At 45.5% G+C, this 72,089-nt stretch overlaps 1 protein-coding gene across 1 annotated transcript; it reads left to right on the top strand.

The window, feature by feature from the left end:
• Positions 1 to 37,155: 37,155 nt before the first annotated feature.
• LOC309564292 (olfactory receptor 5V1-like) lies at positions 37,156 to 38,082 on the top strand (the record flags this gene model as incomplete). Its single annotated transcript, XM_082268918.1, has 1 exon — positions 37,156 to 38,082. The coding sequence occupies one exon, from the start codon at positions 37,156 to 37,158 to the stop codon at positions 38,080 to 38,082; it is 927 nt and encodes a 308-aa protein (XP_082125044.1).
• Between the last annotated feature and the right edge of the window lie 34,007 nt (positions 38,083 to 72,089).

The following is a 72,089-nucleotide window of genomic DNA, read 5'->3' on the forward strand; positions in this document are numbered from 1 at the left end:
ATTTTGTTCACTGCACCCCACAAGGATTGTCTTCTCTGCACCCCACAAAGATTGTGTTCACTGTACCCCCCAAAGATTTTGTTCACTGCACCCCACAAGGATTGTCTTCACTGCACCCCACAAGGATTGTCTTCACTGCACCCCACAAAGATTGTGTTCACTGTACCCCCACAAAGGTTTTGTTCACTGCACCCCACAAAGATTTTGTTCACTGCACTCCAAAAGGATTGTGTTCACTGCACCCCAAAAAGATTGTGTTCACTGCAGCCCACACACAGAAAAATGGATGTGGATCACTGACACCTGCCTATCTCCTATCCCACACCACACAGCAATATCGATTGTAATTTGTAGAACACACTTTCCCTAAAATTCAGCAGACTCTGTCCCTAACAGGATTGAGAAGAGATCGTAGATCAGGAGAACTAAGTGCAGACCCCACCCCACACAGCAATATCGATTGTAGTTTGTAGAACACACTGACCCTATAATTCAGCAGACTCTATCCCTAAAATGCCTACAACTCGCCCTGCCTAAACACTCCGACCTGTCCCTCAATTCTATCCGGACACAAATGGTTTTCTCCTGCCTATCTTTCCCTAATCAGCAGCCAGCACGTTGATGTGTGCTCTGTCCCGGATCTAAGCAGCATAATGACGCCGCTGTGGCTGCCTCGAACTTATAAAGACTTGGTCACATGCTTCAGACGGCCAATCACAGCTACTGAGACATTTGCAGGCATGGCTGGGATGGCTTAAGGCACACCAGTTAAACGATTGTTGATTGGCTGTTGAAAGCCCGCCATGAAAAGAGCGCCAAAGCATGCAAAACCCGGAAATAAAACGACCGAACGCGGATTTTTACCCGAATATACAGTAAAGTGTCCGTGTTCGTGTTCGGGTAACAAAAATCCAATTATTCGGTACGAACACGAATAATACAGTCCGTGTTCGCTCAACACTAATGCCTACCCATTACCCTAGGTGGAGGAGTCTCCTATGGCACTGGGCCAACCCAAGCATTTCTTGGCTGCCAGATTCTCTTACGATTATCGATAGCAGCTGCTATAGCCGGTAGCGATAATCACTGCCTTCTCCGGGTGGGGAGGGCTTCCCCCGCCCGCCCCCGCCGGGAGCAGACAATTGCTCGGCGGGAGGGATTCCCCTGTCAGCACTGTCTGTGTTAATGGGGGAATCGTGCAAATTTCTTTCCTGCAAATTGTGGTTGCAGCCAACACTACAACTTTTACTGCTGAGGAACAGCTGCGGAGACATTAGCTGTGGCATCTTAAAAATACCAGAACACTGGAAAATACCACAGAGTTTGAGGTGCAACACAAGACTGGCCCTTGCATGAAAGATTGCCCAAAATTGGCAGCAGAGGTGCAAATGCAGAACCATTAGGTGCGGTACCTTCCCAGTGTCAGAGCTCTAGAATACAACAAAAACTCTGAGGTGCAATGCAGCAACAACCCTGCAAAAATAAAATTTGCCCAAATTTAGCAGCTGAGGAGCAGCTGCAGAAACATTAACTGTGGCACTTTGACAATGAGGGAACACCAAATTAGAGCTGTAGAGGCAGCGTGAGAAAGTAGCACTTTGGCCTTTTTGCCTTGGGCCAGTGCTGGGACCAATATTATATTAATACTATACAGGATTTATATAGCGCCAACAGTTTGCGCGGCGCTTTACAATGTAGAGGGGGGCAATACAATAAAGTTCAATACAGAAGGAACAGAAGGGCCCTCATGATCTTCAAACACTAGTGTGTTGTGTCATGTAACCAGCTACCTCATTCACTCTCACCCACTTTGTAAGCCTATGGGGGGGGGGGGGGGGGGCTGTTCACAACTCACAATTATTTGCAGGTGTTGGAAGGGGTACACAGAGTAGTTTGAATCTCAATCCTCAGAGATTAGTGCTGACTGGTAATCCGTCGAGAAGGTAAAGTTGGCCCAATAGAACCAGTGGTTTCAGCATTGTTTCTCTCAGCTGTTCCCAGAGGCAAGCATTTCTTCCATTCGCTGGATTTAATTAATCTTAGAAAACTATAAAACCAATGTTGGAGTTGTGGTTTGCTTCCAACTCAATGGAATGCATGCTTTAGCTGCGTTAAGTATATGGATTAGAAGTGAGCATCTGTATCTCTTAAAGGACATCAGGGCCAGATGCAGCAAAAAAATCACATGATCATTTGGCATCCAAACGTCCGTTAACCTGCAGATGATTTGTTTGACTTCCAAAAAGGCATTCATTTTGGGCAAGACAAAAAAATATGGAGCATGGAGCCCTCTTCCCCCTGGCACCACCAAGGCGAAATGGAGTAACTGCAGGGCTTGCCAAAACTACAGAATTTGGTCAAATCAGTTTTTCAATTCCACGAGTGACAGGGCACAGGTACTGATCCCGAACTGATGGAAGCGAGAGGCTCCCTAAGTACGGTGAGTCCAGATGGACCCTTTCTGTAAACCATTCTGTAAGAATCAGGGGTGACCTGTTACGGGGGTAATAGCGGAGAACGTGGTGGCAGACAGCATTGGATGCCTGTCTTTCTGAAAAAGTTTAAGTGTGGCTCTGATTGCTGGGTGCCCAAGCAATGCTTTCGGATTGTCCTGGAACAGCCACGGCAAACCCCACAAGGGAACCTCTGTAAAAGCCTGTTCCAGCTGCTTCTACTGCTTAGCTGATCCGGCCATACACCATTCCAGAATACAAGTTACATTTGTTGCTTTGTGGTCCTAAACATGATAGAAAGACCTAAAACTCCACAATTTTTGGGGAGCGTTGACAGTGAATATTGCAACCTAATGGAAAAATGACTTGGGGATCCATATTGGTAGAGTTTGGAATAAGTATAATAGGTAAAATGGTAAATATTAAGGACACTATTCCTCCCGCACAACGAAAAGAGTAGAGGACCATTTGGAGAGGTCCTTCCGGATCCATATTAAAAGTGGCAGAAAGTTAGGTGCAAAAATATCGCTGATGAGTGGTGTAAGAGATATAGTCAAATATTTCAAACAGGATCGGACCCATCTAAATGTGAAGTGTGTTTGAAAGGGTCGAGACTCAGCATTGGGTACATTAAAATTTGTGATTTTTGCAAATAATCTTAAAATTGAAAAGTCTAATACAGTGCTCAAAAAAATTAAAGGAACACTTTTAAATGAGTACAGCATTAAGTCAAGTAAACTCCCGAGATATTTATCTCTGTAAAAACCTGTTCCATCTGCATCTACCTCTTAGCTGACCCAGCCATACACCATTCCAGAATACAATTTAAATGTGTTGCTTTGTGGTCCTAAACATGACCAAAAGACCTATACCGCCACAATTTTTGGGGAGGGTCTGACAATGGGTCCAAGGATTCTATCCCAATACCTAATGGCATTTAGGGTGCCATGTCTAGCCTGTAGAGGTCTCTGTCCCTCCATGGATATGCCTCCCCAGACCACCACTGACCCAACACCAAACCAGTCATGCTGAACGATGTTGCAGGCAGCATAACGTTCTCCATGGCTTCTCCAGACCCTTTCACATCTGTCACATGTGCTAAGGATGAATCTGCCCTGATCTTTTAAAAGCACAGGGTGCTAGTGGCAGACCTGCCAATTCTGGTATTCAATGGCAAATGCCTAAGGCACAGTCCCCATAGGGTTTGCTGTGTAAGGACTTGTTGGGCCTTCTCTAATTACCAGCAGACAGTCACTCCAGCACTTTACTTGTGAAGACAGCGTTACTTGGGCAAATACTCGGCCGCTGCTGGTAGCAACCACTGCTGTAACTCAGAGGAAATCCTGGACAACGCCCTCAAATGTAGCACTGTTCCCATAGAGCTTGCTGTGTCATGACTTGTTGAGTCTCCTCTGATTACCAGCAGACAGTCACTTAGGGTACAATTCACACATTCATCCTTACTCCCAATGGCTCATTACTCAATAAACAGTCCAGGGGTGTTGGTTTTTAGTATTTATTGTGGAACTTGGATGGACCTCCAAGTTCAGTTCCTCTCTAGCTCTTTAGGCCCTCAGGTCGACTATCCGAGGCCACATGGCAACTTCTACAGAGAGGAGGCAGCCGGCCCCTCCCTCTGAGACTCCACTCTCCAGCTGAAGGACCCTGAATGTGCTGAATGTGCTCCTGGCATTTATACAGCATCTCAGTGTGCACAGAGGCACTTTCCTCTGCCAATCACCAGGGCTGTACTAAATGCCTGAGCACTCATTTGTCAGGTTTCCTCTCACTGTCCAATATACCTCCCTATTGGACCAGTGTGAAACACTTCAGACAAACTGAGTTGCACATAAGCAGATCCTTCTCTCTGGTAGGCAGAGAACAATATATATTTACTTGGCAACCCTTCTGGTAAGCAGAAAGGATCCAAAACTATACTCTCTCTCTTTCTAACACCTACCTAGGAGGGCGCTACATCCACCCCCCCCCTCCCCACCACCAAACTGAGCCATGTCCTCACTGGCTCTGGGCATCTGCCCCTACAACAATACCTATACAAAATTGTACACTTATCCCACAGTGTCTCACAAACTTGGAAAGGGGAAAAGGGCGATAACATATGTACAGGGCCATGGGGCATACTCCATATGTGGCCAGTGGATACAATAAATTAAGTGAAAGCTTATATATCTCTGCTGTACAATATTTACACATAGGAATGTACCAGGTGCATTTAGACGAATGCACCCCCCGCCAAACAAAAATCTGTCTGACAGGTAAAGGTTAGACATCCTAACTGACTATGCTACAAGTAACATTTGTACATATATACAAAATGGACAGTGACCAGCCTTTCTAAGGCCTGAAGATCATCCGCAACCCAAGGAATGGGTGAGCACATACAGTATCTCACAAAAGTGAGTACAACCCTCAAATTTTTTATTATATCTTTTCATGTGACAACACTGAAGAAATTACACTTTGCTACAATGTAAAGTAGTGAGCGTACAGCTTGTATAGCAGTGTACATTTGCTGTCCTTCAAAACAACTCAACACACAGCCAATAATGTCTAAACCGCTGGCAACAAAAGTGAGTACACCCCTAAGTGAAAATGTCCATATTGGGCCCAATTAGCCATTTTTCTTCCCCGATGTCATGTGACTCGTTAGTGTTACAAGGTCCCAGGTGTGAATGGGGAGCAGGTGTGTTAAATTTTGTTTTATCACTCTCACTCTCTCATACTGGTCATTGAAAGTTCAACATGGCACCTCATGGCAAAGAACACTCTGAGGATCTGAAAAAAAGAATTGTTGCTCTACATAAAGATGGCCTAGGCTATAAAAAGATTGCCAAGACCCTGAAACTGAGCTGCAGCACAGTGACCAAGACCATACAGCGGTTTAACAGGACAGGTTCCACTCAGAACATGCCTCGCCATGGTCGACCAAAGAAGTTGAGTGCACGTGCTCAGTGTCATATCCAGAGGTTGTCTTTGGGGAATAGATGTAATAGGCTACTGCCAGCACTGGTGCAGAGGTTGAAGAGATAGGGGTCAGCCTCTCAGTGCTCAGAACACTGCATCTAATTGGTCTGCATAACTGTTGTCCCAGAAGGAAGCCTCTTCTAAAAATGATGCACAAGAAAGCCCGCAAACAGTTTGCTGAAGACAAGCAGACTAAGGACATGGATTACTGGGAACCATATCCTGTGGTCTGATGAGACCAAGATAAACTTATTTGGTTCAGATGGTGTCAAGCGTGTGTGGCGGCAACCAGATGAGGAGTAGAAAGACAAGTGTGTCTTGTCTACAGTCAAGCATGGCGATGGGAGTATCATGGTCTGGGGCTGCATGAGTTCATTGAGGGAACCATGAATGCCAACATGTACTGTGACATACTGAAGCAGAGTATGATCCCCTCCCTTCAGAGACTGGGCCGTAGGGCAGTATTGCAACATGATAATGACCATAAACGACCCCAAACACACCTCCAAGATGACCACTGCCTTGCTAAAGAAGCTGGCCAAGCATGTCTCTAGACCTAAACACTATTGAGAATCTGTTGGGCATCCTCAATCGGAAGTTGGAGGAGCGCAAGGTCTGTAACATCCATCAGCTCTGTGATGTCATCATGGAGGAGTGGAAGAGGACTCCAGTGGCAACCTGTGAAGCTCTTGTGAACTCCATGCTCAAGAGGGTTAAGGCAGTGCTAGAAAAAAATGGTGGCCACACAAAATATTGACACTTTGGGCCCAATTTGGACATTTCCACTTAGGGATGTACTCACTTTTGTTGCCAGCAGTTTAGACATTAATGGCTGCCTGTTTAGTCGTTTTGAGGGGACAGAAAATTTACACTGTTATACAAGCTGTATACTCACTACTTTACATTGTAGTAAAGTGTCATTTCTTCAGTGTTGTCACATGAAAAGATATAATAAAATATTGACAAAAATGTAAGGGATGTACTCACTTTTGTTAGATACTGTAGCAACGTATGCATCCTACATACTTACAGTGAGACTGTCCTCCCTGTAGAGGCAACCTTCTCACCTGCAGACTCTCTAACTAAAACATTCCCGTAGAGATTTCTGATGCTTCCGGCCCCCTAAGGGCACGCTTGACTCATCGTTCTGTTGTGCACCTGTAATAGACAAAAACAGAACAACTCCTGCCAATCTGACTAACACATTTGCACTGGTTCCATACAGGAACCATTTGACTAGCAACAGGCACAGTACCTCTAAGTTACTAGGGCACTGACTCTTTCATATCCTAGTCAGAGCCACAAATTAGGATGAAGAAATGCGGAGTCCACCCAACTGGTGTTTAGTGTCCTTCTCTCTGTAACACAGAGGCAACACATCTCCTAGCAGCAAGCTACTATTGCTGGAGCCTGTGGGTGTCTGTAAGAACTCTCCAAGGGATCTTTCACTCTGGCATCCCTCTCTCTGAAGAGGCAATGAGTCACTACCCTTCTCTTACAAGGTAGCAACTGGTGCAAAGTTTCCTTCAACATCATTCTGGCCCACTGGTCCAAGGATCTTCGCAAAGTGTCCTATAAACAAAGTATTCTCGCAAAGTGTTCTTTTCTCTGTACTTCATTATCCTGGCCCACTGGTCCAAAGGATCTTCGCAAAGTGTCCTTTAAACAAAGTATCTCCGCAAAGTGTGCTTTCTCAGTGCTTTAGCAACAGTAGTGGCCCTAGGCCAAAATGGGTCTTCACAAAGTGTCCTTTAGCAGGATGTCTCTGTGAACTAGGGGTTTACCCCCTCCAGGTAGCAGCCCCTGGTTTTAACAGGAGACGTTCTTTGTGGCAAAGGTTCTTTCTCCCAGGTGAAGAAGCTGTGGCAGTTTCGCTGATCCACATCTTCTTTTGCAAGGATACAAGGGAAGGGGGATTTGGGAATAGGGCTCCTAGCCCTAACAGCAACTTTAGTATCAAAGAGACTCTTCAGGAATACTAACCCCTTTGTAACTCTTTTCAGCTGAAACAAGAACTCGGCACACCTCAATAGTAGTGATCAGGATGAAGCATGCGGACGATTCCGTATACTGATGGCCAAGGCTTGATCTTTTCCATATGGGCAGTGGACCTCCACTCAGTCAATGTAGATTGACCACACCAGATTCTATTTGGCCTTGATTAATAGGAAGGTGTTCCATAATTGAGGCTTAAACTGGTTCCTATGTGGCTTGGGGACATACATGAAGTCCCAAACGGCTTCTTTACACCAGGCCCCTCTCTTGCGCTCAATTTCCTCCATTATCTCCCGGGCAACATTTGGATAATCGTATCCGTACTCCATGGTCATTTTCCTCTGGACAAGGTGTTGAAAACATGAGAACCTTGGGAGTTTTTGCCTGTCTCCTCTCCAAGGTGGGGGTCTAAAGGGTCTCCACTAATGATGAGCCGAACACCCCCCGGTTCTTCGATTCGCACCAGAACACAGCAAATAGAGGAAAAGTTTGTTTGAATAAACGAACCCCATTGAAGTCAATAGGATTCGAACCTCGAAAATCAAATAGCCTCATTTTGAAGACTTAAATGCAAGTCAAGTCATTGCCCCAAAAAAGTGTATGGGGGTCCGGGTCCTGACCTGGGGAACATGTATCAATGAAAAAAAAGTTTTTAAAAACGATAATTTTTAAAGGAGCACTGATTTACTGACTTTAATGAGGCTTAAAGTGAAACTATAAAAATTAAAATTCCTTCAAATATCATGATTGGGGGGGTCTCCTGAATGTGCCTCTACGATGTACGTAGCCTGCTGCAGCTATACTAACACTTCTAAAGCAAAAAATACCATATACAAATATACATACAAGTTTCAAATTGCATGTACTTGTCATACAGGTGCAGAAAAATTGGGCCTTTGCGGAATGTGGTGCCTGAACACCGTAACCAAGGCCTCGCAGTTACTCTTGCTGGGTGCAGGAATGGGACCTGCTGGTAAGAATTCCATGCAAAATTGAAATCGCATGTGCTATACAAGTAACAAAAATTGGGCCTTTGCGGAAGGTGGTGCCTGAACACTGTAACCAAGGCCTCACAGTTACTCTTGCTGGGTGCCGGAACGGGACATGCTGGTAAGAATTCCATACAAATTTGAAATTGTATGTGCTATACAAGTGCCAAAAGTTGGGCCTTTGCCGTTTGTGGTGCCTGAACACCGTAACCAAGGCCTCCCAGTTACTCTTGCTGGGTGCAGGAACGGGACTTGCTGGTAAGAATTCCATACAAATTTGAAATTGCATGTGCTATACAAGTGCCAAAAATTGGGCCTTTGCCGTTTGTGGTGCCTGAACACCGTAACCAAGGCCTCGCAGTTACTCTTGCTGGGTGCAGGAATGGGACCTGCTGGTAAGAATTCTGTGCAAATTTGAAATCACATGTGCTATACAAGTGCCAAAAATTGGGCCTTTGCCGTTTGTGGTGCCTGAACACCGTAACCAAGGCTTTGCAGTTACTCTTGCTATGTGCAGGAACGGGACCTGCTGGTAAGAATTCAATGCAAATTTGAAATCGCATGTGCTACACAGGTGCAAAAAATTGGGCCTTTGGTGTTGGTGGTGCCTGAACTCCATAACCCCTCACAGTTAGCAGGGCACAGGGACAGGGCTTGCTGTTAAAAATTACATACGACATTTAAATTGTATGCACCAAGTGCAAAACAATTAGGCCTTGGGTTGGTAGTGACCTAAACCAAAAACATTGTTGGAAGCTAGCAGAATCAAGGTAGAGGAATAGAATAGGCAGCATATGCAGTCTTCATGGGATGGCAGACCCCTAGCAAATTCAATCTGTTACATCAGCATCAGGGGCGTGATAGCTCTTGTTGATCCAGGACTGGTTAATTTTGATGAAAGTCAGCTGATCAACAGAGTCTGCGGACAGACGCACTCTTTTGTCCGTCACAAAACCTCCAGCAGCACTGAACATCCGTTCCGAAAGCACGCTGGAAGCAGGACAGGCCAGTAGCTCCATTGCATATTGAGCAAGTTCTGGCCAGTGGTCCATCCTCAAGAACCAGTAAGACAGTGGATGCGCAGCTGGAAAAGTCTCCAAGTCTGCTCTTGCGCCTAGATAATCATGCACCATATGATGGAGATGCTGGTGATTGTTGCTTAAAACCTAACAGCCCTGGGTGCTGCTGAGGACATAAGAACTGTTTAAAGGCATCGGTCAGCCGGTCCCCTTCTCCACCGCTCCTCCTTTGGCTGAACGATGCCTCAGAAACACGTCCGGAGAATGTTGACCTCCCAGTGTCTGGAAAGGCAGTAGACAAATTTATTTTCAAGGCCTCCTCAAGATGTTTCATCCTCTGCTCCCTCAGTGAAGGCAGGATGAGCTCTGCAACTTTACCCTTGTAACGTGGATCAAGAAGGGTTGCCAACCAGTAATTATTCCTCTCCTTGATAGCACGCATCCTCGGGGCCTTTCGCAGGCTTTGCAGAATCAGGGAGCCCATGTAACGTAAGTTGGAGGAGGCATGAGCTTCTGAGTCCTCTGGGTCACTAAGGATGACATTGTCAGCAGGAGCAACCTCTCCCCAACCTTGTACAACTCCTGGGGTTTCTGGGGAATCAAAACCATCCCTTGAAGACTGCTGTATGCTATCCTCTTCCTCTACATCCATGCTGCCGAAATCCTCATCCTCCTCCTCCTCTTTCTCCTGTGTGTTTTGTGGCTCTGCAGGAATGATATCTGCATAAAGGGGGCCTTGTGAGGAAAAGGACGTCCTCCTATTCCTGCCGCTGTTCTGCCTCAAGTGCCCTGTCCATGATTCCAAGCAGCGTGTGCTTTAGCAGATAGACTAACGGGATATTGTCACTGCATGCATCGTCCCAGCTTAGAATCCTTGTGGCCTCCTCAAATGGTGACAGGACGATGCATGCATCCTTAATCAAAAGCCACTGGCGTGGCGAAAAAAAGCCAAGCTCCCCTGACCCTGTCCTTTTGCCATACTCACACAGGTACTCATTGGTGGCCCTCTGCTGCATGTGCAGCTGCTGCAGCATTGCCAACGTTGAGTTCCACCTGGTGGGCGTGTCACAAATGAGGCGGTTGGTGGGCAGGTTGAATTCCCCTTGAATGACAGATGAGCGAGCACTGGCATTGAACAAATGGTGGAAATGGCCACAGACTTTTTTTGGCCTGCCTCAGGAGATTTTGGAAGCCTGGGTATCTGCTCAAGAAATGCTGCACCACCAGATTCAGAACATGTGCCAAGCATGGAACAATTGTCAAGTGTCCCTGTCAGAGGGCGGAGAGAAGGTTGGTGCCATTGTCGCATACAACCATTCCTGGCTCAAGCTGTTGTGGCGTCGACCATCTCTGAGCCTGCCCCTGCAGAGCTGATAGAATCTCTGCATGGTTGTGACTACTATCCCCCTAGACAGACCAACTGAAGCACCGTGTGGCCTCTTTTAGCCTGACTGCTTGTGTAGCCCCTTGAACGCTTACGGAGCACTGCTGCTGCAGAGGAGAATTGAGCAGAATAGGACATGGAGGAGGAGGAGGTGGTGGAGTAGCCAGATGTGGCAGAACCAGCACCAGATTTTTGGAGGCGTGGTGACAAAACAAGCTGCAACACCGAACCCTGTCCTGCATCCTTCCCAGCTGCCAGCAAAGTTACCCAGTGCGCCGTGAAAGAAATGTAATGTCCCTGTCCATGCCTGCTGCACCAAGAGTCAGCAGTAATGTGCACCTTCCTGCTGACTGCTTTGTCCAACGAGGCCAAGACACTACCTTCCACATGACAGTAGAGAGCCAAAATGGCCTTACGCAAAAAGATATGCCTTTTTGGGACCTGCCACTGTGGTGCAGCACATTACCCATATTCGCGAAAGGGAGCCAAGTCTACCAGCTGAAAAGGCAGTAACTGTAATGCTAGCAATTTGGCCAAGCTAGCATTAAGACGCTGAGCATGTGGATGGCTGGGACAGTATTTCTTTCTACGGTTCAAATACTGGAGTAGTGAAATTTGCCTACTGCTCAAATCAAGTGGTGGTGTACTACTAGCAGATTGGGTGCAAGTCTCTGTGCCATTCATTGCTATACCATCATCCCTCTCAATGCTGGTATTTGAGAAGGCATGAGGTATAGTAGGGTTAGAGATCGCAGATGAGGAGCAAGATGATGTATGCTTGTTTTGATCTGGTGCCTCTTTCAGGTGCTGTTGCCAACCGACTGCATGGCAGGTCGTCAAATGCCTTGTCAAGCATATGGTGCCCAAGCAGCTGGTGTTCTGGCCACGCTTGATCCGCTTTAGACAGATGTTGCAAACAGCAACGCTGTGGTCTACTGCACAGATGCTGAAAAAAACCCACACTAATGAACTTTTTGGAGTCCGCTGGGATTTTTCAGCACCTTGCACCTGTGGAGCTCTGTGCTGTGACGCAATAGGTTGGCTACTGCTATGGTGGCCCCTGAAGCACATCCTGCCTCGTTGGAGTTGTTCGCACCCCCCCCCCTCCTCCTCCTCCTCCTCCATCCTGTCAAGCACCCAAGTACAGTCAGTGACCTCATCATCACCTCCCTCCTCATCACTGGAGCAAACTTGGCAATATGCTTCAGCTGTGGCAACATGACTGCTGGTTTCTTGTCCGTCATTGTCACCCCCCTCTCTCTAGGCTCACGTTATTCCCTTCATCAACCTGGGAACCAACATCACAGCTTTCAGATTGCTGCGCATCCTCCAGGAGCATGTCAATGACACTATGATGGAATAGTTCAGGTGACTCCTCCGTGTATGATGGTGGGGCAACTAAAGGAGTAGCTGTGGAGAAGGAGACTGTTGAACGGGCCCCTTTGGCAGCTGCGGTGAAAGGCAAACTACTGGGTGCTGGGGTGTTAGAGGAAGAGGAGGATGAGGAGGATGAGGATGGCTTATTGATCCACTCCACCAACTCTTCCACATGTTGTGGATGAATAGCATGAGCAGCACCGTAAATAAAGGACGGGCGTACCCTGCACTTTTCACAATGGACACAGAGGCTGCTTGCCCACTTTTTGTGGCCTGTGAGCGTCGGCCTCTCTTTGTCTGCCTTTCAGGCATGCTGTTGATAAAGATTAATATAGGGTATACGCAACTAACTAATAGATACTCAATGACCTGATATGATGTAATTGATAGCCCTATAGATGAGCTGTGGTGGTTATAGAGGTACACAAGTGACCGATTATCAATACTCTCACTGATATCTGTTGTAATCTATAATCCTATAGATGGATGATCTGTGATCCCTATAGAAAGATCGACAACTGAGCAATGGTTACTGTGGCTGATAGCTGCAGTGATCTCTATTCCTACAGGTCTGTGATCCCTATAGCAAGATCCACAACTGAGCAAAGGGTATTGTGGCTGATTTCTGCAGTGATCTCTATTCCTACAGGTCTGTGAATAATATAGAATGTTGCAGAAACTGACCGATGAACAATACTGTAACTGGTATCTGATGTAAAGAAAGACAGCTCTCCCTACCTCACACAGGAACCTTGGCCTTCCCTACACTGCTACTCCCTCACTGGCGCTATACTGTCTGATATGATGTAAAGAAATCCATCTCTCCCAAACTCACACAGGAACCTGTCCATCCCTACACTGCTAGGAATGTCTCTCTGCACTGTCTGACTTAAAAAAAAAATGACTCTCTCCCTGCCTGAATTGCATGCCTGTCCCTGTCTGATATAGCCCACACAATGGCACTACACGCTGCCTCTGCGCGAGCAGCCTTTATGTAGTGTTGGGCGTGTACCTGGCCCCTGAGCCATGATTGGCTAAAGGCAGCCTGCCTTTAATCCAATCATGGCAGAGGTCATTTGATTGGCCAAAGCATGAGGTCAGGGTGCATGCTTTGGCCAATCACATAACGCGCTGCGCGTGCGGTGCACGTGCAGTGCATTATGGGAAACTCTAATTTCCCACAAAGAAGCACATTTGTTCGTCATTCGACGACCGATTGAATTGGCGATGTTCGAGTCAAACTTACCTTCGACTCAAACTTGAGGCTCATCCCTAGTCTCCGCTTTATGGATCAGATGAGAATATGCATCATTCTGTGCCCGAGCCCGGGCATAGGTGCAAGGTGGGGATAGATCTGGGACCCTAGTGGCATAGGCCTCACAGAACCCCAAGTTCCTTCACTGAGGGACCTGAAACTGGCAGGATTCTTCTTCCTTCAGTTCCCCAGTCCCACTCAGCCTCTACTTCTGATCCCCAGTCATGGATTCCCTCTTCCAGGGACCCGTAGCGATACTGGAAACTAAGTGACCCCACATCAATGGCCCCATACCTCCCCTTCACTGGACGTACTGGAGGACTTCAATATCTGGGCCCATTGACTGCCCTCTGCCTCTTTAAGAGCTGGACTACTTGCTGCTGTAACTGCTACCAAGGCACCTTGCAACTGCTGCTCAGCTCTGACAACTTGTGCGCATTGCACCTCTAAGATTTGGGTCTCCTTGGTTTGGCAGATGGTTGTGCTGGTCCCAGCCCCAGCGGTACGCTCGGCACTCCCGGTTCTCTCAAAAAAGGGATAGCCACTATGGGTGTCAGCAGTTCTGAAGTGGTTTGCACTTCCCAGTTCAGATACAATCTTCTGGGCTGGCAATCACTCCTCTCTAGCTTCAGCAGCATGTCACCGCAGTGCCCACACTGACCCCATGCTTGCAGCGGCATGGACATATTCAGGCATCTGCTACATACTAGTCCAAGATGCTCCGTGTCCCCTCCACTGCACAAGGCCAGAATTCCCTTGGGCTCAATCGGAGCCCTGTGTCCAACAGGGTCAGATTCTGCCATTCAGTCCGCTCTGCAGGATCTCCGCCAACACATGGGATAGCCACTGCGCTCACTCCGGCATCCGCCATCACACGTGTCCATGGGCGTCCGCAGAACTTTTTTCAGGGGGGGGGGCATCATTTTAAGGTCACCCATTCTGTGCCCCTTTTAAAGCACAAGTGCTTGTGCTGTGTAATCCCCCACCCCCCGTATCACCTTAAAATACCTGGCTGATCCTGCCTGGCTATGTCCTTCCCTCCGTTTACGTACCTCCATCACCTGCAGCCCTCCTGTTCTCCTCTGTCCTCTCTTCCCCCTCTCTCCCTGCCGGTCTGCTCCTCTCTCAATGCCCCCCTCCCCCTTCTCCCCCTGCTGCTGTAGTTTCATTTAAAGTTTCCTATCCTGTCTACAGTCTGTTTAATAATCCTGTGTGCCCCTGTGTCTGTGTTTTATAAAAATAAGCCATTCTTTACAAGTTTTCAGAGTGCCGATCGGTGCTCACGTGACCCACCGCCTCTCTCCTTCTCTCCTCCTCCCCTCCCAATTGACGACAGGAATCCTCAGCCCCACCGACTGCAGGCGGCTGTCAGATAGGGAGAGGAGAGAGCCGACGGGTCACATGAGCGGTACTCGACGCACTAAAAACTGGTAAAGAAAGCCTTATTTTTTTAAAACGCATACACAGGAGCACACAGGATTATTAAACAGAACAGACAGGGTGGTATAAAGTGGCTTAACAATCACTTTAAAGGGGCAGTTGAGATTCCAGGGGGGGGGGGGGGAATTTGCCCCTCCTTGCCCCTACCTGCAGACGCCCATGCACGTGTCTGCTCTTCAGCTACACCCGATGGTAGAAGTGACATCTCAGCTCCCTTAAGATTGGCAGCCCGCGGATGGCGAATCCGCCCACAGCCCCAGACTAGCTGACTCTTCAGCGGTGGCTCCTCCTGCAAGGCAGATCTCTTTGGCACGCTCTCTCCCGTGTCGTGCAGTAACCCCTTCATCATTGCTATAACGTTTCTCAGCCTGCACGAATGGTACTGCATTGCAGATTGTGTTCCCTGCCACAGATACACATACATCTGCTTCTTCTGTCTGTACTTGAGCTTCAGTTGCACTTCTCCATTCACAAGCCAACCAAACTCCCTCACTGCTGCTAGCAATTGTTCCGCTGTAACCAGCTGTACTGCAGACATTTTCTTCCACAGCACATGTACACACACAACCCCTGACGTGCCGATCCCTGCATCCCAGGTCAATCTTGACCACAACTTAAAAGCCCACTTGCACAGGTTACTATAAGGCAGACATGATTTTCTCCTACAATAAAGTATATCCTTTCTCCATTGACCCTCCAGCACTTTACTTGTGAAGACAGTGTTACTTGGGCAAATACTCGGCCGCTGCTGGTAACAACCACCGCTGTCACTCAGAGGAAATCTTGGACGATGCCCTAAAATGTAGCACTGTCCTCGTAGGGCTTGCTGTGTCATCACTTGTTGGGCCTCCTCTGATTACCAGCAGACAGTCACTTAGGATACAGTTCACACATTCATCCTTACTCCCAATGGCTTGTTACTTAATAAACAGTCCAGGGGTGTTGGTTTTTAGTATTTATTGTGGAACTTGGATGGGAGAATAGAAAAGTGGGATACTTCAAATGGAACTATAAACAGTTGATAAGGACAACTCTCACTTGACCTCACCAGGTTGCTTGTGAAAGCAGTCACACTGCTTGACCATACTGCCATGTGTCAAGCTGGAGTCCTCTTCCACACCTCCATGACGACAAGGTGTTTTTCTCTGAAATACTGCCTGTACCTTGAGCCACACAGGAGAGGCAGAAGGAGATTAGGGAACTTAACGAGTGGCTGAGGAATTGGTGTAGGAAGGAGGGGTTTGGGTTCCTGGAGAACTGGGCTGACTTCTCAATCGGCTACCGGCTCTTTAGTAAGGATGGGCTGCACCTTAACGGGGACGGTACAGCTCTTTTGGGGAGAAAGATGGCCACCAAGTTGGAGGGGCTTTTAAACTAGGAGACGGGGGGGAGGGCTCAGAAGTAGAGTCAGTCAGGAGGGAGCAAAGGACTGAAGGCAGTTGTAGGGTCAGCAGCGACACTAGGTCCACAACGTCAATCGGTAGGTCTGTGCGGGAGAACCTCAGACCGAACAGGAATAAACATAACCAATCACGTTTAACGTCCGTAAAACTAAGAGGGGTATATGCTAATGCCAGGAGTCTAGCTAATAAAATAGATGAGTTGGAAATGTTAGTTCATGAAGAGGACATAGACCTTGTGGGAATAGCGGAGACTTGGTTTGACCCCTCACATGACTGGCTGGCAAATATCCAAGGGTATTCGGTGTACCGGAAGGACAGGATAGGAAAAAGAGGGGGAGGGGTATGTCTCTACGTCAAGAACAATGTAAGGGTGATAGAGCGGAGTGACATTACGGAAGGGATGAGTATGGAGTTAGAATTCGTGTGGTTAAAACTCCTTAGGGAAGGAGAAAAGGGAAAAGTAATTGTGTGGGTTTGCTATAGGCCACCTAAACAAGGGGAGGAGGTAGAGCGGGAATTTTTAGCACTGTTGGGTAAAGTGGCAAAGCTAGGATCTGTCATCATATTGGGGGACTTCAATTATCCCGACATTGACTGGGGAGAGGGGACTACACACTCACAGAAGGCCCGTCTATTCACGGAAACCTTACAGGACAACTACATGTCACAGTTGGTGGACTCTCCGACTAGAGAAAATGCAGTCCTGGATCTATTGATCACTAATGACCCAGACATAATCTCGGAGGTAGGAGTCAAGGACAACCTGGGCTCTAGCGATCACAGGATGATCACATTTAGTGTAAATAACAATAGAACAAGGCAAGTGGGGAACATAAGAACCCTTAACTTCAGAAGGGCAAACTTTCCAAAATTGTTCTCATTGATGGAAAGGGTAAACTGGGACCGAACCCTAGGATCCCTGACCACAGAGGAAAAATGGGAATGCTTTAGGAACATATTAAGCAAAGGCATCTTGCAGTGCATTCCTATGGGAAATAAATTTAGAAGAGACAAAGCCAAACCTGGCTGGCTAAACCGTAGCGTTAAAAACCTTATTAGGGGAAAAAAAAAGGGCCTTCAGGAAATATATATCAGAAGGCACAGTATTGGCTTTCGACCAATACAAGAAAGCAAATAAGAAGTGTAAACACGAAATCAAGATGGCTAAAATAGACTTTGAGAGACAAATAGCGGAGGATAGTAAAAAAAAACCCAAAGAAATTCTTTAAGTATATCAATAGCAAAAAAACTAGGGCAGAGCATATTGCACACATAATTAGCGATGATGGGAGGATGGTTACAGAGGACACTGAAAAAGCAACCGTGCTGAATGCTTTTTTCTCGTCAGTCTTTACACAGGAAACGGAGGGGTACACTGACCATGACTGTTTGGTTAGTAGCAATACACAGGACTTGCCACTATGGCTAACAGAGGGTGAAATCAGGGAAAGGCTGGATAAACTTAACACAAACAAATCACCAGGCCCGGGTGGCGTACATCCGAGAGTACTCAAGGAACTCAGTAAGGTTATATCCAGACCACTGTTCCTGATCTTTGCGGACAGTATTAGGACAGGAGAAGTACCAGGAGATTGGAGGAAAGCCAACGTGATTCCGATATTCAAAAAGGGTCAGAGGCATGTCCCGGGAAATTATAGGCCTGTCAGTTTGACATCGATAGTATGTAAACTTCTGGAGGGGATGATAAGGGACTATATTGTAGAGTTTGCTAAAGACAACAGCATCATCAGTAATAACCAGCACGGGTTTACAAATGGGTGTTCTTGTCAAACCAATCTATTAGCATTCTACGAGGAGGTGAGCTGTGAGCTAGATAGGGGCAGACCAGTGGATGTGGTGTACCTAGATTTCGCTAAGGCGTTTGATACAGTTCCCCATAAGCGCTTAATTTATAAAATAAGGTCTGCAGGTATCGACAGCAGGGTGTGCTTTTGGATACGGAACTGGCTAAAAGGGCGTGTCCAAAGGGTGGTAATAAACAGCGCATACTCAGACTGGTCTGAGGTAGTAAGCGGGGTGCCCCAGGGCTCGGTCCTGGGACCAACCTTGTTCAATTTATTCATAAACAGCATTGAGGACGGGATCAGTAGTTCAATCTCAGTTTTTGCAGATGACACAAAATTGGGCAGGGCAATAACCGCACAGCATGAAGCAGATATCCTACAGAATGACCTGGACAAAATAACGGAGTGGGCAACGACTTGGCAAATGAGGTTTAACGTAGAGAAGTGTAAGGTTTTGCACTTGGGGACTAGAAACATAAAAGCACAATACATGTTAGGAGGGGAACCCTTGGGGGAATCAAAAATAGAGAAGGATCTGGGAGTCTTGGTTGATGATAGATTAGGCAACAGCATGCAATGTCAGGCGGCAGCTGCCAAAGCTAGCAGAATATTAGCATGCATAAAGAAAGGGATGTATTCCAGAGATAAGACTATAATCCTTCCACTTTATAAAACTCTGGTCCGACCGCATCTGGAGTATTCTGTCCAGTTCTGGTCGCCAGTCCTCAGGAGGGATGTGTTGGAGCTGGAGATAGTCCAGAGAAGGGCAACTAAACTAATTAGGGGATTGAAGGACCTTGATTATGAAGAGTGTCTGCAATCGCTTGATTTATTCTCCCTGGAGAAGAGACGCCTGAGGGGGGACATGATAGCAATTTTTAAATATCTCAATGGGGATCTCAGCTAAGAAAAAAAGCTGTTTAGTCGAAGGGATTGCATGAGGACTCGGGGGCATACAATGCAATTAGAGGAGAAGCGTTTTAACCTCAGGCAACGTGGGGGGTTCTTTACTGTTAGGGCTACAAGATTGTGGAATTCTCTACCACAAGAGGTGGTTTCTGCGGGTAGTATGGTGGCTTTCAATAGACTATTGGACGTGCATCTCAAGGATCAGAACATTCAGGGGTATGAGAGATGATTACAGCCACACACACCTACACAGGTTGAACTGGATGGACTATTGTCTTTATTCAACCTCACCTACTATGTAACTATGACGGAACAGGTAGGTGTTAGAGACCTTGCGCTCCTCCACCTTCCATTTGAGGATGCCCCGCAGATGCTCAATAGGGTTTAGGTCTGGGGACATGCTTGGCCAGTCCATCACGTTAACCCTCAACTTTTTAGCAAGGCAGAGGTTGTCTTGGAGGTGTGTTTGGGGTCGTTATTATGTTAGAATTCTGCCCTGCGGCCCAGTCTCCAAAGGGAAGAGATTATGCTTGCCTACAGTATGTCACAGTACATGTTGGCATTCGTGGTTCCCTCCATGAACTGTAGCTTTCCATTGCCAGCAGCACTCATGCAGCCCCAGACCATGACACTCCCACCACCATGCTTGACTGTAGGCAAGACACACTTGTCTTTGTACTCTTCACCTGATTGCCGCAACACACGCTTGAAACCATCTGAACCAAATAAGTTTATCTTGGTCTCATCAGACCACAGGACATGGTTCCAGTAATCCATGTCCTTAGTCTGCTTGTCTTCAGCAAACTGTTTGCGGGTTTTTTTGTGCATCATCTTTAGAAGAGGCTTCCTTCTGGGATGACAGCCATGCAGGCCAATTTAATGCAGTGTGCGGGGTATGGTCTGAGCACTGACAGGCTGACCCCCCACCCCTTCAACCGCTGCAGCAATGCTGGCAGCACTTATACGTCTATTTCCCAAAGACAATCTCTGGATATGACTCTGAACACGTGCGCTCAACCTCTTTGGTTGACCATGGTGAGGCCTGTTCTGATTGGAACTTGTGGATCCTGTTAAACCGCTGTATGGTCTTGGCTGCTGCGCTGCAGCTCAGCTTCAGAGTCTTGGAAATCTTTTATGGCCATCTTTATGTAGAGCAACAATTCTTTTTTTTCAGATCCTCAAAGTTCCTTGCCATGAGGTGCCATGATGAACTTCCAGTGACCAGTATGAGAGAGTGCGAGCGATAACACCAAATTTAACACACCTGCTCCTCATTCACACCTGAGACCTTGTAGCACTAACAAGTCACGTGACATTGGGGAGGGAAAATGGCTAATTGGGCCTAATTTCGACATTTTCACTTAGGGGTGTACTCATTTTTGTTACCAGCAGTTTAGACATTAATGGCTGTGTGTTGAGTTTTTTGAAGGGAGAGCAAATTTACACTGTTATACAAGCTGTACACTCACCACTTTACATTGTAGCAAAGTGTAATTTCTTCAGTGTTGTCACATGAAACAATATAATAAAATACAGTAAAACCTTGGTTTGAGAGTAACTTGGTTTGAGAGCGCTTTGCAAGACAAGCTAATTTTTTAAATAAATTTTGACTTGATATACAAGCGATGTCTTGATATACAAGTAGCGTCATGTCCCAACTAGGTATAAAAGAGAAGAGAGCAATATTGTTACATTTAACCACTTAAGCCCCGGAGGATTTGGCTGCTAAACGACCAGAGGGTATTTTGCGATTCGGCACTGCGTGACTTTAACGGACAATTGCGCGGTCGTGCGACGCTGTACCTAAACGAATCTGGCGTCCTTTTTTTCCCACAAACAGAGCTTTCTTTTGGCGGTATTTGATCACCTGTGCGATTTTTTGATCACGCGCTATAAACAAAAAAAGAGCGTAAATTTTGCAAAAATAGCAATATTTTTCCCTTTTTTTTATATGAAATTCCCCCCAAAAAAATGTAAAAATCAAAATTTTTTAATATTTTCGGCCAATTTGTTTTATGCTACCTATGTTTGGTAAAAAAAATCGCAAAAAGCGTATTTTGATTGGTTTGCGCAAAAGTTATTGCGTTTACTAACAAAGGGAAAGATTTTTGTCATTTTTGTTGTTTTTTTTTTTAACGCGTAATGTCGGCGATCTGCAATTTTTTTTGCGGTACTGCGACATTGCGGCGGACAGATCGGACCCTTGACTGACATTTTTGACACTTTTGGGGTTACCAGTGACATTTCTACAGTAATCAGTGCTATATATATGCACTGTTACTGTAAAAATACACTGGTAGTGAAGGGGTTAACTTTATTTGAGAGGGAGGGGCTGTGTGTGTCCCTAGGGGCGTGATTCTAACTGTGATTGGCTGTGGCTTCAACTGTATGCAGAGTGATCAATGGATCTACATAGTAGATCCATGTGATCATCTCTCATACAGAGAGGAGAATGACAGGCAGCTTGTTTACACAAGCTGCCTGACTTTCTCCCTCTCCCCCGCCGATCGCAGAGTGGCCGGCGGCGATCGGGTCCGCCGGTCACACGCGCGGGGGGGTCCGTGACCACGCGGGAGCGGGAGCGCGCCTCCGGCGGCGCGCGCTTGCTCCCTAAACCCTCACAGGCGAGCGACGTAGACCTACGTCACTTTGCCTGTGAGGGGCTGACCGCCGCCGTAGATAGTCGTGCGGCGGTCGGCAAGTGGTTAATGAAGGTTCAATATTTAGCAGCTCACATGGTTGATGATTAAAACAGGCACATCTAAGTCTGCAGGCATCCGGGGTAAAGCTGTCCACATAGACCATCCTCCGCACTGCCATCTTCATCACACCCTTCCACGCTGCGCTCCATGAGTAATTCAAAGTCTCGCTTTCAGATCACTCTACTGCAGGGTAGTCTTCCCAATCACAATTGCAGACTGACAACGGTGAGAGCCAGTGGTTCAGAAGATGGTCTATGTGGACAGCTTTACCCCCGATGCCTGCATACTTAGATGTGCCTCTTTAATCATCAACCATGTGAGTTGCTAAATGTTGTACCTTAATTAAATGTCACCATACTGCTACACTTAGAGGCGCCTCTCTTCTCTTTTATACTCTGTAGCTCCTGCTGGATTTTGCTTCTAATCCCCTTGTGGAGGCTGCCATTTGTGGATGGACATTTTATGATGACACAACCTATCACATTGCTATAATCTTTGTATATAGACTATAAACTGAAAGACTTATGAATAAATGGTTGTGGAACGAATCATCTGAGTTCCCATTATTTCTTATAGGAAAATTCGCTTTGATATAAGAGTGCTTTGGATTACAAGCATGTTTCCGGAAAGAAATTTTGCTCGCAATCCAAGGTTTTACTGTATTTACAAAAATGCGAGGGGTGTACTCACTTTTGTGAGATACCGTGTATATATATATATATATATATATATATATACTGTATCATTAAAATGTATAGTACTGTGAAAGTGCCACTTTCTTCCTTTTTTTCTTTGTTTTTGCATTATAGTTTAGCAATGTGGGTACAGAGCTTGAGCTCAGTAATTTAGTCCCCATACTATGTGTTATTATATTAATTGTTATTGTTAAAAAAACCATAATGACTTAGTCCACAGCTAGCTAAGTAATGAATCCCATGAAAATACACTCTGCTCCCTCTTTATTCCAAAGAAATAAATATATTACTGCACGATATATAGTTTAATTGTACGGCTCTGCATAAGTGATCCCTCAAGGAACCCATTAAGGAATACCAATGTATTTTATACAGTCTGGGAACATCAAACCTTCAAAGCAAATTTACATTTTTTTCGGTCCATCAAACAAGATTATCTGTTATCTGGGTTTTTGTTTAATTTGTTGTTTTGATCCTGTGTTTTCAACAGGAGATGTTGACAAAGGGATCTACAATTCAGCAATAACTTATCCTAATTTATTGAAACTGATTTTTCTACAGTGTAAAGCTTTACCATCTGGATTGTGAGTTTTTATAATTTTTGCTTTTACCATATCTATGAGTTTTTGAGTTTTTACTAATTCTATGGAATATATCAGAAATATTTGCCCAAATAAATGATGGTTAAAGGAGCACATGTGTAAAACAAAAATGAAAGGTATTATTAATTAAAAGGTATATACAGCATTACATAGGCTAGACTATTCATATTACATTATATGACATTAATATTTGTCTATCCTAAAGTATCAATGTTGATGTAAGTTATCTGGTTCCCAGAATGAGCAGGTTCCCTGGGTGCAGCTTTATTTGGTAGGGGCCCACTAGGAGTTTGCTGAAAAGCCCCTTCTCCACCTTTCTTCTGGATTCTCTAGCTGTTGCTTTGCTCAAAATCAGCAATCCTTCTTACAGCAGGGAGAATATACAACTGTGGCCAGCACAGAGAGCAGAGAGAACAGTGGGAACAGGCCATAATCACTAACATGCCTGGACAGTGCGGGATCTCCTCCTTCTGTATATATAGTCACCCCCTCTCTCTCAGAACATTGCCAGGAGCTTCTATGTGTGTACGGCTTCAGATAAACCCACTCACTCTATTCACCTTCCATGGGGTGGGTTGAGGGGGGAGCTGTCTGTACTCCTCCTAGCGGGGGGTCTCCTTCTACTGGAGGGAGTTGTGAAGGGGGGAGTCTGTATTGGGGTCCCCTTTGATTACCTTGTTGCACTTTTTCTGGATAGGGATCTCTTTCTACTTGAGGGGAGTCAATATTCCTGGATGAGAGGGAAGGGTCCCTTCTGATCACCCCCCTGTACTCCTTAATGGTGGGAGATCTCTGAATCTTTCCCATGTACACCTGGCAGTGTGGAGGAGAGGTCTCCCTGTACTCCAGTTGGGGGTTTTAGATTACTGCCTGTAATTGTGGATGGGGGTCCCTGATTAGTTCTTCATTATAGGGGCCCTGATTACTTGTAGAGCCTCATTAGTAGTTAAACTTCTTAAGGATGGCCTTGGCCTTGATACTTGTACTGAGCTCTCCGAATTAGGTTATCACAGCCTGACTAATCAGGATATTTTCCCTGGACACTCATAGAAGTCTCTCCAGTCCTGTTGTCCTATGCTGGGGTCTCTGGGTGGGCCTGCACCCTACAATCTCAGTATGGGATTCCTATCATACCAACCTCTGCTAGCATTTCTACCGACAGTCCTCCCCCTGAGTCTCTTCCTCCCCATACACAGACATACTGGTGGGGGGTGAGGCAGAAACAGGATATATAATACAACTGCTATGTATGATCCATGTGTCCTTTTATACAAAGATCCTATAGGGCAACAATGAGATTGCTGTGGGCTCTGGATGATTGCTATGGGCTGTATATGATCCATGTGTCCTTTTCCACACAATTCATATAGGGGTACACAATAGGAATGCTTTGGTCTTGCACAGTCAGGGCGAGGAAGGTGGAAGCAGAAGGGGCCCAAGCTTTGGATGCAATGTTATTATGTAGAAGGGGAAGGAAGCGCACTGGGAGCATGCCGTAGCTCCATTTTCCACCTGCCTCACTGACAGGAGTGACAGCAGTGTCTTTTCTTTCAGAAGGAGCAGGAGCTTTGATAGTTCCTCACACCAATGCCGAAGTAGTTATACCTTCGTCTCTGTTAGCCCCATATTTTTCTGTGGGACAGAATGTGAACTGCTATTAAACTTTTTAGTTCACTGTGGTGTGCCACAACCATTTGCACTATTTTATGCAATATAATTAGGGATGGGCAATAATTAGGGATGGGCTCTGTGTTCATGTGTTTAAACCCTATGACAGAATTAAAAACAAAAACGGCCTGCCCCCCCCCCCCCCCTTAACCTATACCAGGCCCTTTGGGTTTGGAATTAATTTTAAGTGGAACTCCACGCCAAAATTTAAAAAAAAACTGGTACAGATTTTTAGGGGAACTCCATGCAAAAAGGTAACCCCCCCAGAAGTCCATACCAGACCCTTATCTGAGCATGCAGCCTGGCAGGCCAGGAAAGAAGGGGGGGGCGAGCGAGCACCCCCCCCTCTCCTGAATCATACCATGTCGCTTGCCCTCAACATGGGGAGGGTGCTTTGGGGTGCCCCCCAAAGCAGCTTGTCCCCATGTTGATGGGGGCAAGGGCCTCTTCATGAGAACCCTGGGCTGTGGTTGTGGGGGTCTGCGGGTGGGGGGCTTACATGACGTCATGTGATGTCAGAAGGGGCAGTGCCACCAGTTGACGTAACCGGGTGGCCACGTCTCTTGCCTATAAAAGAACTGTCAAAGCTGAAGATCGGGTAGATGGTGGGTAGCCTCTGAAGAGGCGAAGCGTTTTTAATTTTTTTTCGGGCCCAGTGGGTGTCGTGATTTCTTTTTCTTTTCAATAAAGGACTTGTCAAAAACTGTGTTTTGTGGTTTTTACATTTATACAATTTTTTGGTGAATGGGTAGGGGTACGATGTACCCGATACCTATTCACATGGGGGGGTGGGATATGGGGGCCCCCTTGTGAAAGGGGACTTCCAGATTCTGATAAGCCCCCCACTCACAGACCCCGAAAACCACAGCCCAGGGTTGTCATGAAGAGGCCCTTGTCCCCATCAACATGGGGACAAGGTTCTTTGGGGTGGGGGCCATGTTGAGGGCATGTGGCCTAGTATGGTTCAGGAGAGGGGGGGCGCTCGCTCGTCCCCCACCCCTTTCCTGACCTGCTTGGCTGCATGCTTGGATAAGGGTCTGGTATGGATCTTGGTGGGGACCCCACGCCGTTTTTTTTTTATTTTTTAAATCTGTATTGCCGGGAGACGGCAATACATTAAAACTGCGAGCAAAGTTAAATTACATTTTTTTCTTTAGAAATGTCAGTATTGCTGCAGCAGGCTCCATACATCATACAGATGCACCACTTTACAGGCACATAGGCAACCCCCCAGGCACGATATTTGAAGGAATTTTTCATTTTTATTGTTTTACTTTAAGCATCATTAAAATCACTGCTCCTGTAAAAACTATCTTTTTAAAAAAATCTTTTTGCATTCATTTTTAATGGCAATTACTTGCATATAAGCCTTTAAAATGAGGACATTAGATTTTTCATGCTCATGTCCCATAGACTTTAATAGAATTTGCATGTTCGCTAGAACGTTTTCCCTGTTCAAGATGTTCTGGTGCAAACCGAACAGGGGGGGGTGTTCGGCCCATCACTATCCATAACCATTACATAGGTTTCAGCTTGGAGCTGCACAAACTTTTATTAGCCATGCCTACTATCTTTACCCAAGGGGGCACAGTTTCAGACATCTTTGCCCTGGGCACCAGATAGCCTTGTCTTTTTGCAAGTTCAAATCATAGATGTTAAAAGTTCATCCAAAAGTTGTATTTTTGTTAAAAGCGGAGCCTGGTGCACCTCGCTTTCCTATTTGCTACTCCAACAATATGGCTTCCATAGGTCCTGGACCTTTTCCTGTTAACTTGGGAGCTTTGGCTTTTCCATCCGCCTTTGTGCGTTCCAGCTCCTCCTGCTACATTCTCCATAATATAAATTAAATGCACATTTTACAGGGAGAGTTTTAATCACTCAGCAGGTATACAGATCCAGAAAGGCAGCAGCGGAATTTACCTCTCAAATATCAGGTGGGCTGACCTCTTATACTCCCTTTAAACTTCAGGTATTTCTACATGTAAAATTATGGAGGTCAAACAATTGGAGATCTTCTTTTAATTGTATCTTTAGGCACCTTAACAATGAAAATTAAAACCAATAAAAAGGAAGGCTTTATTTTAGAGGCTAATAGTTATTTTTTTTTCAATATGTTTCATTGGCAAAAGTAAAAGTACAATTTGTCATCACAAGTAAAGAAATGACAGTAATGACAATAATGACAGTACAGTGTTCATTTGCATATGGTCTTTCATAGCAGTACATATCCTTATTATCAGTTTATAGACTGTGGAGAAAAATTGTACATGAGAATGTGATTTGAATTGGGTGATTTAAATCAAACAGTTTTAAATCAGACCTTAGAAACCCTTTAGTGTCGCTCCAAGCCCAAGGTAGTGTTCTGCCCGCTGGAGCTTAGAATCAGGTTGCTGGTGACCTTTCACTCATCCAGAAGTGCCGACATGTGTGTAGGAAATGTGGAATGCCGCTCACCTATTGCATATTATTGTAGGTAATGGCCTCAGGGGGCATGGCCAGTGGAGTGGCGCTGGCTGAGGCCATTACACTGTACATGTATGTACCAGGCTGGGTGATCAGCATCCCACATTTTCTACACACATGTTGGCAGTTTTAAATTAGAATGGGGTATGGGAAAGGATCTGAAAGGAGAAGTATGGGGAGTAATGAGTGTCCCAGTGTAACAATGGAGAGTTCCAGGTCAAAAGGAATGGGTGAGATTTAAGGTCTCTTAATCATCGGCCAAAGTCTGTCAGCAAAAGTGTGAGATGCGTGAGCTTTCTTTGAATTTATGCATTGAGTCAATTAGATTTTCCTTGGAAAATGTGTTGTGAACTATGGCCTTACAGTAACTTCAGACAGTGAAAAGGTGGTGGATAGCCATGCTTTTGCAGTATTTTGTTTAGTGTCTGTCAGTCTGTCCAGTTTAAGATTGAGTAAAGCTTCACTTGGGTTCATGAGTATTGTGGTGTCTAATAGTAACGTTCATATATTGTATACACGTTTAAACAGAGATTGAGCTTTAGACAAATCTACCATTTGCGTAAATACATTCCTTGCTCTGGACAACCTCAGAAGAATTGCCCTAAACAGCCTGGGGTAAAGTGGGCAAATCATGTAGGGACCAGATACCAATGGTATAGAATTAAAGTGGAAGGGATAATGGATGGGATTTTATCAGCACCAAAAAATTACAATTATAAAAAGTGCAAAAGTTTATTGTACATCATAATATTTTATATGATGTACAATAAACTTTTGCACTTTATATGATTGTAATTTTTGGTGCCAAATAAAATTCCATCCATTATCCCTTCCACTTTACTTGTTTCCAGGGATGTGGCACTAAGTATGGGGGGGAGGGCAGTTACTATGGTCTGAAATATTTTTTACCAATGGTATAGTTGGTTTCTAATGCTAAGACATGTTGTGAATATGACTAATTTGATATTTAGGGTCCCTAATCCACTTGTCCATGTGAGAATGATGTGGAAGAGATTTGGAATGAGAATAGCACAAGCTTGCGGAGCGTGGATTGTCTTGACATTTCTGCTTGAAGGAGGTCAATGATGTCCCATCTGATTGGGGACAAATCGTGGTGCTAACAATATTTTTGATCTGTAGATATCGGAACAACTCAGATTTAGGAAAGTTATAGGTAGCCTGCAACACTGGGAATGGTTTCATTCTGTTAGTGGTAGCAAGGTGGTAGAGGTATGAAATTTCATACCTGGATCATTGTCTGAATGAATTTGACTCTTCAAAACCTGGGGTGAAAGAAGGATTTTGAAGAAATGACATCAGGGTAAGTGCAGTGATATAAGACCACCTTAGTATTTAAGGGTGTCCCAAAGCCTCAGAGAATGGACTGAGATTGGATTTTGTAGGGTCACTCTATAGTTGGAGATAAGCCAAAGAAAATTATCCATACTTAGGGGATCACAATTGATTGCTTTAGGTGATACCCATAGGAACGTCTTGGTGACAGTGTAAAAGTTAGTCAGTGGAGTTAGTTGGGAGGCCTAATAATAATTTTGGAATTGGGAACATCTAGCCTGCCATGGATTCTAGGTTGATACAAGACACATTTTGGCAGTCTAGGTCTTTATTGCAGCCATATAAATTGCATGATTTACCTTTGTTGATTGCAGAGAATTTACTAGGAGACCCTGAATGATAATAAGGCTAATAATTAATCTTGGTAGCCACTGCATAAACATAAAAATATATGTATGGCCAAAACTTTTTTCTCTTACGTCCTCTGACAGTCGCCGCCCATTCACACAGTCTTCACTAATGGGGTATTGCTTCCTCTCCGCAGGAGTTTCTAGGCAAAAGACTTGTAAAAGAACAATTCATCTACATAGTCATACCCATGGGGGCTGTCCTTCTAGTCCAATACCCCCCTGCAATAGCCATCCCAACTCAGTTTGTCATTTTTTTCTTTACATTCCTAGCTGTTTATTTTATTAGCACTAGTTAGTTGGATCTTCGGATGAAGACGACGTTTGCGGAGCTGGGAATCGGACTGACCGTCCTGGCTCTGCAGGACAGAGGATCAGATGGAATCCCAGCCTGCCATCGAGCGTTCCGCAGGCTATGTGTTCGCCCTGGCCTCGCAAATGACCCATCCCTGTCCTCAGGGATGCAGCCTGTGAGGTGGCTACCTCACTGGACACGGCATAGGTTCGTCCATGCACTTCTAGTGTCCTGCTTTTTTGGCTGACGGCACTCCCCTGCCATCTGAAGGTGGGCGGTTTCCCGTTTGATATGAGGCACCCCACGCCATCGGGTACAGGTAAGTACACTCTGTGTGGGGCCTCTGTCTTGGGTCGGCAGTCCATGTGTGTCTGTGGTGTCCCCCTATGTCTGTGCGTTTTTGGGCTCCCTAGTCCCGGTCCCTGCAGGGGTTTTGTTCTCTCACAGCAGCGCTGTGTGGGGTTTTGGGGATCCCTCTCCTAATGTCACTTTAGGGTGCTTGGAGGTACAGACACATGCGGCGACCGCTGCGGGGTTAAAAACCGCCGGTCTGCCATTTTAGGTGTGGGCAGCATGTCTGGCTTCACTTTGGCACTTAATACAGCATGCTATGTAGTGATTTTGGCGCCTTGCGGCGCCATCTTGTGTGTGGCAAACGGTCGTTCCAAGCACATGTCGGCGGCCATCTTGCCGAAGCCTCCCATTAGTTTCAATAGGCATCCATTTTCCCTTGGTCTGCAGCCTTGGTTCAGCCTCCAGCGATGACATCACTTCCTCCCTTCTCTCAGAGCCGACCAAAGGAGCTGGTAACACACTTGGGGGGTTCTGTCCTGCTGTTCCTTTACTTTACTACTTGTGCAGATCTTCCTGGCCAGTTTTGACCCTGCGGGGGATCTGTGTGTCACAGTCCTTATAGCGGTGTGCTGCGGGGGGCCGCGGCGCTCTTAAAGGGGCCAGTATTCAAAAAAAAAAAACTTTTTATTTCTGCTATGGAATCCCAGGACAGCAAATTCCCTCCAGCTTTGGTGGGGGATTCAGGTTCCTCCGAATCCTCTGCCCTGACTAATTTGTCTGCTGTTGTGGCAACTTTGGTGTCAGAAATGGATGTGCTGAGTTCTGACCGTGCTGCTAGAAAAAGGCCTAGGATTTCCTTTTCATCTGATTCTTAATGTGACATAGTTGCTTTAGGTAGCGTGGCCCTTTCGGGGTCTCGTTCTTCTCAGGACCCGCAAGAGTCCGAGGGGGAGGCGGAGGTTGCAGGGGTGGATGATTCCCCCCCCTGGGTCGCCCGAGGAACGCACAGTTATGGATGCGCGGATTCTTGCCGTAAAGGAAACACTACATTTGGAGGATGAGCCCACTCCCCCGGGGCGTTGTGTCCTCTTTTGGGACACACAGGACCCGCAAGACGGCGCAGGTTTTTCCTTGCCCCGCAGAGTTTCACCATAAGGTGAATGAACTATGGCGTAATTTAAAACACATCTTCGTGGTACCTAAGAAGTTTCAACTTCTCTACCCTTTTGCGGCTACTACGATTGCGCGCTGGTGTGTGCCTCCTCAAGTGGATCACACGGTAGCCAGATTGAACAAGGCTACTCTGCTCCCCGCCGAAGATTCTCCGGTGTTTAGGGACCCTACTGATAGGAGGCTGGAATCTCTTGCCCGACATTCTTATATGGTGGCGGGTTCCATGCTCAAGCCTATTTTTGCCTCTGTTATGGTGGCTCAGGCTGTGGCGGATTGGACCAAGGTGCTCAAACGCACCCTCGTGGCTGATTCTGCCCCCCCCCCACTACCGTGGAGATGGTGGATCAGATTTATCAAGGGGTCATGTATTTGTGCAATGCGGCCTTAAATGAGGCCCCTTTAGCTGTGCGCCTGTCCTGTGTCGCAGTAATTAACCGTCATCTTATCTGGTTGAAGAGCTGGTCGGCTGACCAGAAATCCAGGAAGACGGTGGCGGATATCTCCTATGCGGGGTCTCGCCTTTTTGGGGAATCCCTGGATGAATTGGTTAAAGGAGTCACTGGGGGTAAGAGCACACTGCTACCCCAGAACCCTAAGGGTAAGTTTTTCCGCGGCAAGCGGGGCTTCTCCTTTAAACCTAATCAGGGGTCCTTTCGTGCCTTCAAGGCGCAGAACAAGGGAAAACCCTTCAAGGGCCAAGGTGGCCAGAAAAAGCCCTGGTTCGGCAAACAAAAATCCGGCCAAGCTGGGTCGGCGGCTCAGTCCGCCTCTGCCTGAAGGGGCGCCCTCACCCGTTTCAGGGGTGGGGGGACGTTTGCGCGGTTTCCTTCAACCTTGGCTGTTCCGGACCACGGACAGGTGGGTTCAGGAAATCATTCGATCAGGGTTACATAGTTACATATTTAGTGAGGTTGAAAAAAGACATCAGTCCATCCAGTTCAACCTATGATGTGTGTGTGTGTGTTTGCTTTTAACCGTACATTGTATACCCCTGTATGTTGTGGTCTCTAAGGTGCCCATCTAATCGTTTTTTAAACTATCAATGCTCCCTACTGATACGACTGCTTGTGGAAGAGAATTCCACATCCTTACCGCTCTTACAGTGAAGAACCCCTTACGCATTTTAAGGTTAAAACGCCTTTCCTCTAGTTTTAGTGAGTGGCCACGTGTCTTATTGTATCTCCTTTCTCTGAATAGTTTGTTCCTTATGCTAGGGTCGCCAGTACAGTATTTGTACATTGATATCATATCCCCCCTCAATCGTCTCTTCTCCAGAGAGAATAGGTTCAGTGCTTCTAGGCTTTCCTCATAGCTGATGTCCTCCATTCCCCTAATTATTTTTGTTGCCCTTCTCTGGACTCTTTCCAATTCCAGCACATCCTTCCTGAGGACCGGTGCCCAGAACTGGACATCATACTCCATATGTGGTGGGACCAGAGTCTTGTAGAGCAGGAGAATAATCTCTTTATTTCTGGAGTGAATCCCCTTTTTTATACATCCCAGTATTCTGTTGGCTTTGCGTGCAGCGGCTTGGCATTGCATGCCACTGCCAAGCCTGTTGTCTACCAGTACCCCCAAGTCTTTTTCCATCCTAGACTCACCCAGAGGTTCCCTCCCTAGTGAGTAGCTTGCTTTCTGGTTTCTGGCCCCCAAGTGCATTACTTTTTCAACATTAAACCTCATCTGCCATGTAGTTGCCCACCCCGTTATTTTGTTCAGGTCCGCTTGTAAGGTTTCCACATCCTGCATAGAAGATATTGGCAAGCTTAGTTTAGTATCATCCGCAAATACTGAGATTGTACTAGATATCCCCTCCTCTAGATCATTTATGAATAAGTTAAACAGGATTGGTCCCAGGACAGAACCCTGGGGGACCCCACTTTCCACACCCGCCCAATCCGAGTACTCCCCATTAATCATCACCCTCTGGACTCTCCCCTGGAGCCAGTTCTCTATCCAGGACTCACCTTATGGTCCATACCTACCTTCCTTAGTTTGTACAGTAAGCGTTTGTGGGGAACAGTATCAAAGGCCTTTGCAAAGTCCAGATACACCACATCCAAAGGCTTTCCTTTATCTAGGTGGCAGCTCACTTCATCGTAGAAGGTTAATAGATTGGTTTGGCAAGAACGATTTTTCATGAATCCATGCTGATTACTACTGATAATACAGTTTTCATTACTAAAGTCTTGTATGTGGTCCCTTAACATCCCCTCCCAAATCTTGCAGACTACAGATGTTAGGCTGACCGGCCTATAGTTACCCGGGATACATCTCGGCCCCTTTTTAAATATTGGTACCACGTTGGCTTTTTTCCAATCAGCTGGCACCATACCGTCTGTAAACTATCCTTAAAGATCAAGAATAATGGTCTGGCAATCACCTGGCTGAGCTCTTTAAGAACCCTCGGGTGCAAGCCATCCGGTCCTGGTGATTTATTTATGTTAAGTTTCTCTAGTTTAGTTTTAAGTCTATCTTCTGTTAGCCATGGCGGTATTTCCTGAGGTGTGTTGTTTAGTTCGGCCTTACAAGCTAGGTTCGTGTAGCCCCCCGATTCTTTTGTGAAGACTGGAGAGAAGAAATTATTTAACACTTCCGCCTTTTCTCTGTCCTCAGTGGCCATATTTCCTTTGTCATCTTTTATGGGGCCAATGTGTTCTGGCCTCGCTTTCTTACTGTTTATATGCTTAAAGAATTTCTTGGGGTTCTTTTTACTCTCCTCTGCTATATGTCTCTCGTGTTCTATTTTAGCCACCCTGATTTCGTTTTTACATTTCTTATTACACTCTTTGTAATGCTTAAATGCTGCCAATGACCCCTCAGTCTTGTATTTTTTGAAGGCCTTTTCTTTAGCACTAATATGCATTTTTATGTTGGAGTTTAGCCACCCAGGGTTTAGTTTTGCTCTTTTAAATTTATTTCCCTTTGGAATGCACTGGTCAATCCCCTTGTTAAGTATGCTCTTGAAGCACTCCCATTTTTCCTCCGTGTTCTTTGTTCCCAGGGTTCTATCCCAATTGATATTTTCTAGCAGCGGGCGCAGTTTTGGGAAATTGGCTCTTTTGAAATTCAGCGTCCTTAAATTACCCCTCTACTGTAATTAATACTGAAACTTATTGACCTATGGTCACTGTTTCCTAAGTTGCCCTGTATTTCTATATCCGTGAGCAGGTCTGTATTGTTGGTAGTCAGTAGGTCAAGTACCGCATTGTTTGCACAAGGGTACAAGATCGAATTTCTTTCGCGGCCAGCAGACAGATTCTTTCCCTCAAATCTTCATTTGACCCCAGGGTGGTTGCAGGACCTGCGTCAAGCGGTGGAGGATCTCCTAGCCCAGGGGGTTGTCGTCCCGGTGCCTCATCGAGACAGGTTTCGGGGGTTTTATTCGAATCTGTTCACTGTGCCCAGAAATGAGGGCAAAGTGCGTCCGATTTTGGACTTAAAAGCTCTGAACAGCTTCGTGCACATTCGGAAATTCCGCATGGAATCACTCCGCTCGGTGGTGGCCTCCCTGAATCCGGGGGAGTTCCTGGCCTCTATAGACCTGAAGAATGCGTATCTGCACATCCCCATTTTCGAGGGTCATCAGAGGTACCTCCAATTCGCTATCGCAGAGGATCATTACCAGTTTGTAGCGTTATCTTTCGGTCTTGCTTCGGCTCCATGGGTCTTTACCAAAGTGTTGGTGCCTTTTCTGGGCCTGTTGCGGGCACAGGGCATTGCGGTCTTGGGTTATCTGGATGATCTCCTGCTAAGATCGAGTGCCAGTCAGAGTCTGTTATGCGATCTGCCCACTACAGTCCAGACGCTCCAGGAATTCGGTTGGACAATCACATTCAGAAGTCGACCTTGACGCCTTCCGTTCGGCTCCCGTATCTGGGAATGATCCTGGACTCTGCTCAAGCAAAGGTGTTCTTACCGGAGGACAAGCTCCGGACCCTACAGTCCGAGGTCAGGTCCCTCAGGGACAACGAATCCTCATTGCTCAGGACCTGTATGCGGGCCCTGGGGTTGATGGTGCCAGCCTTCGAGGCGATACCATTTGCACAGTTTCATACACGATCTCTCCAAGCGGAGATCCTGGCCAGATGGGACAGACCAGCTCAGTCCTTGGGCCTGAGTGTGTCTCTGAGTCGCCAAACCAGAATGGATCTCTTGTGGTGGCTTCAGTCCCCGGCTGTGTCGGAAGGAAAATCCTTCCGGCTGATTCTGTGGACGGTGATACTGTACCACGGATGCCAGCCTGTCGGGCTGGGGTGGAGTCCTGGGCAACCTGTCTGCCCAGGGCACTTGGTTGGGGAGGAGTCCTCTCTTCCGATAAACATTTTGGAATTGAGAGCGATCAGGCTGTGCCTGCTCCATTGGTCGGATCGTCTTCAGGGCCGTCCTGTATGGGTGCAGATGGACAATGGCTTACATCAACCACCAAGGGGGCACCAGGAGTGGCCGGGTGGCCCAGGAGGTGACCAGTATCCTGTCTTGGGCAGAGACTCATGTCTCGGCGATATCGGCAGTTCACATTCTGGGTGTGGAGAATTGGCAGGCCGACTATCTGAGCCGCCAGACCCTGGACCAGGGGGAATGGTCCCTACACCCGGAGGTGTTTCAGATGCTGTGTGCGAAGTGGGGATCCCCGGATGTGGATCTGTTCGCGTCTCGGCTAAACCACAAGGTGGAAAGGTTCGTGGCAAGAATGCGCGATCCTCTGGCAGATGCCTCGAATGCGCTGGTGGTGCCTTGGCGTCAGTATCATCTGATATATGCCTTTCCTCCGATTCAGTTGTTGTCCAGGTTCCTTCGCAGGGTGGCCTCGGAACAATCAATGGTAATTCTGGTTGCGCTGGACTGGCCTCGCCGGTCCTGGTACGCGGACATCGTTCACCTGGCCGTAGAGCCTCCGTGGCAGCTACCAATGTGAGAAGATCTACTGTCTCAGGGACCAATCTTCCATCCTGCTTTACAGTCGCTGGCTTTAATGGCCTGGCTGTTGAAAGCCAGGTCCTGAGGGACAGGGGTCTCTCCTCAGAGGTCATTCCTACTTTGATCAAGGCTAGAAAAGCCTCTTCTGGTAAGATTTATTACCGTACATGGAAAGCTTATTTTGCCTGGTGTGAGTCCAGGGGTTTCTCTCCTCGTTCCTACTCGGTGATGAGGGTGTTGGCTTTCCTCCAGGCTGGTGTGGACCAGCGCCTTGCGTTGGCCATGATTAAAGGCCAGGTATATGCCCTGGCTGTTCTTTTCCAGCGCCCTGTGGCTTCTCATTCCTTAATTCGCACCTTGATTCAAGGTGTGCGTCACTTGGCCCCTCCTAGAAGGGAGCCCTTACCTCCATGGGACTTGAACTTGGTTCTGTCCCTGTTGTGCAAGGCTGCGACTTGGTCGTCGGTGCACACCTTTTCCAAATTCCAAAGATTACAGGATTAAAGTTCTGGCATCAGCCGATGCCTCCATTGGCCGCAAAGTTCTCTGTGCGGCAGTGCCATAGGGGACCCTGGTTTTGTACTGGTCCCTAGCTGTTGGGGGTTGTTTTCCCCTTGGTTATTAGATTTCCTGGGTTGTTGCTCCTGTTAAGCCCTTTTTTGTTACCCAGAAGGTTACCTTTCTGCTAATGTAAGGTTCCTTTCTCTGATGTGGGTACTGCGTTGCTTTTCTGATGGTTGCGTTGCCCACCCCTCATGTCTACACTGCTTTGGGACATCCCCATTAGTGAAGACTGTGTGAATGGGCGGCGACTGTCGGAGGACGTAAGAGAAAACAGAATTTTTGTAAAATATTACCGTAAAATTCCTTTCTCTGAGTCCTCCGACAGTCGCCGCCCCCGCCCCTCTTTTGGGTTTTTTTCTACACTTTCACTGCTTGCGACCAAACTGAGTTGGGATGGCTATTGCAGGGGGGTATTGGACTAGAAGGACAGCCCCCATGGGTGTGACTATGTAGATGAATTGTTCTTTTACAAGTCTTTTGCCTAGAAACTCCTGCGGAGGGGAAGCAATACCCCATTAGTGAAGTCTGTGTGAATGGGTGGGGACTGTCGGAGGACTCAGAGAAAGGAATTTTACGGTAAGATTTTACAAAAATTCAGTTTTTTTTAGTTGTGGGATTTTTTTTTTTTGTGCTGTGTACCATTGGGGACATTTCACTTTGCTTCCTGTCCCAGAGATGCAAAAAGAAGGTAATCTCCCAATGTAAGAGGAGTTCCCTTCTTAGACACTTGTTCCCAGAACAGATGTTCCCATCGGAAGATTTCCCCTTATCTCTTGTTCTGGAAACAACTGTAAAATGTTGGATTTTCCCTCTTTCTTTCTTGGTGGCAGTACAAATAGAAGCATGAAACTCACCAATGGGAATATGAACTGCAAAAGATAGAGTCTAACCCTTCCCCACTTTATCAATTCAAAAGAGTTTGCCTAAAAATAAACATGCATTTTATTTGATTAAACTTGTATTAATTAATTGGTTTCATTTGTGTATTTGTATTAGTACACAACAAGCATGTTTTAATTTTCATTACCATTTACACTTAATAACAAAAAATTACCAAACAATGGAATGGAGCTCTTCAATCAAACTTATTCAAAAAAATTCATCCTTCTTGGACTGTCTGATATTCCTTATTTAAAACCAATCTTGTTTCTGATCTTCTTTATAATGTATATGGTGACAATATCTGGAAATTGTCTTCTCATTATCATGGTGAGACTTAATTCCCGTCTCCAAACCCCCATGTACTTTTTCTTAACTAACCTTGCCATCATTGACATCTGCTTCTCATCAACAGTGGTACCCAGAATACTGGTAAACACCATATCACAGGATAGAACTATATCTTTCCTAGGATGTGCAGCTCAGATGTATTTCCATCTGGCTCTTGGAGGTGCAGAATGCTTAATACTGACTGTCATGGCCTTTGATAGATATATTGCGATTTGTAAGCCATTACAGTACAATATGATAATGGACAAACAACTCTGTCTATGTCTGGCTATTGCATCCTGGTTTCTAGGCTTTAAGAATTCAGCTATCCAAGCAATGTTCACATTTCAGCTGCCGTTCTGTAAGTCTAATGTTATTGACCACTTTTTCTGTGAGATACCACCTTTACTTCGGCTCTCCTGCAAGGATATCTATCTCAATCAGGTATCAGGCATCATTGCAACTGCCCTCTTTGCATTCGGTACGTTCTTCCTAATTTTTCTGTCCTACCTTTGCATCACCTTAACTGTGATAAACATCCATTCTGTAACAGAAAGAAGGAAGGTTTTCTCCACTTGTGTCTCCCATATTGCTGTGGTCTCCATCTACTATGGTACTATCATGTTCATGCATATACGACCTCAGTCCAGTTACTTCCCAGAACAGGACAAAGCAGCCTCTGTTATCTATACAGTTGTGACTCCAATGGTTAATCCTGTAATATACAGCATAAGAAATAAAGATATCAAAGAAAGTATCAGAAAGACATTAAAGATTATCTAAACCCTAGAACACAAATTGAATATATTGCAGCTTATAAGTCTATCTTTATGTTGCCAGAATTTTAGTGTCCTTGTACCTTCCTGTGCAATGTACTGATAAATCCAATATTGTTATCATTCTTCAAAGCTATCTTATGTGCACTACAGAAGAATGTCCCCTCTGTAATGGAGATGACGAGTGTAGGAGTGGTTAGTGTTCCAAATCAAGAAAGCAGCCTCGTAACACTGATGGCTCCCCCCACAGATAGAGTACAACAAGTGAGTGTTGTCACCCTAACACAGGAAGTGTGTTCTAGGGTGACAACAGTGAAAATGAAGGGAAAAAGCCTGCCACTGGGCCTAAGCACTGATAAGCTGCAGTATATTAAAGTTTTGTTTTTAGCTTTAGACACTTGCTAAAACTAGTATATTATTTTGTCTCCCAATCTGGCTCCACTATCTTGAAGATTAGGCCCTCAACTTTGGAAAATATATATTACTTGATGACTCCAAAAAAGACTGTCTGAAATATATAAAGAACTTTTCCCTGTTTCTCCCCCTTCAGTAACTAAATGGGTGGAGGAAGTCCTGGATCTAAATGGGGAGGATTGGATCTGCATGTGGAGTTTCTCCTTTACTCGATTAGTGGCAGCAAGGGACAGGTTTATTCACTTTGAATTTCTACACAGGATATAATATACCCCAGCTAAACTGTCCAGTATTTATCCGCCGGTCTCGACAGAGTGTTGGCGTTACTTCACTTCCTGGCTACTTTCGGACATATCTTTTGGTACTGTCCAGTGGTTCAGGACTTCTGGAAAGTTGTCCTGCACTGTATAACAGAGGTCACTTCCCTACCCCTGCCCATGACGATGACAGTTTGCCTTCTTGGTCTTGTGAAAGGTCTGGCACTGATCAGGGCTCATCCTACTCTATGGCTATTTTATGCTTGCAAGGCATTGATCCTTTACTGGAAGAAGCCAGTGACACCCTCCCTGACTTATTGGAAAGGGCTGGTAAATAAAGTGGTTCCCTTTTTAGAAGGCTACAGGTTACAAGGCACAGTGAAGCTGCATTTGATGGGCACAGTGAGGCTGCATTTGGTGGGCACTAAAAAGGCTGCATTTGATGGGCACTGGTGAGGCTGCAATTGATGGGCACAGTGAGACCGTGAGGCTCACAGTGAGTGACTGGTAGCAAGCAGTAACTACCACTGTATATAGTTTATTGTTGTTTTTGAAGTTTGAAAGTTTGCATGCGGCCCCCATTGGATATGAAAACATGTCCAGTGGCCCTTGAGGTAATTTGAGTTTGAGACCTCTGACTTAAAAGCATAGTTTCTATTCCCTGACACCAGCGTAGACAAATTTACAACCCTCTTTTTGCATGAGACACTGTTTCTAGCTAGGAAAGTGATTGCACGACAATGGATGCGCGACAAACCCCCCACCTTTCATGACTGGCTCCGAGAGGTTAACACGCTACCCTACAAAAAGTTAATATATGCCCACCATGGGTGTCCTTCCAGGTTTTACAAAATATGGGACAGATGGGTGCAGCCCCCAGAGACATGCATTTGATTTTATACTGCTGTTTGTATTGAATCTTTTTTTTTTTTCACCACCCCTCTCGCTTTTGTATTCTGTCAGGAACATAGAGCTACTATTGTTACAGCTTGGCAATTCTTATGCTCATCATATGCAGAGATATATAGTAACTAAGTAGAACTACTTCACTACTGTACTTAAGTACCGAAAGGCGTTATCTGTACTTTCCTAGAGTAGAATTTTTTTCTCCTACTTCCACTTTTACTTCACTATATTTTTTCGATGATTTCAATACTTCTACTCCGATATTTTTTTTTTGTGCTGCATAGTTACTCGTTACTATTATAAAAATTACCACTGCCAGAACAGTAGATGGCTGATTTCATGAAGCTCAAAACATGTGTATTATCAGCGCATACGAAAATAAAAGCTACTGTATGTATAAATAAAAGCTGCATTTGAAATAATAAAAAAAAATATGATGTTCAAACTTTTGACTTCTTTCTTTAATAACTACATAACACAGTACTTGTACTTTTACTTTCAGTACTTGAGTAGCAACATTTTAAAAAAAACTACTTGCAATACTTAAGTACAAAAAATGTTGAATACTTTAGTACTTCTACTCAAGTCACTTTTTGATCGAGCACTTCCACTTCTACTCAAGTCACTTTTTGATCGAGCACTTGTACTTTTACTCAAGTATGGGTTTCGAGTACTTTATACAACTCTGACCATATGCGATGGATGTACCTAAGTATTCTTTCTTTGACATCACCTATATTGCTGTATTACCATGACAATTCCTCTGTTTGCTTCTTTGTATTTGTGTTTTTTTTTTTTTTTATCAATAAAGAACTTGTTTGATTAAAAGCATAGTTTCACTGCTTTCTACATAATGGTCAATGTGTACCTATCGTGGTCAACCAGTACCCAAGTACCGATCACCAGCTCATCAGAGTCCCCGAGTACCTATCACCTGCTCATCAGAGTACCCAAGTACCTGTCACCTGCTCATCAGAATACCCGAGTACCTGTCACCAGCCCATCAGAGCACCTGAGTGCCTGTTACCAGCCCATCAGAGCACCCGAGTACCTGTCACCAGCCCATCAGAGTACCGGTCACCAGCCCATCAGAGTACCGGTCACCAGCCCATCAGCGTACCTGCCTCAAGCTCATCAAAGCACCCGAGTACCTGTCACCAGCCAATCGGAGTACCTGTCATCAGTCCATCAGAGTACCTGTCACCTGCTCATCAGAGTACCTGAGTACCTGTCACTAGCTCATCAGAGCATCCAAGTACCTGTCACCAGCCCATCAGAGTACCCGAGTACCTGTCACCAGCTCTTAAGAGCACCCGAGTCCCTGTTACTAGCTCATCAGAGTACCCGGAGACCTGTCACCTGCTCATCAGAGCACCCGAGTACCTGTCACCAGCTCATCAGAGCACCCGAGTACCTGTCCCCATCTCATCAGAGCACCCGAGTACCTGTGACAGCTCAACAGAGCACCCGAGTACCTGTCACCTGTTCATCAGAGTACCTGTCTCCAGCTCATCAGAGCACCTGAGTACCTGTCATCAACCCTTTAGAGTACCTGTCACCAGCCCATCAGCCTACCTATCACTAGCCCATCAGCATACCTGTCTCTAGCTCATCAGAGCATCCGAGTACCTGTCACCAGCCCATCACCCCTGTCGTGCAGCCCAACAGTACCTGACCTGCATCCCATTAGTACCTGACTTGCAGCCCATGAGTACCTGATGTGCAGCCCATCACTACCTATCGTGCAGCCCATCACAACCTGTCATTCAGCCCATCAGTGTCACCTGTCATACAAGCCACCATGTCCAAAAAAGTTTTTACTACCGAAGAGGCATATCAATTTCTAAGCCTGACGGATGAGAGCACTCACTGTCCAATTCCAGTTCCAAATCCAGTTCAGAATTCAAGCCCTTTGCATGCAGTACATCAGCGACCGAATCAGGGGAGAAAGCAGTCCATCCTAAAAGATGTTCTGAAAACCAAGCAGCCACCAGCAGCACCATACATCCCAATGGCCAATCGGCAAACGCCAACAGTGCTAGACCCCAGGAGGAAAGGCCCAGTACAAACACTGGAATTTCACACCAGACCTAAAGAATTAGAGCCCAAACTCATCTTCCAGACAGTTTAGCAAACTCATTATGGTTACCTTCTAACTCAGGGTCAGCTACAAGCTACAAGCTTTCACAGCACAGCCAGGTGTGCAGGTCAACACTGAAAGTTTTTCTGTGATTGATTTTTTTTAAATGTATTTTTCCCTGACGAGTTACTTCAAAGCATCGTGGACCAAGCAAATCTTTTACATAGAGAACAACCCCAACTCATGCCACACCTGTCCTTTTGAACGGAGACGCCTAACAGTGGAGGAGTTTAGCTTGTTTTTCTGCCTTACAATCAATATGGGGCTTATAAAAAAAAATGATTTGCATTCTTATTGGTCTACCAACCCCATCCACCACATGCCAATTTTTTTCAGCTGTCATGTCCACGTCCCGCTATGACATAATGCGCTTCCTGTATTTCAGTGATAACTCGCAGTGCCCTCCCCAAGATCATCCCAATTTTGAAAAACTATATAAAATTTTCCCCCTAATTACTTTTTTTTTAAGAGGTTTCCCGAACTTTATGTCCCTGACTAGAACATCTCTGTGGACGAATCCCTGGTCCATTTCACAGTCCAGCTGGGATTTAAGCAATACATTCCCAGTAAGAGGGCCAGGTACAAATTAAAGCTCAACAAGCTCTGTGAAAGCACCACTGGATATGTGTACGCCTTCTGTGTGTACGAAAGCAGAGACTCCCAGCTCCAGCCCCCTTAGTGCCCAACGTACATGGGAATAAGCGGAAACATTGTCTGGGACCTAGCGTTTCCACTGTTGCAAAAGGGGTATCACATTTACGTAGACAATTATTATACAAGTTTGCCACTTTTCCACCATCTGTACCCTAAGAAAACTTTGGCCTGCGGTACAGCAATAAAAAACATGAAGGGCTCCCCACAGCGTTTAGTCACCACAAAACTACGAAGGGGGGATCCGGCAAGCCTGAGGAACGAGGAAGTGTTGGCCGTGAAGTGGAGGGATAGGAAAGATGTGTACATCATGTCCACAATCCACAATGACACCTCAGTAAAACTTCACAGAAGACGTGGTCCCATTCAAAAGCCTGGGTGTATCTAAGAGCACAATAAGTTCATGGGGTGGGGTGGATTTAAACAAGAAATGCTGCAGCACTATTTATCAACACGAAAGTCCCTCTTCTGGTATAAAAAAGTTGCAATTTACCTTTTCCTTTTGGCCATTTATAACGCAGACGTCACCTATAAAAAATCTAGAGAAACACAAGACTCCTTCCTCAAATTTATCAAAGATACTGTCACTGCCCTGATCTACCAGCAAGGATCCCCCCCCCCCCCCCTGAAAGTATTCGCTCTGAATGTTTCAGCAGACTGCAAGAGCGCCATTTCCCTGACAATGAAGGGAAGGGGGGAATCGGCGCTTGTTTCGCTAGATGTACACAAAGATCCAAACAAATTATACAGCAATATATGGAGCCAGAACTATGAATAATCCTACAGCTCGATATAACACACAATCCTAGCTATGATGTGAAGAAAATTTAAAAGGTGAGTAACAATATGTAAAACATGTGGAACAGCTATATACACTGTGTGACTTCAATAAGATGATAAATCAATACAAATGAAGTGGTGTGCAAGACATACACAATGATAAAACAATATATGTTGAAGCAATACTAAACAATATCACATATTCTCAGTGTGAAATACCAAAGCTATGAGTGCTCAGATATAAGTGTAATAGCATACAAATAATAATAAATAAATATATAGATGGTGTGATGATCAATAAAAATAATAGTCCATGTGCAAATAAATGTGAAAAAAATGCTTCAAATGCTTTATGTGATTCTTCACAACAATCAGGTGACTTTCGTGGAACTCCAAAGTGTGTCTCCAGAAGTGAGCTATATCCTCAAATAAGTGTAATGGCCGCTCACCTCCAAAAACATCTTTACAGGCGTTTTGTGATAGCGATCAACGGGCTAGGGTAATATAATCCTCCTCCACAGGTGGGGGCTTCTATTGGGTCCTCTGGGATGTCCTTTGTTCCTACTGGATATCAGTCACCTCTTTTGTTAATGGGCAATAATCCTCCAGATACTCCCAATACTCCTCCAGACACTCAAAGAGATAGTCAAGTACTCGTGGTGAAGTATGTAAGGATATTTATTTAAGAACAAGCAAATAAAACTTACAGTTAAGTAAGAGAAGGTCAGCAGCCGCCGATGTGGTATAAGTCCAATACTTCCAGTCTGGGCCGTAGACCAGAAGTGACGTCACCCGGCTCCTCCTGATGTGTTGCGTCACTCAACACGTGACTTTATCAAGGGTGATAAAGTCACCATGCCTCTTACTAAATACCTTGGACTGTCTACTTTCCAAAAAGGGATAAGGTGGGGGGTATTTATACTGTCCTGACATATCAGGGCCTCGAGAAAAGAGCTAGGCAGTCAGTATATCAGGTGTGATCAATTTTTTGACCTCAAAATACGCTTATTGCGATTTTTTTTACCAAACATAGGTAGCAGAAAACAAATTGGCCAAAATTTTTTAAAAAATTAGATTTTTACATTTTTTTTGGGGGGGGGGGGGGAATTTCATATAAAAAAAATGTGAAAAATATTAATATTTTTTCAAAATTTACGCTCTTTTTTTGTTTATAGCACAAAAAGTAAAAATTGCACAGGTGATCAAATACCACCAAAAGAAAGCTCTGTTTGTGGGAAAAAAAGGACGTAAATTTTGTTTGGGTACGGTGTCGCACGTCCGCGCAATTGTTAGTTAAAGTCGCACAGTGCCGAATCGCAAAAAGTGGCCCAGACGTAAGACAGCAGAATCCTCCGGTGGTAAAGTGGTTAAATATATGGGGGGGGGGGGGTTGTACTGCGCTTCAAGGGTGTTTAAATAGATCTCTTATACAATTTAATAAATACAATAAATAAATATCGTGCTTTTATGTGTGTCTTGTGACTACAAATATCATGTGCAAAATACTGTCACTTGTCAAAATTAATCACATTGGTACAAATCAATATAAAAACGTAAATACTATAAAGTGCTAAGGTGTCAGAATTAGGGTTGAGCGAACACCTAGATGTCCGTGTTCGACGGGTTCGGCCGAACTTTAAAAAAAAGTCCGGGTCCGTGTCCCGGACTTTTACCGAACTTTTCCCGGACACCGAACCCCATTGAAGTCAATGGGGACCCGAACTTTAAGGCACTAAAATGGCTCTAAAACACCAAAGGAAAGGGCTAGAGTGCTGCAAATGGCAGCAAAACGTAATTAAGAGCATGGCAAGTGCTCTGCAAACAAATGTGGATAGGGAAATAACTTAAAACAACAAAAAAAAACAGAAAAATAAAACAATGTTCTTCTTCATCTCTGAAGGACGAGGCCCATATGGAGTAGGAGGGAGGTTGAGGTGGTGGTGGATGTGGCGGTGACTAGACATATGCCGGTTTTCGGTAATTCGATATATCGCGGTATTGCATAGCCACGGTATTGTTATTGTGGCATTTTTAAAATACCGAGTTTCTCTGTCAAGTCTGCCTGACTTGTGAATTGATACATTTCAGTGAGCTGGATGACTCATTCACTCACTCAGCTAACACCTTTCAGCATTAAGTCTCCTAACTATAAACAAAAATGATTACATTTGTATCTTTTCCTTCCCTCTGCCAGGGAGAAAGGAAGTTTAACCTCTTAAAGACTGGATCTTTTTCTGACACTTGCTGTTTGCAAGTTAAAATCAGTTTTTTTTTTGCTAGAAAAGTACTTAGAACCCCCAAACATTTTATATATTTTTTTAGCAGAGACCCTACAGAATAAAATGGCGATTGTTGTAATATTTTATGTCACACTGTATTTGCGCAGCAGTCTTTCAAACGCAATGATTAGACTTTAATGAATAAAAAAAAAAAAAAAAACGTAACAGTAAAGTTATCCCAATTTTTTTTTTTTTTGTTACACAGAGAATCGTGAGAGAATCGTGATCTTTATTCCAAGCTAAAAAATCGTGATTCTCATTTTGGCCAGAATCGTGCAGCTCTAATAAATATATATATACACACACACACGCCTAGCAGCCCACATTACATTATTATATAGCCATCAAGCAGTGTCTGGCCTACCTGGTGATGACTGGTCCTGGCGCTCTGATCCGATGGCCTGGTCTTTAAAGGGGCAAATCCTTGCGATCCAGAAGTGGTTAAACCTGCAGGAGGACCGGTGTTTTTATCTATTAATGACTTTACTATTGCTTTAGGCCTGGTTCACATGTATGCGGGTTGGTGGTTCACATGTATGCGGGTTGGCGGTTCACATGTATGCGGGTTGGCGGCCCACATTTGCACAGGCATAGCAGCCCATTGATTTGAACGGGCTGCTATGCCCTCATTTTCCGCAGAAAAAAGGTGCATGCAGCATTTTTTTTAAATTCAGTGGCCTTGAAATCCATCCTGCTTTTGCACCATGCGACTAACCTGCAGTTCCTGCTCTGGCAAGCTTTCTGCATTTTTTGTATACGTGGGCACGGCATTTAAAAATAAACAGTTTGCGTGTGCAGCAACGGCAGGTAAGTCGCATGGTGCAAAAGAAGGATGGATTTCATGGCCACTGCATTTTTTTAAATTCTGCATGCACCTTTTTTCAGCTGAAAACGCAGGCATAGCAGCTCAAGCCCATTCACATCAATGGGCTGCTATGCCTGTGCAAATGTGGGCCCCCAACCCGCATACATGTGAACCAGGCCTAAAGCAATAGTAAAGTCATTAATAGATAAAAACACCGGTCCTCCTGCAGGTTTAACCAATTAATGACTTTACTATTGCTTTAGGCCTGGTTCACATGTATGCGGGTTGGGGGCCCACATTTGCACAGGCATAGCAGCCCATTGATGTGAATGGGCTTGAGCTGCTATGCCTGCGTTTTCAGCTGAAAAAAGGTGCATGCAGAATTTAAAAAAATGCAGTGGCCATGAAATCCATCCTTCTTTTGCACCATGCGACTTACCTGCCGTTGCTGCACACGCAAACTGTTTATTTTTAAATGCCGTGCCCACGTATACAAAAAATGCAGAAAGCTTGCCAGAGCAGGAACTGCAGGTTAGTCGCATGGTGCAAAAGCAGGATGGATTTCAAGGCCACTGAATTTTAAAAAAATGCTGCATGCACCTTTTTTCTGCGGAAAATGAGGGCATAGCAGCCCATTCAAATCAATGGGCTGCTATGCCTGTGCAAATGTGAACCACCAACCCGCATACATGTGAACCAGGCCTAAAGCAATAGTAAAGTAATTTATAAACAACACCTCCTTCAGGTTTAACCACTTCTTGACCACAAGGATTTGCCCTCTTAATGACCAGGCCATCGGATCGGAGCCGAGCGCCAGAACCAGTTATCACCAGTTAGGCCAGACACTGCTTGATGACCTATTTTAGGCCTGGTTCACAGAGTCTGTACTGACTGACTATATAATAATGTGCATAAGTGAACCAAAGCCCCTAAATTCAGCAATGAAATTGAAGTGAGGTGGAAATTTAATAATTTAAATTTAATAATAGAATACCGTGATAATACCGTATACCGTGGCAAAACCTTAATCAATTAATCGCAGCATGAAAATCTGATACCGTCACAAGCCTAGCGGTGACATAGGCGTGCGCACAGGGTGTGCTGGGTGTGCCTGGGCACACCCTAATCACCTAGGGCACATAGCATTGCCAGTGAGGAGATGGGAAAGATCTCCCTGGGACCTGCTCTGCTCTATTTCTCCTTGCCTACAGGTACATGGCCCCGATACATTACTCTCCCTGCTGGCAAACACATGCATGTGTATTTCAACTTTGGGGTGCACACCTTAATGCAATAGGCTGCGCACACCTATGGGCGGTGTAGGTGGAAGCGGCGGTGGAGGAGGACCAGGGCCGGATTAACAGCATCATGGGCTTGGTGCTGAGGATTTTGAAGGGCCTTAAGGGCCGTGCCTTGCCATGCACCCAGAGGAGGAAGGGTGCAGCCATGCATGCCTAATTCAACATGGGATGCTGTCTCTGAAGCCCATAAACACATCCATGCATCGCCAACTGTCCCTCCTTGTCCGGCCTTCACGCTGTGTGGGGAGGTTCTGAGGGTGCTGCCTGGGGAAGCGAGCATAGAAGCCAGACTTCTGTGTTTACAAGTGACAGAAGAGCGGTAACAGTGAATATGGCCAACCCGGGGCCTATATAAAAGGTAGGGGCCTGGAGCTGCAGCTCCAATAGCCCCTACATTAATCTGGCCCTGAGGAGGAGGACGAGGTAGCCAACACTGCTTCTTTTCAAAAATTTTAAATGAGGGTACACCCCAAAAGAGTGAGAAAGAGCAAAAATGGAACAATGGGTGGGTAAGGTCGGTATCCATTGCTATTCTGCATAAGGTACGGAAAAGTCCCGTGGGATCCATGCCTGGTTCATTTTAATGAACGTGAGCTTGTCCACATTGTCTCTGGACAGGCGGCTGCGCTTGTCTGTTATAACGCCCCCAGCCGTGCTAAATACCCGTTCAGATAATACACTGGCTGCAGGGCACGCCAGCACCTCCAAGGCGTAAAGGGCAAGCTCAAGCCATGTGCCCAATTTGGAGACCCAGAAGTTGAAGGGGGCAGACCCGTCATTCACTACATGTAGGCGTGTGCACACATACTGCTCCACCATGTTGGTAAAATGCTGCCTCCTGCTAAGACGTTCCATCTGAGCTGCTGGTGCTGCTGTTTGTTGTGGCGTGCTGACAAAGCTTTTCCACATTTCGGCCATGCTAACCCTGCCTTCTGAGGTGCTGGCGGTGCCCTGGTTGCGTTGGCGACCTCCTCCTCCTCCTCCTCTGCCTTGTGCTTCCACTGTGGCCCCGCTGTCAGATGGGAATGCCAGCAGCATGGCGTCTACCAGCGTGCGCTTGTACTCGCGCATCTTGCGATCGCGCTCCAGTGAGTGAATTAAGGACGGTACGTTGTCCTTGTAACGGGGATCCAGCAGCGTGGCCACCCAGTAATCAGCACAAGTTAGAATGTGGGCAACTCGGCGGTCGTTGTGGAGACACTGCAGCATGTAATCGCTCATGTGTGCCAGGCTGCCCAGAGGCAACGAAAGGCTGTCCTCTGTGGGAGGTGTATCGTCCGTGTCCTCTGTATCCCCCCAGCCACGCACCAGTGATGGCCATGAGCTGGCCTGGGTGCCACCCTGCTGTGAACATGGTTCCATCTCCTCCTCCAGCTCCTCCTCCTCCTCATCCTCCTCATCCTCCAGAACTGTGCCCCTGCTGGACAATTGCGTCCCTGGCGTTTGCGTGTGCAGGAACCCACCCTCGGAGCCCCTTGCGAATGACTGCCCTGAAAGCCTTGGAAATGTTACCTCTTCATCCTCCTCCTCCTCCTCATCCTGTGCCACATCCTCTTCCATCATCGCCCGAATTGTTTTTTCAAGGAGGCATGGAAGTGGGATAGTTAAGCTGAGAACGGCGTCATTGCCACTGGCCATGTTGGTGGAGTACTCAAAACAGCGCAACAAGGCACACAGGTCTCGCATGGAGGCCCAGTTAAATTAAATAGCGGAATAGAAAATATGATCCAAAAAAAGTGTATGTATATCACACGTACACAACCACACTGGGCCCCAATTACTATTGTTTGTACCCCTAAAAGGCTAGATGAGGAGTAGGGGGAGTATGGAACAGGCAGCACCCTCAAACCTTCAGAAGTATGAGATGAACCCCAACAACTTGGAAAGGTGGATCTCTCTCACACGTACCGACACAGACTATCCCGCAATTCAATTGATCCTCAAAGGTTTTTATTGAATAGCGGAATAGGAAATATGATCAAAAAAAGTGTATGTATCTCGCACGTACACAACCACACTAGGCCCCAATTACTATTGTTTGTACCCCTAAAAGGCTAGATGAGGAGTAGGGGGGGTATGGAACAGGCAGCACCCTCAAACCTTCAGAAGTATGAGATGAACCCCAACAACTTGGAAAGGTGGATCTCTCTCACACGTACCAACACAGACTATCCCCCAATTTAACTGATCCCCAGAGGTTTTTGATTAAATAGCGGAATAGAAAATATGATCCCAAAAAAGTGTATGTATATCACACGTACACAACCACACTAGGCCCCAATTACTATTGTTTGTACCCCTAAAAGGCTAGGAGTAGGGGGGAGTATGGAACAGGCAGCACCCTCAAACCTTCAGAAGTATGAGATGAACCCCAACAACTTGGAAAGGTGGATCTCTCTCACACGTACCAACACAGACTATCCCCCAATTTAACTGATCCCCAAAGGTTTTTGATTAAATAGCGGAATAGAAAATATGATCCCAAAAAAGTGTATGTATATCACACGTACACAACCACACTAGGCCCCAATTACTATTGTTTGTACCCCTAAAAGGCTAGATGAGGAGTAGGGGGAGTATGGAACAGGCAGCACCCTCAAACCTTCAGTATGAGATTGTGTTCACTGTACCCCACAAAGATTGAGTTCACTGCACCCCACAATGATTGTGTTCACTGCACCCCACAAAGATTGTGTTCACTGCACCTCACAAAGATTGTGTTCACTGTACCCCCCAAAGATTGTGTTCACTGCACCCCACAAAGATTCTGTTCACTGTACCCCACAAAGATTGTGTTCACTGCACCCCAAAAAGATTGTGTTCACTGCACCCCAAAAAGGATGTTGTTCACTGCACCCCAAAAAGGATTTTGTTCACTGCACCCCAAAAAGGATGTTGTTCACTCCACCCCAAAAAGATTGTGTTCACTGCACCCCACAAAGATTGTGTTCACTGCACCCCAAAAAGATTGTGTTCACTGCACCCCAAAAATGATTTTGTTCACTGCACCCCAAAAAGGATTTTGTTCACTGCACCCCAAAAAGGATGTTGTTCACTCCACCCCAAAAAGATTGTGTTCACTGCACCCCAAAAAGATTGTGTTCACTGCACCCCACAAAGGATTTTGTTCACTGCACCCCAAAAAGATTGTGTTCACTGCACCCCAAAAAGGATGTTGTTCACTGCACCCCAAAAAGGATTTTGTTCACTGCACCCCAAAAAGATTGTGTTCACTGCACCCCACAAAGGATTTTGTTCACTGCACCCCACAAAGATTGTGTTCACTGCACACCAAAAAGGATTGTGTTCACTGCACCCCAAAAAGATTTTGTTCACTGCACCCCAAAAAGATTGTGTTCACTGCAGCCCAAAAAGATTGTGTTCACTGCAGCCCAAAAAGATTGTGTTCACTGCAGCCCAAAAAGATTGTGTTCACTGCAGCCCAAAAAGATTGTGTTCACTGCAGCCCAAAAAGATTGTGTTCACTGCAGCTCACACACAGAAAAATGGATGTGGATCACTGACACCTGCCTATCTCCAATCCCACACCACACAGCAATATCGATTGTAGTTTGTAGAACACAGTTTCCCTAAAATTCAGCAGACTCTGTCCCTAACAGGATTGAGAAGAGATCGTAGATCAGGATTGAGTGCAGATTCACCCCACCCCCCACACAGCAATATCGATTGTAGTTTGTAGAACACAGTTTCCCTAAAATTCAGCAGACTCTGTCCCTAACAGGATTGAGAAGAGATCGTAGATCAGGATTGAGTGCAGATTCACCCCACCCCCCACACAGCAATATCGATTGTAGTTTGTAGAACACAGTTTCCCTAAAATTCAGCAGACTCTGTCCCTAACAGGATTGAGAAGAGATCGTAGATCAGGATTGAGTGCAGATTCACCCCACCCCCCACACAGCAATATCGATTGTAGTTTGTAGAAGACACTGACCCTATATAATTCAGCAGACTCTATCCCTAAAATGCCTACAACTCGCCCTGCCTAAACACTCCGACCTGTCCCTCAATTCTATCCGGACACAAATGGTTTTTTCCTGCCTATCTTTCCCTAATCAGCAGCCAGCACGTTGATGTGTGCTCTGTCCCTGAATCTAAGCAGCATAATGACGCCGCTGCGGCTGCCTCGAACTTATAAAGACTTGGTCACATGCTTCAGACGGCCAATCACAGCTACTGAGACATTTGCAGGCATGGCTGGGATGGCTTAAGGCACACCAGTTAAACGATTGTTGATTGGCTGTTGAAAGCCCGCCATGAAAAGAGCGCCAAAGCATGCAAAACCCGGAAATAAAACGACCGAACACGGATTTTTACCCGAACATACAGTAAAGTGTCCGTGTCCGTGTTCGGGTACAAAAAATCCAATTATTCGGTACGAACACGAATAATACAGTCCGTGTTCGCTCAACACTAGTCAGAATCACAATATAAATAGACTATAAGGTGCTTATATTGCTTAAATGAATCAGTGCATAATCATATAAATATATGTGTTTCGTGTCAACCAGTGCAAGTGCCTCTCTCCTGTAACCATGTATATAAACACTTGGTGTACCAATATTAGTGAAAAACCGAGATTCTCATCAAAATTAAGTATAAAGTGTCCAATCACAAAATTGTAAAAAAAAATATATAATAGGTAATTCTCAGTGCTGATTATCTTCCTCCAATTTCCCTTTAATCTCCGTGATTGGGGGATTTTTAGTGATCACACATCTAGGTGTCCTAAATGCTCACCTCAGTGAGGTCAATAATACGCCTGTATCATTAGACCTGTAGTGGATGTGGCTCCTTTAATTCCTTATCCCAAAGCAGTCCTGCTCCTTCGGGGGGAGTCTCCGTCTCTCCTGACCTCGGTCCGTCTCTTTTACGTAGGGAACACAGGGAAAGTTAACCATTACATGACATCACTTCTGCAGTCGGCTGTAGTCGGCGGACAAAATTCTTGTGCAGTCTTTGCACTTTTTAACAGACACCGACAGCCCGGGAACAAAAGACGGCCGATCGTCGGCCAACGATCGGTACGTGTGTACGGGGCTTTACATTTAAAATGACTGTCAACTGTATGCAGAGAAGCGCCGCAGGACATCCGTCCCGTTCTGTCACATCACTTCCGGGTCGGTTTTTCATCCATCCGTTTGCGGATGAAAAACGGACACAATGTATGTCTATGGGATTGCGGATGTCAGCGGATGACACCACTGACATCTGTTTTTGTGTCCGTTCCGTTTTTTTAAACAGAAGAAAAATAGTTTTAAAAAAACTGAACTGAACGGAATGGACGCGAAACGGATGTCAGCGGATGGTCATCCGCTGAAATCCACAATCCCATAGACATACATTATATCCGTTTTTCATCTGCAAATGGATGGGATGAAAAACGGACATACAGACCGCCCGTGTGAAAGAACCCTAATTTTCACACAGACTAAATAATATACGCTAATTTGGGTTATTTTTACCAAAGGTATGTAGCAGTAAAAATTTTGGCCCAAATGTATGAAGAAAATTACTTTTTTGCAACATTTTATAATAGAAACTAAAAATAAGTGTTTTTTTTTTTCAAAATTTTCACTCTTTTTTCGCTTATATCACAAAAGATAAAAAACCCAGTTTTGATCAAATACCACCAAAATACAGCTCTATTTGATAAAAAATGATAACAATTTTGTTCGGGTACAGTGTAGCATGACTGAACAACTGTCATTCAAAGTGTGAAAGTGCTGAAAGCATAAAATTGGTCTGGGCAGGAATGGGGTGAAAGTGCCCTGTATTGAAGTGATTAAAGACCAGGAGCAGTGCCATGTCAAGCTGACCAATATTTCCCATAGATGCCAATGAGCACTGAAAACTGGTCTAGGCAGGAAGGGGGTGAAAGTGTCCTGTAGTGGTTAAGAAGAATCCTATGACAACATTTTAAAACAAAACAGCGTGTAGTCTCTCCCCAAAATCTACACCAGGCCCTTTGAGTCTGGTATAGATTTTAAAGTGAACTCCACACCAAAATTTGTAAAAAAAAAAAAACTGCGTGGGGTCCCCCCTAAAATTCATACCAGACCCTTATCCGAGTATGCAGCCTGGCAGGCCAGGAAAGGGAGGATGAGCGAGCGCCCCCCTCCTGAACCATACCAGGCCGCTTTCCCTCAACATAGGGAGGGTGCTTTGGGGTGCCCCCCAAAGCACCTTGTCCCCATGTTGATGTGGACAAGGGCCTCTTCCTGACAACCCTGGGCTGTGGTTGTTGGGGTCTGTGGGCCTGGGGCTTATCGAAATCTGGAAACCCCCTTTAACAAGTGGGCCCCCAGATCCCCGCCCCCCTATATCAATGGGTATTGGGCCCCCCCTATGTGAATGGGTACTGAGCCCCCCTGCCCCAAAGCCCCCACCCCCACGCCAAAAAAAAAAACCGGCGTGGGGTTCCCCTTGAATTCCGGAATGGGGGGGGGTCTCTTTGCTGTTATTTTTTTTATTTTTTTCATTTTTTTATCTGTATTTTCAGGAGCCGACAATACATTACAGCCGCAAGCAAGTTTAAATGACATTTTTTCCTTTAGAAATGTTAGTAATGCAGCAAGATCCATACATCGTACAGATGCAACACTTTGCAGGCACATTAGGAGACTCCCCAGGCACGATATTTAAAGGACTTTTTCATTTTTATTGTTTCACTTTAGGCATCTTTAAAATCACTGTTCCTTTAAAAACGATTGTTTTAAAAAAAAATTGCATTGATACATGTCCTCCAGGGCAGTACCCAGGTCCCCATACACTTTTTATGGCAATAACTTGCATATAAGTCTTTAAACTGAGGACTTTTGATTTTTCATGTTCATGTCCCATAGACTTTAATGGAGTTTGCATGTTCGCTAGTACCTTTCCCCTGTTCAAGATATTCTGGTGCGAACTGAACAGGGGGTTGTTCGACCGTTCTCCCTACTTGGGACCTGCATCTTACCCCCATATTTGAAAGGATTATAAAGATGCATGGAGATCACAGGAACAACAGGCATCCCACTGAACAGGAGAACAGAGCCTCCAGGTGTCTTTATTATCCCTTCACCATCCCATGTTTGGTCTAATGAATAAGTTGGGGACCTATCTTACTCTGAGTTCCAATCTTGGAGCAGTAGTCTTTATGAGGAATTCGAGTTTCCCCTAATACCAAGCTCAGAGCTCATCCCCTGGAATTATAGGTGACTGGCACATTTTAGGGAAAGCAGGAAACTGGAAGCTTTCACCAATGTGTTGTAAGCAAGCAACCTTTGGGCCCAACTGTCCATGCTTCATGACTGGGCTTTTCATTAGCTTTATAGGGAGCTCCGTCTTCCTCTTTCCTGAGGGGTTGGTTATATAGGAGAATTATACACAGTGTTTAGTGTTTCTTGTTTTTCTGCTTATTAGAACACTTGTTATACAGTACTCTTCTTTCCAACCCCCCCCTCCCCTCTTTTCTTTTCATCCGCTGCTTACCTTTAGTCTACAAAGAGGAGGACAGGAGTTCTTTCCCTGTCCTTTTTTTTCTCTGTGTTCTCCCCTCCCATTCCCATCCCCTGCACCCACTCCTTTAGTCCTCCACTCCTACACAGACCATATCCTCACGTGACAGGACACACTCAACATTCCCATAATGACTTCTTAACATGCACAATCTCAAAGAGTCACCCCCAAATTACCTACTAAAATACACACCTGGAATGTAAAAGGTCTCAACATCCATGAGAAGAGATCAAGAGTGTTGGGTGATTTATGAAGAGCAAGAGTACATTCTTTCTTCAAGCATTTCTTTAAGAAACTCACTTTCTAACAAGGAAAGTGGAGAAACTCCCTAACATCTGCTACCCTCATGCCTATAATGGGACATCCATGGACTCTAGATCCAGATGCGTGAGCACTGTAATAGGGTGTTTTGCCAAATGGGAGTTCAAAGATTTACAAGCGGACAATCAAGGCTGTTATGCTCCATGTAAACGGGACGTTGTAAATGGCCGTTTAGGAGCAGTTGGGCGTTTTTTTCAGAAGCCCCTGAACCCACCTACATTCTATCTTATCTGTCCATGTACACAGGGTCGTTTACAGTAATTTGCAGGCAGTTGAGTTCATGGACGTTTTTTGGAACGCAAATTGCGTTCGAACGTGTGTTTCCCAGCGTTTCAAACGCAGAAACGCGGCCGAACATGCCCAAACGTGACCGGACGTGATGAACGTACGTTCAGCCACGTTATAAGTTTTTTTTCTTCCATTCAAAATCATTGGTTCCCTATGGGAGCCTATTGATTTGAATGGAAATCGCACCACAAGTCGGATCCGACTTGCGGCGCGACTTGCACTGTGAGAATCTTGAGGGGGAACTCCACGCCAAAAATGGGAAAAAAAACTGCGTGGGGGTCCCCCCCAGGTTCCAAACCAGGCCCTTCGGGTCTGGTATGGAATTTGAGGGTAGCCCCATGCCGAAAAAACGGCGTGGGGTCCCCCCAAAATCCATACCAGACCCTTATCCGAGCATGCAGCCCGGTAGGGCAGGAAGAGGGAGGGGACGAGCGAGCGGCCCCACCCCCCCTGGACCATACCAGGCCACATGCCCTCAACATGGGGGGGTGTTGGTGCTTTGGGGCAGGGGGAGCTCTGCACCCCCCACCTCAAAGCACCTTGCCCCCATGTTGATGGGGACAAGGGCCTCATCCCCACAACCCTTGGCGGTGGTTGTGGGGGTCTGCGGGCAGGGGGCTCATCGGAATCTGGAAGCCCCCTTTAACAAGGGGGCCCCCCAGATCCCGGACCCCCTTCCTATGTGAATGGGTATGGGGTACACTGTACCCCTACACATTCACCCCATAAAAGGCAGTGTATGTAAATAACGACAGGAGACGTTTTGGAAAGTTTATTAAAAATCTTCATCTGTTCTTCTCTGCTCTGGTCTTCTCCCTCTCCTGGTCTTCTGCTCTTTTGCTGTCCGCTCTTCTGCTCTTTTGCCCTCGGCTCTTCTCTTCTTCTTCTTCCTCCGGTCCTCCTCCGACTATGTCTCCGATGATTATGCCGGTCTCCGGTCTCTGCAGCTTGTTATATAGCCATTGCGGGCGTGGCCCCCGATGACGTCATTGGGAGGCCCTGCCCCCTCATGTCACAGATGACTCATCTGTGACATGAGGGGGCGGGGCCTCCCAATGGAGACATCGTCGGAGGAGGACCGGAGGAAGAAGAAGAAGAGAAGAGCTGAGGGAAAAAGAGCATAAGAGCATACCCATTCACATAGGGAGGGGTCCGGGATCTGGGGGGCCCCCTTGTTAAAGGGGGCTTCCAGATTCCGATGAGCCCCCTGCCCGCAGACCCCCACAACCACCGGCCAGGGTTGTGGGGATGAGGCCCTTGTTCCCATCAACATGGGGGCAAGGTGCTTTGAGGTGGGGGGTGCAGAGCTCCCCCTGCCCCAGAGCACCAACACCCCCATGTTGAGGGCATGTGGCCTGGTATGGTCCAGGGGGGGTGGGGCTGCTCGCTCATCCCCTCCCCCTTCCTGCCCTACCGGGCTGCATGCTCAGTTAAGGGTCTAGTATGGATTTTGGGGGGAACCCCACGCAGTTTTTTTGGCGTGTGCTACCCTCAAATTCCATACCAGACCCGAAGGGCCTGGTTTGGAACCTGGAGGGGACCCCCACGCAGTTTTTTTCCCGTTTTTGGTGTGGAGTTCCCCCTCAAGATTCTCAGTGCAAGTCGTGCCGCAAGTCGGATCCGACTTGCGGTGCGACTTCCATTCAAATCAATAGGCTCCCGTAGGGAACCATTGATTTTGAATAGAGGCAGAAAAAACGCTGCTAAAAGCAACGTGGCCAAACGTGCAATAACGCAAATGGAAAAAGCTACTGAAAGCACGTTTAACAGCTGCTTTTTCCCGGCGTCAGAACTAGCTTTGCAGGACGTTTTTTCTAACGTCCCGTGTACATGGAGCCTTAGTTGTTTGTAAAGATATACCATAAGGGACACTGGTGACATTAATCAACATCTATGTCCTAAATTTTAACCAAATAGAAGAAACTTATTTAGACAATTTCTTTACATTTGTAGGTGGTGACCTAAATGGGCATCTCCAGCAACACATAGGTGGCATAGTCTACTCAGTGTGCCGTGCTAGTTAGATGGTGATCTCTACTGGATATCTACAACTACACATCTCGCCTCTTGTACTTGTTTCTCTGTCATTTTAGGATGATCCCTAAAGCAGAGCACTGGGTAGACGTGTGGCAAATATTTTAAACAATAATAGAAAGTATACATTTTATTAGTCTGCTAACCAGTCCCATTTCTGGATTGAATATTTCTTCAACAAACAATCTAAATTACAATGTGTTGTCAACTCCAGTGATACTTGTACACTCTCAAATCATGCTCTTGATGCACTAGAAATGTGGCCTAATCAGAAAATTCATAAAATTTGGCATAGAAACTGGATTTATCCCCTTTACAAGATTATGAGGTTTAACGGGGGGTTTCTTTGAAACTCTCTACATACTTCCCTTAAATCAACAAGTGAAGATTTCTCTACTGACGCTCTGGGAAGCCAAAAAGTATTTCATCAGAGGGGTTCTTTTCTCCCAAGGTTCCAAGTGCAGAAAACATTTTGGAATTTCTGTCTTGGAAATTCTGTCTTGGAATTTCTGTCACTAAAAAAAAAAAAATTGGCCCTCTTGGTCCTTAGGTCTTACAGATTCTCCTGGAAAAGACTAGAAGATTTCCTCTCCTATAAGATAAAGACCCAACATGCCAGATTTAGAAAACTTTTTTCATGAGACTGATAATAAACTAAGCAGAATACTAGCTAGAGCCCTTAAAGAAACAAGATTATAGTCATAATTTACAGTGAAAGATTCAGGCAAAGGAAAATTTCTGCATTTGCTGTCTCAACCATTGGTAAGAGCATTTAACTCGGTTCATGACAGCCACTACATTCTCTTAGATACGCTTACAGCAACCATTATTATTATTCCCAAGAAGGGAAAGTTCCAAAACAATGTTCCAGTTATCACCCAATCTTCCTATTAAATAGTGACCTGAAAATCTTTACCAAAAACTTGGCAAATAGGATGCTCCCCTTAATGCAAATAGTTAGTGCATAGCGATCAGGCAGGTTTCGCCCCAAACAGAGAAGCAAATGGTAACACTACCAGGGCGCACAATGCTATCCATTTGGCCCATCACACTGACACCCCCACCCTTCTCTTTTCATCATGCTGAAAAAGCATTTGATCGTGTAGAGTGGACCTTAATGAAGGCTGTTCTACAACACCTCAGGGCGGGAGAAAAACATGGGAAATGGTAGAGGAGATATATTCCCATGCTATGAAAACAGTAAAAATCAACCAGGTCTCCTCAGACCATTTTGAAATATTCAATGGATTGAGACAGGGATGTCTGTTAACTGCCCTAATTTTTATCATTACATTTGAACACCACCCCCCCCCCCCCCCCCTTATGTCAAATTAGAGCTAATACCAACATTACAGGCTTACCATCTCTGAACGGGAAACGTAAAGTAGCGGGATACGCTGGCAACTTACTTTTTTTCATTACGCGCCCAACTGCAACTTTTCCCAACCGACTTGAAGAGTTCAAAGATTATGGTCAGCATTCTAACTTTAAAATTAATTGACAAAAATTCAGAAGTCCTGAATATTATACTTCCTCGTCATACCATTACCAACATCAAATCTTATTTTTCTTTCAGACGGCCTACCAATATATCACCTACCTTGGCACATGCCTTACCAATTAATATACTTTTTGCTGCAAACTTTCCGTTGCTCGTAACCAAAATTAAAAAAGACCTTATGAGATGGTTCTCACATTTTTAATGATTTGGGAGGAACAGCATTTTTAAGATGGATGTCCTCCCCAAACTGCTATATTTACTTCAAACCCCTCCTGAAAATATCCCTAAAATAACACTTAATCAGGTTTAGATCTTAGCAACTTTATATGGGCACAAAAATCCTATAGACTGTGTTATTTTCTTTAGTCTCAGCCCAAACAGAAAGGTGTGTTGGGTTTCCCTAACCCGCTCAGATAACACGAGGCTGTACATTTGACTAGAATTTGACTAGAATCTTAGAATGGTGTACCCACAGCCTCAATAAACGTGGGATCCAGTTGGAACAAGTGACATCCAGAATATAACTTTTTTGTCTGTCTTGGTTTAAGGAAGAGCTTCCATGGCCCATCTATAATCACCCACTAATAGGCAACACTATCCAACTCCTATACTCAGACAAGAAGTACAGTATATCCTGATTAACCATTCTCCACCGAGAAATTTAGATAAGGCAGTGCAGCCCCTTCTTGATAGAGGTCAGTTCAGACTGAAACATTTCCTTGCCCTTAGTGACTTTAAATCATTTTTGGAAATGCAAATAGTGGTCCAACCTCCTATACTGCCGTGGCGAGCCTTTCAAATCCCTTACTTTCTCACACAAACAAGGGGAAGACATTATCCCCCACCCCCTATGGCCACATTTGAAGAATTTTCTACATCTACCTCTCTAATCCAACACAAACTTTTCAAATCCCTTATGATACTCTTCTCTTGCCTTGCAAAATGGGAGAAGGTCTTTTTTCTGACAATTTTTTTAACCAACCAAGAAAACCGATTCTTCATTTTACCGCATCTATTTTTATACAGCATCTATTTCTAGCCAAATCCAGGAAATAGGATTCAAGTGTTGCACTAGTATAGGGTCCCAAAGACCCTGCATAAGATCTTTCAACAATGCTCCCCCTCACTCTGCTGGAGATGCCAACAACATGAGAAATCAATACTACACAGACTTGAAGCTGCCCACTCCAGAACAACTTTTGAACCCAGGTGAGGACTACGCATGTCTTGTCTTTTTTTATACGCTTCTGTTCCATTGTTATATGGTGAATTACTGTATTTTCTTCGCTTGCCCTGGGGATTATTACAGCTTGTTGCAGTGATGGCTTTACCACTGAATGATACTTTCTGTCATTGTTTCTAATGTTGATGCTTTAAAATTTCAATAAAAACCATTGAAAATGAACCTAGGTGAGGGAAATTTTGGTTTATTCTTACAGCTATCCGTCTGAGCGACTGCCTTTCTCCTCCATCTTACACCTATGCCAGTAATATGTTAAAAGTTGTCACAATTGTTTTATCTTCTGAACGCCACCAAAGCCCTGATTCCTTTATTTTGTAAACAGATTACTCCCTCTTTATTGAGTCCCGGTTCACACTAGGGCGACCTGTGAGGCGACCTGGTCACCTCACAGGTCGCCGCAGGTCGCCTCCCATAGGGAAGGTGCGGACCCGTTCTAATAGGAGCGACACAAGTCGTTCCGACTTAGAAAAAGGGTCCGGAGCTTCTTTGGGGCGACCAGGAGGCGACCGCCATAGACTTCAATGTTATGAAGTCCGTGGCGGCCGCTCCGAGGTCGCGGCGCGCTGCTCGCACCGTGACCTCGGAGGTCGCGGTGCGAAGTAGCATCGCCCGTATGTGAACAGGGCCTTAAGAGATTAGAGTGGCTTAACAAAGTTAACAAGATTAAAACCATGGAAGAAATTGTAGCTTCCTCAAATCTCAAGGAGGAAACATTTTGTGAAATCCCCCCTCTCTTGTTTTCCTCGTCTTGGGTCATAGATACTGTTTTAACTCCATGTGCAGCAAAACCTCATCTACAGATCTCAACACACCTTTACAAAAAGCACATTCATACTTGTTACCTTACTGCACATTGTCTAAAACATGTCCCTACCAAGTTTGAAGGGTATGGACAGTGCCCGATTTATAAGAGGGCAAAAGGGGCATCTGCCCTGGACCCCCATGACAGAAGTCCCCTCCCTATACAAAATAAATATAAAACTATTTTAAAAAATTATATAAACAATTAAAAAAAAGTTAATACAATAATATAAAATATGTGATAAATTAAAATTGCTTTCTTTTTTCGAATGTTTCTTAGGAAACAATATTTCCTGACAGACTCCATGGCAGCATATGTATCGGGTTTGGCCCCGCCTCTAAACCTACCCTATAGGACATCCACTCCCATAAATCTTTGCACCTGTTCAGCACCCGTGTTCCTTTTTTGTCCTCCTAACGGATTACCTGTTTCCTACCTGAAGACGGATCCCAGGAGATGGATATGACTCTGCCATTCGGGTATTGAGTGTTTTCTCCAATAAGCCCCAGCTGCTGCGGGGTATGGAGTAGGGACGAAGATGTGTGCAGCCCTTGGCCAAAAAGCCCAGCTGCTGCAGGTGGCCTGTACCCTAAATATGAAGTCCGGTGTGTCTGAATTCCCATCCATCCCTGGTGACTAGCGGTTTTCATTGGTGGTCAGTGAGTACCCCTTCCTAATTTGTTTTTTTCTCCATGGCAGCCTCATTTGTATTTATAGCCTTCCTTTTCTGTGTGCTTACCTTTTTTCCTGGTTTTTCCCTGTTGGCTAGTGCTCCGGGGCCGGTCAGTGCTCACTTCCTGACCGGCCGCCGGTTTCTGGCTGCCGCGCATGTGCGAGCGCCTCGGTAACGAGGCTTGGTTCTTGCGCTTGCGCAGTGGCGGCACGGCGCATGCACAGTAGGTATTTTCGGCGCCGCTTGATGACGCAAGCGGGTGCCATTTTTAAAGAACCCTTCAGGTGTCAGCAGAGTGTGTATTCTACACACTCTGCTATAGGAAGACAGTTCTTCTGTTCCTGTTCCATTATATGTGATTTTTGCCTGCTGCATCTGCTGCTACTGTGCATTGAGCCCACCCAGGTTTCCTGGTGAGTACGTTGACCCCAGGATTTTGGGAGTTTTTTCTTTCCCCCCTCTCTTCTTCCTTCTCTGATACCGTTGTCCGGCTCACCCTGTAGGTCAGCGCCAGAATGGAAGCCTCCCCGCCCTCCTGTGGTCAGCCCGCCCTTAACAGGTATGCAGAACTTGGGGGTTGGGGTGCATAGAGAGGGGGGATTAGGTCATTTATTTTTGTCCCTGGCTCCCGGTTTGTCTTGGTCTATTCCTTTGTTTTACAGCCCTCCTAGGTCAGATGTTCGACAATCCTCACGCAGGAATGAGCATCGCTCGAGGTCCCCATCAGGCTTCCAGCTTCAGGGGAAGGCATCTGCCTCAGCTGGCCCCTCGCGACACCCAGACAGATTGGGTTGTTGGGGTTGTGGTGCACGTGTCCCTGAAGACAATACGATGCGCGACAAGTGCTCCTCCCAGGCTGCGGGAGAGAGGGACAATTCAGACCAATGACTGGAGGCCCTAGTGAAGAGGGTCATCAAGGATTCCCTGGCAGAATTGGGAATAGGTCGGGCGCAGAGCCCATAAGTGAATCCTCCAAGCCCCCCCCCTGGAAGAGCACAGACTAGGGAGGATCCTAAAATCTCTCAGCCTTCCTGTCGGATAGTGACTCGGAAGTGGAGGACCCTTGCTTGGGATTTGAGTATGCTCTCGTCCCCTCCCTGGTGAGAGCGGTAAGAGAGACCCTGAATTGGGAAGATCCAGCTATTTCTCCGCCAAAACAGAATAAATTCTTCAAACAGCGCTGCAAAGAGTGACTTAATTTCCCATTTCTAGGTGAATTGGGGGATATTATTATGGAGGAATGGAGTAAAGTGGAAAGGAAGAACTCCATGCTTTCCAAAATGTCCCGGCTGTATCCTTTCAAGGAGGAAGATATAAAACATCTAAAATCTCCTTCCTTGGTGGACGCCGCAGTCATGAGGCTGGTCATACATTTGACCCTTCCACTAGAAGATACAGCCTCCTTTTTAAAAATCCTCTAGATAGAAGAATGGATTCTGATCTTAAGAGAATCTATCTGACTGTAGGAATGGCATGCAAGCCGGCACTGGCCTTGGCCGCAATGTCCAAAGCGATGGAGTTATGGTCCGACTCAGTGGATGAGTCCTTTCGGAGTGTTTCTGAGGAGGCTGCCAGAAGTTCCCCCGATTCAGGAACTCGGATGGCTGACCCAGCTTCCAAGCAGATCTGGTGCCGTATTCCCTTTGGGGGTTCCTCCCTCTTCAGGAATAAGCTGGACGGGGCTATAACCCAGGCTACAGGCGGCAAGTCTGTTTTTTTCTCCCTCAGAATTAACGCCCTCTCAATCCAAAGAAGGGGCAGCCCAGGAGGTATGTTCCAGATCGTGCCAAGGTAGCACGCAACTATAGACCTGGCAGAGAGCTTGGTCGTAATTGGAGATTAAGACAAACCTCCTCTCAGGAGCCCTCAAAGAGTGTCCCTTCTGGCGACCTTGATACGACCGGGTCCTTTTAAGATTGGGCCCGCTCAGGCATGTCGGGTGGGGGCTCGGTTGCTACACTTCCCGTGTGTCTGGGATGCATCAGTACGGGACCTCTGGACTGTCAGGCTGGTCACATGCGGACACAAGTGACCTTCAGCAAAGCACCAACACCCAGTTTTTCTTCCTACCTCCCTGTCACCCTCAGGGGAGAAGCGCCAGGTACTATTTTTCCTTCATAGAGTTTCTGGTGTCTCAAGGGGCTGTCATCTCCGTACCAGAACAAGAGTGTGGCAAGGAATCTATTACCCTCTCTTTCTCGGTACAAAGAAAATCGTATCGTGGAGACCATTCATCGTTCTGACCTTCCTTAAGCGATTTATCAAAAAGAAAAGGTTCAAGATGGAAACTCTTCTTTCTATTCAACAGGCGGTTCAACCAGCAGGCTGGATGGTGTCCATAGACTTAAGGGACGCATACTTCCATGTCCCTGTTGCACAAGATTTCCAGAGATATCTCAGTTTTTTTCCTTCAGGCAATTGCACCTGCGGTTTACTTGTCTCCCCTTCGGGCTTTCCACGTCTCCACGAACCTTTTAGAAAGTTTTTGCTGGTTGTGGTAGCTCTGTTGAGAACAAAGGGCATTCGTATTCATCATTATTTGGACGACATTCTTCTCTTGTCCCAAGACAGAACTCAGCTGTAGATGCAACTGGACCAAGTCGTGTCCACCCTTCAAATGTTTGGTTGGCTGCTAAGTTTGGAGAAGAAAGATTGACCGCACTCTGGTTGAGATATTACTTGAAATCAAAAATTGTTTCCTTTATTGTTCCAATAAAATCAAGTGACAGACAGTGTACAAGCAGACAAGGTTGACGCGTTTCACGACATTGCCAGTCGCTTACTCATAACCATACTGAGAAATTGCAAAAAGCCACAAGGCATTTGTAGGAAAGCCATCAATTAAGGATATAGAAAACACATGTGAAGCACATGGGTGGATGGTTCAAACAAGCTATTTTGCAATGACCAGTGAAGACATTCTGATTGCACATAAATTCCCAAATGGGAAAAAGTGATACCAATCTAATAATTGTAAACTAAGACCAATTTAAAAACATAAGTGCAACCATGGCTGCTCTCAAAATACAGGCTACACGAATATATGCGTATAAAAATGTATATAAACATGAACATAATCCCAGACTTTAGCAAGAAAAAAATGTATATATGCTAAAATTATAAATCAAAAATTGGTGAAGAAATCGTCACATGTGTGTGAGATAAAATGATCAAACACAAAACGTGAGAAAGATGCACAATGATAATAAATAAATAATATATATATGTAAATAAAACTTTTTTTGAACAAAAGTGATGTGTTAATATAGGTATGGGTAAATATATAGTAATAGTGAAAATATATGTATACACATATTGCCGAAGTGGTAAAGTGCAAACAATGGTGTAACGAATATAAATAAAGATTGTGTGTGTATATGTCATGGGAATGTGAGGAGTAATATATCTAAGTAGAGTATTGTTATCCAAAAAAAATTTATCCTCTGAATCACATGTCATCAAATATTAAAAAAACATTGATAGTATAGAATTTTTGGATGTTACACTGAGTCATTCTGGCCACAGGGTCACATCCAATCTATACAGGAAACCCCTATCGGGAAACAGTCTTTTACATGCAAAGTCTTGTCATCCTCTACATACCATTAAAGGTATACCTGTGGGTCAATTTTTGAGGTTACGCAGAATTTGCAGCAAATTCACTGACTTCAATATACAGGCATCTGCACTCTTCTCCCGGTTCCTCGAAAGAGGTTACCCACACTGGATGCTTGACAGAGCATACCGGATAGCTGTGGAAAAGAATCGCGATGACCTTCTTCATTCAGGTCAATTGGAACAGCAACTCATGGCCGATCATGACACGGCTGCCGATGTGACACCACACACTGACAGCCGTGCCTCAGCCGTAGACATATATGGACATACGGATAGTCGTATCTATAGACAGAAAGATAAATATAAAAATAAGAACAGGAATCACTATAGGAACAGAAATGATAATAAGGACAATGTCAAAACCTTTCCATCTGTGACTTTGTCCTTGCCCTACAGCCTTGAGTTTAATGAGATCAAAAAGATCATCCACAGTCACCTTCCAATTTTAAAAACTGATGAAATCTGCGCCAACATTTTGAATGATGGGGTCAATATAGTTGCCAAAAGGGCAGTTACATTAGGAAATTCCCTGTCACCTAGTCTTTACACTTCTAAAAAACATAATACATCTGCCACTTGGTTACACTGTAAAGGTAATTTTAAATGTGGCATATCAGATTGTGTTACCTGCCCTCATATATTGCGGAGCAATAACTTTGTATCTAGCCAGAACAATAAAATCTATGATATTTGCAAGTTTTTTAACTGCAATACACAGTATGTAATTTATCTTATTACGTGCAAGGCTTGCTCCGCACAATATGTCGGCAGAACCACACGCAGGTTGAAAGATCGCTTTAGAGAACATCTTAGCGATATACGCACATTAAAATCCACAAATGTTGCACGACATTTCAACCACAAACATCAAGGTGACACTACGTTTTTAAATTGGTCTTAGTTTACAATTATTAGATTGGTATCACTTTTTCCCATTTGGGAATTTATGTGCAATCAGAATGTCTTCACTGGTCATTGCAAAATAGCTTGTTTGAACCATCCACCCATGTGCTTCACATGTGTTTTCTATATCCTTAATTGATGGCTTTCCTACAAATGCCTTGTGGCTTTTTGCAATTTCTCAGTATGGTTATGAGTAAGCGACTGGCAATGTCGTGAAACGCGTCAACCTTGTCTGCTTGTACACTGTCTGTCACTTGATTTTATTGGAACAATAAAGGAAACAATTTTTGATTTCAAGTAATATCTCAACCAGAGTGCGGTCAATCTTTCTACAATTTTGCAAGCTTCCGGATTACGGCTCCGACCTGCACCAGGTCATCAGACATACACCTGAGCGGCTACACTTTTCTGCTTCCTAAGTTTGGAGAAGAGCCATCTATTCCCACCCAGTCCCTCGTCTACCTTGGGGCCCTGTTCAAACACAGCGACAGCGACAGTGTTTCTTCATTAGGAAAAAGTCGCAGTGGTCTGGGACAGAATTCTCCACGCCCTCTCATCGCCTCACCTCCAAGCGTGTCAGGGCTTGAGAATCATCTGGACCATGGTGTACATGGCTCCCATGGTAAAATGGGCTCTATGGAGAATGAGACCCTTACAGAAAGGTTTTCTTCAACAGTGGGATACCTGGCATCTGGATCAGTCCATCTTCCTGACTCCAGCCATGAGGGTGTCTTCCATGGTGGTGACATCGGGAACGTCTTCTGAGATGCCATTCTCTTGTGCTAACCTCATGGATTCTGGTGACCTCGGATGCCAGCAGCACAGGTTGAGGGGCCCATTGCCTCTCGGAAGTGGCTCAGGGCAAATGAAACCTTTCCTCTCGGGGAATAGTTACCAACATTCTGGAGCTACGAGCGGCTCTTCGAGCTCTGCAAATGCTCCTTCACTTGACAAAGGGGTTTTCAGTGATGCTAAGACTGGACAACACCTCGGCAGTCGCATATATAAGGAAGCAAGGAGGGACACGTAGTTGGTCCCTGCTGCAAGAGGTGGAACCGATTATGGCCTGGGTGCAAAAGAACTTGTCCAATCTGTCAGCAGTGTATGTTCCGGGGGTCCAAAATGTCCAAGTCGATTTTCTATCGCGTGTGCAGTTGGACGACAACAACAAGTGGTCTCTCCAGAAGATGTCTTCAAGTGGATCCTGAACCTGGGTTTCTCCCCAGAGGTCAACCTCTTTGTCTCCCCTCACATCCGCAAGTTGCAGAAATTCTATGCGAGATTCAGAGATCCTCAAGCTTCCGGGGTAGACACCCTCAAGGATCAGTGGAGGTTCCGCAGGGCATATGCCTTCCCTCCGGTTCCAATATTCCTGCAGTTTCTTTGGAGACTCAGGTCAGAAGCAGTGGAAGTACTGGCCGTGATACCACCTTGGCACAACAGGCCTTGGTTCCCTCTTCTAACACTCTCAGTATTCAGGATCCAATTCCGCTGCCCTCAGGCAAGATCTACTATTACAAGGTGCCATACTGCATCCTTGCCCAGCCTGACTACACCTGAAGGCTTGGTTATTGAGAGGGGAAGGCTACAGGCCTTGGGGTGCCCCAAAAAAGCTATCTCTACACTTCTGAGTGCCAGACGGAGTTCAACCAACAGAGTGTATGAGAGAATCTGGTCAAAATTCTCCTCACATCTGGCCGCCAGGTCCAACCCTCATTCATCCATCAGGTCCCAGGATGTGTTGAGTTTTCTGCAGTCTGGTCTAGATCTTCCACTCTCAGTAAGCTCCCTTAGAGTCCAGGTTTCGGCTATTTCAGCTTTTTCCGGTTTTCCTTGAGCTAGCCATACTCTGGTCTGACAATTTTTTCAAGGGGGCAGTAAGACTCAGGCCCCAGAAGAAGCCAAGGTTCCCTAAGTGGGATCTCCCCTTAGTTCTGGATTTTCTTTCACAACGTATCCGTGATACAGATGAAACTCTTACCGTCAAGGAATTGACATTAGTAACTGTTTTCTTGGTATCCATTACATCCGCGAAGAGAGTCTCTGAAATAGGAGCCTTAGGGGCGCGGGAGCCCTTCCTAACCTTTTTTCCAGACAGGATAGTCTTAATCCCTATGTTGGAAGCAAGACCAAAGGTTACCTCTGTCTTTCATGAGAATGTGGAGATAGTTTTGCCTACCTTTAGGCAGGAAGAGGGCTCTTCTGTCCATCCGCTGGATGTTGGATTTTGCCTCAAACAGTATCTGAAAGCTACGGTTTCCTTCTGGCAGTCAGATCATCTGTTTGTCACCTTCAGTGGAAAGATCAAGGGACTTCGGGCTTCTTCAAAGTCTATCTCTTCTTGGTTTATCCAAGCTATCCACTGCGCTTACAGGGCTGAGGGCTTGACTCCTCCAGTGGCGGTTACGGCTCACTCAACTCTGAGTGTTTCCACTTCTTGGGCAGTCTCCAGACATGTCGCGCCCGAAGTGATTTGTAGAGCAGGATCACGGTCCTCTATAATTACCTTTTTGTCTTTATGTTGAGCCGGCGGCTCTTTCTTCTGTTAATGTTGGTTTACAAGTCCTGTCAGTTGACAGAGTAAAGTAAACTTTTGTTCAGCACCTGCCCACCCTGTTTGTGTACGGCGAGTTATTTCCTGATACGTATGCTGCCATGGAGTCTGTCAGGAAAATGGAAAATTGATATCAAATACTTACCGTAATTTTCCTTTCCTGATGGACTCCATGGCAGCAGGAGTTCCCTCCCAGTTTCTATGGAGGATAGTTACAGAACACGTGTGCTGAACAGGTGCAAGGATTTATGGGAGTGGACGTCCTATAGGGTAGGTTTGGAGGCGGGGCCAAACCCGATGCGTATGCTGCCATGGAGTCCATCAGGAAAGGAAAATTACGGTAAGTATTTGATATCAATTTTCCATTTTTCCTGCCATCATCTTTTTCTCTGGACTGGTATATTGTATAAAAATTAATATTGGTGGCTAAAGTGAACCACAAATGGGGTTAATTTACTAAAGACACATAGACTGTGCACTCTGTAAATGAAAATGTGGTGACGTGTTACTTTGTAGATGATACCCAATCAGGTTCAAGGGAAAAAAAAACATTTTTGCTTGCACATGATTGAATTATGCAAATAAGCAGAGCTTCACCACATTTACTAAGGTCTGGGGTAAATAATTGCAACTGCACTTGCAAAGTGCACAGTTTACTTACCTTAACCTCCCTGGCGATATGATTATGTCTGGAAGTTTATACCAAAAGCGGTACAATTTTTTGCATGGAAATTTGGTGTTATGTATTATAGGCCTACAATTCTTAGTAATTACTGACTTAAACCTGACCAAAACAAGACTCTAGTAGACATCCCAGATGTGATAAATTTTGAAACACAAAATCATGAATTATAATCTCATAAATAATGTAATTTTATTCAATAATGTAGTAAATAAGGAAATTTGTCAAAGAAAGAAAATTCAATACACATGCTGCGTGTGATAAATTTTGAAACAAGGAACTACACAAAGTCCGACGTCACAATCAGGACAATGGAACCTGGTTTCCTTTCGGACTTTCTTTCCATTTCTATCGCGTTTTGAGCAGCAAACAACACACATCCTGGTCGGTGCTGCCTTTTTTGCAGTTGGCGGGATATAGTCTGCAAAGTGACGGCCGGTCAGACGTTCTGGGTTGACCACGTCAACAGCGCGACGTCCAGGTCTATTTACAACTCCTGATGGTGTCTGGTGCTTTACAAAAATCTGCTCAGCCACCTTCCAGACAAACTCGGAATGAGCAAGAGGCTTGTCAATGTTGGCTTTGTGCAGGATGTAAGCGTTCCAAAGACATTGTTCCAGAAGGTGTCTGAATATTTTTTTATAATATTTTTTTTGCTGTTTTCGCATAGCGGGATAGAAGGTCATGGCCTGATCGGCTCTGTCGACACCTCCCATTGTTTTGTTATAGTCAATCACGACCTGTGGTTTCAGCACATCTGTCCCACATTTTGTGTGGACCATGGCAGTGGAGGTATTGTGCACAGTGCTCATGAGACACACATCCTTCTTGTCTCGCCATCTCATTGCCATCATCTTACCCTTCTGCCAGGCAACCATTTCTCCGGTTTTTAGTTTTTTTTTGGCAAACAAAGATGGCATGTCTCGTCGGTTAGGCCTAACGGTACCATATGCGTCGGTTCTATTTTGTAGCAAAACATCATATAGTTCCGGGGAAGTATAGAAGTTGTCCGTGGTCACACAATATCCCTGGTTCAGCAATGGCTCCAGAAGTGTCAGGACGGATTATGTGGCCATCCCATAGCCGCTGTACCTGGGGTTGAATTTAGTGCCTTTGCCGGTGTAAATTACCGAATTCCATATGTACCCCGTGGATGACTCGCAGAGCATATATGATTTGATGCCAAACCGCGCTCTTTTGGATGCGATGTACTGAATCCAGCTTAGGCGACCCTTGTAGGCCATCAAACTCTCATCCACACTGACGTCCCTTTCTGGCACGTAGGTCCGCTGGAAATTGGCCACAATAATTTGCCATACCTCCCAGATTTTTTTCAGTTTGGGCGCAGGATGCGTGGCCTCATCAAACTCCTCATTGTTTGTGAAGTGGAAATACTTCATAATCAGGGAGAAGCGATACTCAGACATCACGGTGCCAAAGAACGGAGTGGCCAGTAACCTGTTGGTGGTCCAGTACCATTTCTGGAACGGTTTCCCCACCAACCCCTGAAGAAAGAGGAGTCCCAGAAACAGCCACATGTCCTCTTTTGTCACTGGTTCCCACTTTCTTCTTCTGGAAAGCCTGGCATGCAGCGTAGCGGATTGCTGCTCTTGGTAGCGATTCGTCTCCGTGACAATTATTTCAATTACCTCCTCAGTGAGGAATAATTGCAGGTATGCCAGAGGGTTGTCACGCTCGACATCTACCTTCATCCCGGGTGATCTGGTGAACGGGAATCTTGGGGGCGCTACCTGGTCTGCATCGCAATCAATAGCGCACCAAGTGCGCACATCGCTCAGGTCAGGTGCAGGGTCATCGCCGTTGTCACTTGCCAGATCCGTGTCAATGTCAGTGTCAGATGACAAATCACCCCATGACTCGCTATCGCTCACTTCCGCGAGCACCTCCGGGTCGCTGTCGCTGTCACTCAGCTGGTCCAAAAGCGCTTTAGACTGGCGCTTTTTTGATGCCATAATATATATATTTTTGGGCACAAATCACAAGTATAATGTCAGAAGGGGCACTGTACTGTCAGATCTGAGGTAATCTGTGGTGATACAGTGTAATCCTCTCAGATTACAGTGTATCATCGCTGGATCGCCGGGACAAGGTAAGTGCATTACTCGGGGAGCCAAGGGGGCTCTGCTGGCACTCTGCAATACTACCCCGAGCGTGACTTGGGGTTACCGCTCCTGATAGAAAAAATTAACCCACGAGTCACGCTCGGGATCACCACCAGGGAGGTTAAGTAAATCATCCCCATAGAGTGCTTATGCTCTTAATATAGGTGGCCTATGACTGCAGGTGTACATGTGCATGCATGACCTCAGAATCCTGTTGT

Source organism: Pelophylax lessonae, assembly GCF_965119305.1.
Source record: "Pelophylax lessonae genome assembly, chromosome: 9".
NCBI lineage: Eukaryota > Metazoa > Chordata > Amphibia > Anura > Ranidae > Pelophylax > Pelophylax lessonae.